At 40.3% G+C, this 60,948-nt stretch overlaps 1 protein-coding gene across 3 annotated transcripts; it reads left to right on the forward strand.

Annotated features, from left to right (window-relative positions):
* The first annotated feature begins 35,418 nt into the window (after positions 1 to 35,418).
* st8sia3 (ST8 alpha-N-acetyl-neuraminide alpha-2,8-sialyltransferase 3) lies at positions 35,419 to 60,635 on the forward strand. Of its 3 annotated transcripts, XM_030435820.1 has the most exons (6): positions 35,419 to 36,403; positions 43,717 to 43,746; positions 48,147 to 48,266; positions 48,714 to 49,271; positions 53,214 to 53,298; positions 55,851 to 55,980. In XM_030435820.1, exons 1-5 carry the CDS (start codon positions 36,150 to 36,152, stop codon positions 53,275 to 53,277), a joined length of 1,026 nt encoding a protein of 341 aa, XP_030291680.1. In that variant the 5' UTR covers positions 35,419 to 36,149; the 3' UTR covers positions 53,278 to 53,298; positions 55,851 to 55,980. The 3 variants fall into 3 exon arrangements, with proteins under 3 accessions (XP_030291680.1, XP_030291678.1, XP_030291679.1); XM_030435818.1 differs by lacking the exon at positions 53,214 to 53,298 and having other exon boundaries at positions 55,851 to 60,635; XM_030435819.1 differs by lacking the exons at positions 43,717 to 43,746; positions 53,214 to 53,298 and having other exon boundaries at positions 55,851 to 60,635.
* The last annotated feature ends 313 nt before the right edge of the window (positions 60,636 to 60,948 follow it).

Below are 60,948 nucleotides of genomic sequence, written 5' to 3' on the forward strand. Positions count from 1 at the left end.
GAGCCTCCAGCTCTCCATCGCACAAAACCAAACTGTCCTCACCCAGAAAAACAACTAATGTCAGACTGAATAATTGAGCGCTGACTAAACCTGCTGTCGCAGGGTGGAAGGTGGATTGGACAGATTGTTGTTTTTGTAGCTCTTACACCTCAGTAGGCTATATAAAGACCTCTGAATCACCTTCTTAATGTCCAATTTGTTCGGTGATTCTAAACAGCCTGGTGTCTTTGATGGTTGTTTCCACCAACTGGCGAAACAATTGACTAATCAGAGCTATATCGGCAGGGTCAGGAATGGGGATGTCATCTTCCTATCTTGCAGGATTTGTGTGAAATGCAAACACAAGTGTGGATAAGATGAATACACATATAAAGACTTTGTATGTCTGCTTATACAAATTTTATGGATAAGCTAAAGCTAAGCTAAGCTGTTCTTAGCAACTGTTATCACAGCTTCTGAAAAGGACTTTGTGGGACAGATACGTCGCTCATTTGCTGAGCGGGTGATTTGTTCAGGCAAAAAACATGTAACAACTAACGAATGAAGTGAAATAAAAGGAACATTCTACAACAGGCTAAAACGTGTCGTGTCATTTCTTCTGTAATGCAGCAAATGGAGTCAGTATAAATCGTATGCTGACCGTATACAGCGCTGCTGCAGCACAAACACATGGAGCAGTAATCTGCCCTGCAGTGAAACTCTGTCGGCCCTCTAAAAATAAATGTGATCACTGTGGGGGGGCCCGGGGCCCTCGGGCTGACCGAATGGAAGTATTGATGAGAGCAAAGGAAAGAGACACACACACACACACACACACACACACACACACACAGAAGCAGAGTGTTAGAGCCGCTGGCTAGAGGCCACAGTAAACCTATTGATCCATTGTTGTTTTCAGCCCATCTCTACACGCGCCAACACACACACACACACACACACACACACACACACACACACACACACACACAGGCGTGAGATGCTATTATTGTGGTTTCTTTTTGTTTTCTGTTTTTCTCTCCCATGCCTCCATTTTAACCTTTCTAATACCTGCTTTCACATGGACAGAACACACCTTTAGACTTTTCAAACACACAAACAAGGTGAAAAAAAAAAAACTGTGGTTTGCTAAAAAATACAATTCTGCTCTATATTAGTATTCTCTTGAGTATTCTGATAGGAACATAGCAGATGAGATGAGTTGCCTGAACACCTGGGAGTACATTATAGCTTTACGTCGAGTAACCCAGTTTCAAATAACCCTAGTTGATTGGTAAATTTGTTGGAAGATTCAGTTCTATTGCTATTGGACACCGCCATTCAATACAATTGAAGCACTGGCTTGATGGGTGAACCTAAATCTCTCTAATGTGTAGCTCCACCCAACACCAAAAATGAACATCTCAGAACTGGAAGGCTGCTGTCAGTTCTAAAGGGTGAGGAATGAACACGTGGCAAATTCACACAACCCAATGAAATATACATGATATGTGCTGAGGAGTTCTGGACACGGCTTGGACATACTTGTTGTTGCCATGGTTTGTGACTAATTAAGTTATTTAATACATACATAGTTTTTCTGTTTCCCTTTGCACAGTCTGAACTGCAACATGAACTTACCCGGCTAGAGCACGTAGATTAAAAAGAAAGGTTTGTAAAAAAATGAAGAAAATGTAATTGAAAATGATGGTGAATTTTAAAAGATGACAGAAAACTGCTGTTAATCAGAAATAATACCCAGGTTCATCAGTGATGATAGACAGACTGTAGCCTGTTATAAATGTAGAAAGGACCAAGTGAACATTAACAGTGGTTTCCTCCATAACAACAATAAAGTCAAAGATGTTTTCCTTAATTTGCTTGTGTCTTGTCTTTTTGGATGTGTTTTCTTAAGTCGCAGTGTGCTGAGTGGTCTCAGCCACTGTAGTTCCCTGACATCAGCTGAGTGATTTAGTACTTGAGCAATCTAGAGATGTGACTTGAATCTGATCAAATGTGACCCAGTAGCTCATTGTGCCCTGATTGGACATGTAGCAGCTTGGTCAAATTGGCTTGTTGGGATGATTTCAGTGTTGGAGTATGTGTTGAAGCAGAGTGCGCACATGTTGAAATCAATGTTGAGACTGATTGACAGTCTCAAACAATTAATGCAAAAAACTAACAAACATACAAAAAAAAATGCCAACAACACTGACACACAAACCATGTTTTAGAGCCTCTGTACCTGGCATACCCACAGCTACACTGGCTGTGTGTATGTGTTTTGTCCTTTCCCTCCTGTTGTGAAGCCAGCCCTCATGCTCTATTTGCAGTGATTCTATTGCCCCATTCCCATGCCCTCTCTCTCTGATAGGGAATTAGTTTGTTCACACACACACACACACACACACACACACACACACACACACACACACACACACCCACACACACACACCCCCACACACACACACACACACACACAGACAAAATGACCTGAACAGGGGCTTGAGAGGACAAGAGCAGCGCCTAAATGCAATGCGCTGCTTCCACATTAGGAGACAGTCCAAACACCTTCAAACAGCTGTGTGGCTGCTCCATCAGCTCACAGTGTTGGACAGAAACGGGCTGGAATGATGCGGCTGATGGTGTTTTCTCATATGACATGGACTATTACCAAGATGAAGCTGAAAGGAAGAATACATGAAAAACAAAGTCAACCCTAACCCAAAAGACAAGTGTTGTTAGAAGATCTGTTAATGGATCTTGAATGCATATGATGGCTACATACAAGGGGGTAGGTTTGATTTTGAGATTGGTGGGGACACAAAAGTGCTCCAAGGCGGCACTCCTGAAAGTTGACGTTTTTTCACATTAGCAATCATAATTTCACGTCATGCAGATGTTATAGGTCAAAGCAACTAATGAAAGACAAGGAGGCAACTTCGAAGAGTTTTAAAGCCACATGGGTGAAGCATTGCTATTCAGATCATCATCACACTAACATTTGTCACAGTGCTGAATCTCATGACTAATATATCCATCATAAATTTTAACCTCACCTGTGAATTTCCAGCCTCTCTTTCAGCTTCTACTCCTCTATCTCCTCCAGCCTCTCTTCCTTCATCTGCTCCAGCCTCTCCTTCTCTACCTCCTCCTGCCTCTCTTCCTCTACCTTCTCTGGCCTCTCCTCCTCCATCTCATCCAGCCTCTCTGCTGTCTGTCACCTTACAAAAATATGTTGATGCATGACATATGAACAGATACATTAGGGATACAATGATCATAGAGCTTGATGGTACAGTTATTGCCTGAGCAAACAGGTTTTTACTAAATATTAATATTACTTAATATTAATTAATTGCATTTTATAATTATAAAATCACATGATCATCTAGAATGTGAGGTTTTATTGTATTTCCACCACAAAGTTTCTTCATTTGCGTTTTTAAACCGTTGCTCACTTACACACACAAATACATGAAAATAAGAATTAAAAATAACTTTAAAAAAGTGTATCTCTTTGGCATTAAATATTCTCTTTTACTCAATATCTGTATTGTTGAGCCTCTACCTATACACCCTTGAAGTAACTTACACTTTGACTCCTAAAGAAGTCTCTTCTATCCAGTTTTCTTTTCTTTGACATCCTTCAAATCCTGTACAGCACACACACACGCACACACACACGTACACACACGCAAACAGACACAAACACAAATGTAAATGACAACACTGATATTAAAATCCGTCTAGCTGACGTGACCCAGGAAGTACATATGCCGAACATGTTGACAACTTACACTTGCAGTTGCAGATAACATGCACTGCCTCTCGTCCGGTCTAGAGTCCTAGTCTACAGTCCTAGCCCGGTCCAACTAGCAGGTTGCATGTAGCTTTTACAAGCAGAAGGAGTGACAGCGGGGACAGCCAATCACATGTAAGTTAGTGAGAAACAGGCAGCCGATCAGGGAGCGATATTTAGGTTAGAGGCGGGACTTCTAGCAGAGACCAACATTTAACCCTTTGTGTGCCATAATCATTGACTAAACACAACGGACAGCGGTTGTATTGATAGTGACCACACAGTAGCGGCTGAATATTGGTAGGGACGTGTCCCTAGCTTCCCTACCCAAATCTACGCCCATGGCTACATAAAGAATGTATTGCTGACTGGGCTTGAGCTAGATATGTCCCAGACATATATGCACCTTGTATTGTGAGATGGTTAAGGTAATATAAGCCTACTGTACAGGATTATATGGAAAACATTTCTATGAAGAAACGTCATTTAAGTGAAACTCTCGCCAAAATGCAACTTAGGCTTTTTTTGTGAATGTATATGAGTCAAACCTTTGTGTAAAAGCATAATTACGATGAAAGAGGCACTTTTAAGATTTACATCACATTCGGAAATCGACACTTCTCACTGGCAGGACGGCAGCGAGCGGAGGAAACAGCTGCTGACGTGAGTTGTTCAAAAACCTTCTTTTAATAAACTCTGTGTACACAAACAATGTTCTCAAAGCTCGTGTTCATGTGTAGAGACCCTGGTGATACTACGAGCAAAGTTTCATGTTGTGTGGAGCCTTCTTAGTGTTTTAAAAATAGAGATTTTGATGCTATCGCTAATTTGCCCCAAGCACTCCCATTGTAAATGAGTTTGACCCGAAAACGAAAATGCAGTAAATCTTAAAAGTGCCTCTTTGGTCGTAATTATGCTTTTACACGAAGATTTGACTCATATACATTCACAAAAAAAGCCTAAGTTGCATTTTGGCGAGAGTTTCACTTTAAGACAATCAGCCATTCAGACAGGTTGGTACAAGACTGGAATTTCAGTGGTTTACTGTTAATTGTTTAACCACCGAGAATATGTTTACAGGTTAATTAGCATGTAGACACACTGTCTGCTAACTGCTACACAAGAGCAGTCTGAGGTAAAAAGTGAAGCGGGCTAAAAGAAGCTCAGTGTGGGAACATTTCCTCCAGAATGGCGACAAAGTCAAATCTAGGTTAAAATATGTGATGCTACTCTTCAGTTTAGTTGTAGTAGCCGACTAGCCATTAGCTATACCACATAAGGAGCCAACGCCCTGCTGCCATGACCGAGGATGACTCGCAGCCTAAGATCATGTTGCTGCTAACTGGAGGGAGGAAAGTGTGCTGGTCCGAGGAGATGTGATGCAAATCAGTGTGGTAGATGGCGAGGGAGTGTGTTGTAGTGTGTTACTGCACGGAGAGCTGCTGCTGCGAAACACACGGTTAAACACTCTGAGAAGAGGAATAATGATCAACTAAAAGTCAAGCGAGCCAGTGCAGACATGCTAACGTTAGCTAGTTATGTGAGACTAGTGCGCCGCTCAGTTAGAGCCTCTCTGTCTAGGTAGGACATGTCATACAGCGTCACCGAGAAGCTGACGTGTTGTTCTGGATCTCATTGAATCAATGGACCACTGGCATTTCCCTTCATTTTGAATTTATTTTTCTTAATAATTTACCAGTAGCTAATTAACTAAACTGACATCCCAGGGAAAACAATGCTTCCTGTGCTTAACACAATGTACACAGTTCTGATCGTTTCACTGCTTGTGTTTCTCTCTCAGCAACTGAATTAGGAGGCGAAACCTTTTCTTTTTTTTTATACAGTAGTAATGATCGACAACACTTCATAAATCAGACCCATGTTTTAATCAACTAGTATCAATCTTTAATGAAGCCAAAATAGCTTTGATCTAAGAGACTAGCACTGGTGGACGTCACTTTTCTTAACTCGTTACACAAACCTATTCACATTTTCACATATATTAAGTCCCTTAATATTACTTTTATGCAACTTCCAGTCTGTAGTGACCCCTAGCAGGTAAATATCAGACGGTAGATATCAGACAGGAAGACAAATGTAAAGACAGAGACAGACATAAATAGCCTGCACCAGACTGGCAGACAGGAAACTAGTATGGTGACAGTGAGTCTGTGAACAAGCAGCGGTGTCACTCAGAGATTTATCGACCTAAATCATCATACAGCATATGATTGATTCTATTTCTGTCTTTCTTTCTTTCTCCCTCCATCACATCTTTCCTCAATCTGTTTCTTCTTCTCTGTCTCTCCGTCTTTTGCATTACTTACCCTGATTGGCCCTCCTCATCCCTCCCTATCTCAGTCCCACTCTCTCTCAGGCACACACACACACACACACACACACACACACACACGCGCGCCTTTACACACACTTACTTTAACATGGCCTCTGGTCTGTTCTCTACTCACAGGCCAATCAATAGACAACATGTTGAGCTCTATACAGGCAGAGCTACTATGGATCCAAGGCCTAATTGCATGACTGTACGTCAAACAGAGTATGTGTGAGTGTGTTTCTGTTAGTGGTCGTTTTGGCACCTGACATTGATTTGGTTCCAGTCTTCGTCTTTTGACGACAATGTGCAAGTTTCAGTCATTTGATATTTGTCATTTTAGTTAAGTTTTTGAAAATTAAAACATTTTTTTTACTCATGCATCTTTATGTCTTCTGAGCATACTGAAGCTACATTACAGCTGTTGCCATCTTTGTTGTGACCAGTTACCATTGTAACAGGTGTAGTATTGAGACTTTGGTGAACGATGGTACTATGTACTTGTTCACACACACACACACACACACACACACACACTTTTTCTAACGATGGAAGCCTTGACAGCTTTGTGGTCCTGGTATTCTGTGCTAAATGCCTCACTAATTTTGTGGCCCTGGTACTTACCGCTAAATACATCCATGAATCCATTTGATAGAAGATGATAAAAGTGGTGAAGTTCAGCTGATTGGCGCCTTCTTCCTTTTGAACAAACTTAGACAAAATCGAAGAGATTTTTGCGGCCCTGGTAGGTACGCTTGAGAACACGAGGGAGGACAGGACGTGAGCGAGCCACGACGAATTTACTGTTTAATCACGCCACATATGAGGCAAGAATCAGCAAGCTAGTGTGTTATTCACTTGCTTTATGTTCAGTGGTTTTCTGGTGTTGATGGTTTGCATCTGTACAGCAGACCTGGTCAATGGCTTGTGAGCTGTAGTTTCACACCAGCCTCTTTGTGAGTAACAGTTTGAGTCAAGTGTAGAGAATGAAGGCGACCAGTCAGAGGCGGAGGTGGGCGGGTCCTGCTAGACAAAGACTCCCAAAGCAATTTATATATGTTATTTTATCTCACGGTATTATAAATGTTTGTGAATGTCATTTAGTAAATTGTGCCTTACTTGTTAAAGTTGATGTGAAATAGTACAGATAATGACACAGGTGAACCGCCACAGATAAACCCCAGTAATGATTTTTGGTCTGCCCCAAGTGTTTCTGCAGACTGTTCATCTGGAGCAAGGTGACCTTCACAGTCAGACAGGGTGAGACACATGCTGATGATGTCACGGTGATGTCATCCGTCAGGATGTTTAATTGTACGGTGACGGTTTTAATAACTGAAGCTCATCACGGACATCGTCAGCTCTGGCCTGACCCACTATCTGTTAAAAAGGCAGGCAGACAGACCCTAATGTGGAGAAATACTTGGAAAGACTGAAAAAGAGATGAAGAGAGACAGGGACACCGAGGCAAAAACGAAAAGGTCGACAGAGGATGAGGAAATGAAGGGACAGCTGAGAGAAGTGGAGAGAAAAACAGACAGAAAGGTGAAAGACAGACAGGTACAGAGTGAAAAGGCTTCATGAATTGTAGACAATGACTTTATTACTAATAAATACACAATAACCAAAGCCACTGCAGCGCCCGTGCACAGTGTAATGTCTATTTTTTCATTTCAGCATCCGGTTAACAGGTTGCAGCAGCCACACTGGCTGCGTGAGTTGCGCTTCATTTGCAGTCCAGTTGTTACTACGACACGTGTGCGCTTTCTTTGCAAAAATAGACCTGAAAAGGACCCGAAGACAGTCATATCAACTTCCATGCCACAGACGTGAAGAGAATACACACAACAGGTGAGGGGCAGTTTCTTTCATGTACACTGATTCTCTTCCTACCACCCTTCATCTCTTTTCCCCAACTTTCCCGCTCTTTTAATAAAGGAAAATCACGTCATCATATTTATTGATAAATATCAGAGGCTAACTCCATGTAAACAGAGAGTGCAGGCAGTAGCTGAGCTGCAGCAGCAATGTCGACTATGTGGACACACGTGCACCAGTGAGCAGCAGCAGCTCAGCGACGCAGCCACCACACATTACACAAGCATCCTGTGTGGCCAGCCTGCTTCAGATCAATAAGCCACTGTTAACAACTCTGGATTGACAAAATTGGAAAAGTTTTGAAAACCGGTGAAACAGACGCTCATGGCAACAGTGACGCATGAGTGCATCGGCCGGCAATTCCTTCAAACGTTGCTACATTTTATTTTTTTATTATTTTTTTTTTCATTTTAGTCATTTATCTATTGCCAAATAACGTGCCGCCTATGTTTTGGATTGAGAGCGGCATGCTTTGACAGCATCACGGCCCACAGTGTCTTTCGATCATCCCACCTGCCCCAGCGAGGAAGAGAGTCAGAATAAGAGCCGTGCTGATCCGGTTGGGTTTAAAGCTGCCCCTGGCTGATGTCCCTTCACAGGAAAAGGTAATGGACAAAATGCAAACATGCAAAACAATGTGAAATCAGAGACTGTTGTGCCCACAGAGACCCGTCTCCAGCACAGCGTCTCGGATCAAGCTGCAAAGATGCATGTTTTTATATACATTTGGGTCTAGATAACTGTATATATGTTCTGTAATTTGTGTCGCAAACTTTAATTTTGTTGTGCAACCCAGTGTTGTATGGTGATGAATTAATTACCTCATACATTCACTGTCACATGAATGCTGTCATCGAACAAGCTGTTGTGGTCTAGACACAGGGTAAGAGGTACACAGACAGGAACAGTTAATGTGATACAGGTACAGACATAGAGACAACATAAGTCAGACTGGTACAATGAGAGAGAAAGACAAAAATATGAAAATACATGGACACAGGGACAGTATTAGACGAATTGATACAGAGAGATGAGGAAAAATCAGCTACACAGACGGTAAGAGAACAGGACGGACAGGGAGATACAGACAGTATCAGACAGACAGGTAGGGAGACGGGCAGGGACAGGTGTTGACCTCTGCGGTGCCTCCTCGTGTATCTGCCCCCCTCCGTCCCCCTCCTCTCAGATCAACAGCAGCACGAGACACAAACGTATGACTTGCCCTCTCCATCCAGGCTCCATAATTCACCTCCACGCCGGCCGTTAGCTGTCACCGCACGTAGAGCCACGCCGCCTTCAGGGTAAAATATTGCCACCTGGACTGTCCCCGCGGCCCTCTCCAAAACAACGTTAGGCTGGAAAAATGGCAGGAGGAAGCGTGGGGTTAATAGAGTGATCCTCCTCTTTTAATTGAAAAAGTTAAACGAAGCGGCGGGGCGAGGATGTTATTACAGGGAATGAGACAGGAGCAGTGAGATGAATGGTGGCCTCCCAGGTTGGGTTAATGAGGACACAGGGGAGCATGTACGGTACTGGACATGGGTCAAACGTGTGTGTGTGTGTGGTGAAAATTAGGTTCACAGGGATAAAGGCTGAGTCTGAAGGCATTCAGTGAACTGACAGTTTGACCAGTCTTCATCGCTTTACAGGAGCTGATTAGAGTCAAAACCTGCAAATGTTACTATACAAGAAATCTAAAGTCTGCACTGCTCGGCACTGACAGGGAATATTGACAGGAGCCGACTGAATGTTGACTTTGAAAAACATCATAGAACTTCAGAGAGACACTTTGCATCAGCCTTAAGCTTGGAAATGGTGGTGTGATAAAATAACATTGCCACAAGGTCTGCCTATTTACTTTTGACACGATTTCATATCAACAGAGATAAACAGATATCACAAACATGTCCTGAAAAATCTTATTGCTTTTCTGCAGCTAGCATTATTAACAACTGGGGTGGGCAACATAACTGTAAAAAACCACATTTATACAGCACTTTTCATGGTACTCAAAGACACTTTACAAAATTACATTTGAAAAGGAAACCAACAAATTCAAAATATTCTCAGATATTAAAAGCAATTCTACAAAGGTGGAGCAGGTCGACGAGGTAGAGGGGGGCCCGGTTATGGAGGGCATCGGAGGCGAGGAGAAGGACTTTGGGAGACAGGGAGCCAGTTGAGGCTCTTGAGGACAGTGGTTGGAGTAGGAGTGGGTGAGCAGAGTTTATTTGTGGTGTGGTTCATTGTGGCTTGTAGAAACCAGCAAGAACAAGCTAAATGCTCCTTTCAGGTCTCCCTTTAGAGCCACTCATCCAAAACACATGAACATGCACTGCTTGACCACACAGACACCAACTGCCTTGCAGTACTCACTGGCCTGCTGGGAAATGTTTCAGTGGCTAGTTCACTGTGTTCGACAAGCTCTGTTAGCTTCTTTAGTCTGATAATACATAAATAACTCTGTTAAATGCCACAATCATATAAACATGAGCAAAATAGCCGTCACAAGTGTACCTCAGTCTTACCGCTGTTGGTGTCTGTTTTATGCTAACGTTAGCCGCTGAACGAGTGTGTTGCTGCAGCAGCCGCTCCATTTTGTGCTTAGTCTACTGAGTACTGTGTGCTGTGAGCGCGATCGCTAATTGTACCTAACTGCACCTAATATTATCATGATCAACACAAAGAACGAACATTGCTATTGTTAGTACTCATCAGTGTAAAGCAAGCATTGGGACATTTTAACTCCACTTTTTCTGTCATTCATTCAGCTCCCTATAACAACTTTAACTATGTTGCCTTGTGGAGTCATGCGCAATCTAGAGTGCACATGGGGAGGCAGCTATGTAGGTAGGTGGACAGGCAGGCCCAAGTGAAACCATTGCACATGCTTATTATTATGTTTTTAGAATCGCTTACCAACATGAGCTGTAACAGCTGATTGTTAAGTCTGGCCAGCCAGCCTCTTTCTTTTTTTTTTTTTCCAATTGATTTTTTGGAGGTGAGACCTCCAGCACTGAAACGTCGGACAGAGCCATGAATTTGTTGTAGTGAAACAGCTGGAAACACTCTAATCGGTGGAGACATCTAGATATTCCTGTCTGTCATCAACAAGTGTCACTTTTTCTGCTCCTGTGCAGAGCTGAAACACTACCAGCTTCTCAAGTAGAGTCCTTTGCAATCTTGCTGCCTCCATTGTTTTTTAGCTTTTCATATACAAATCTTCAAATTTTGACAACAAAGTTGATGAGTGCAAAGTAAGAATGATCCGTAGTTAGAACAGCAAAAATACCCAGTTGGAAAGATACCCTGTTTTCCCACACACGTAGATTCCCTTTTATTCTTTTTCATAAAAAAAAAAAGTTATCGTACATGCCCCCTCAATAACTTCAGAGCCTGATTTAGTAAAATGAGGGACCATATTAACTGATTGAGGATATGTAACGTTAATGAGGGAACATGTTTCTTACTAGTACCATCAGCAGACAAAACTGTTTCCATAAACCAGAGCTCCTACTGCTATTAAATGCTTTTTCCACAAATTTGTAAAAAATCTCTTAATTCTTGAGCACCCACAGATGGTAAAAACTGATTTAATCACCTCATTGCCACAAAACGAGACAAATCAAGCTTTCCTTTTTCTGTTTAATATCTGAAACTGATCCAACACTCCCCCTTAAGGCCCCGTCAGCTCTCACAGTACCCCTCCCCCACTTTACATGCCATCATTTATTAATGGTAAGAGGTCTGCATAAAGCATTAGCCGTGTTTGTGATAAACCATTAGTGATGTATTTCATTTCTCAGTAGGAAACGGAGGAGCGTTGGGGGCCGTTAATATCCGTTAATGTTATGAGGCGGCGGAAGGGGAAGAGGTTCCTCCCTCTGAGGTGATTAGACCCGTCCATTTAGTTAGAGGACGCGCACCCACGCACGTACACATGCGCACACACGCACATGCACGCACACACACGCACACACACTTCTTCAGGCCTGTGTACATGTGCATATTAGATATACACACCAACAAGAAAACGCATGCATACATTGTGCATGTATGATTTAGTCTTTGTATCTATGTGTGTATTTTTACACACATGCATGCACGCACGCACATGCACACACTCATGCACACACACACACACACACACACACACACACACACACACACACACACACACACACACACACACACACACACACACACACACACAATATGCTGCTCCTTTTTTCCAGTTGGCAGAATGTAACTACATAAAGAATTAATTACTTCAGCAGGAGTCCATTTACTCAAGTACTGTACTGAATTACAATTCTGAGGTATTTATACATATTTTATATTTTTGGCAGGAAAACGACCACCACAAAATTGTGTTGTTTATTAGGCAGTTAGTAAAACACAGAAACAGTCCAGTAATTAACACATAATGTAACCAGACTGTATGACAGACTCATCAATAAGCATGATAAAAGTTAATGCACCCAACAGGAGATGAAAACACCTTTTCCAAATGACTGATGATTCAACATTAAACTCACATGACAGATCAGCTATGAAAGAAGAATCTGTTTCTTCTGTTGGCATACCACATGAAGGTCATTATCACATTGCCTTGTAGATGGCCAAGGTGACTGGCTTTGTTTTTTGCTCTTGCAGCAGTTCATGGCTTATACTGCAGCCTGCGGCATTCAAAAGTTTCCTTAAAATTAGCTTGACAATTGGATGGAAATACACCTATATACACTTTATATATAAGAACTTGATATTGGAGGAAGGAAATACAAAGTTAAATTTCGTTACACAACTCTGTGTTGAAAAATGACAAATTACCTTTTTATCTGTCATGTGTAGGCCTTCTGTTGTGTGAGTGTGTTTTTGTCTCTCAGGGCAGAATTTCAATGTTTAGTGTTCTCCTCTAACCAAATTGATTGTATCTACTCCATAAACAAAGTCTGATTGTTAAGCAAAACCTACATAAAATATCTTTGTAACGTAGCAGATTTATGCTTTAAAGTTGTGTGTGTGCGCACACACGCATGCTTGCATGTGTGTGTGTGTGTGTGTGTGTGTGTGTGTGTGCACGCACGTTTGTCTCTAGTGTGTTAGCAGACAGGATCAGATATAAATTAGTAATGATGAGCATGCTGCTGGTGTGACTCTGTCACTACAATTTCGATTTTCACAGACACATTTTAAATCTCTTCAAAGCAGCAGTGGACAGTCTACATCTTACTGATTAGTTTTATCCATAACAATAAAAGACATCTGTATATAAATTAGACAATGTATTGTACTCATATTACTGAGTTGTATTATGTATGGGTACTACTATTGTACTCATTTACTGCATTGATTAAATTACTCCACAGTAATTGTTAATGGGAATACAGTAATCAGAGCTAACTCTCAATATCAGATGCGGACTCTATATTACTAGTTATAAAATGTATCTTGTAACTTTGTTGATCACCTGACATTTCACTCAGCACCAACGTGCGGATAACGTTTTTGCTTTTGAGCAAAATGTCTCGACGACTCCTGCCTGGATTTCCTGCATGACATTTAGAGCCGAAATTCATGTTTCCTTCGGGATGAACGGTGAGAACTTTGGAGACCCATTTACTTTTCATGTGGTGCCATAGGGTCTGTCTGTCTTCTGCTCACAAATTGCTTCACAACTAAAGACATTCCCATCTGCCTTAGCTGTTCTTTGTGATTAGTGCTAATTATCAAATCCCAGCATGCCAGTACGCTAAACAAGATGGTGAACATGGGGAACATTGAACCTGCTGCTATTGTGCATCACCATGTCAGCATAGTCACTGTTAGCGTACTAGCCTGCTGATGTAAACATATAGCTGAAAGCACTGCCATACTTAATGACTGAACAGTTGGCAAGGCCGTACACTCTAAGTTTGTAAAAAGCCAAACTTAAAACATAATGTACCCACAATGTTGATGGTTGTGGAAAGTTTTTATTACAAAATAAAAGTCCAGGTTAAAAAAAAATGAAAAAAAGCAAAAAAAGTGAATGGAGTAAAAAAAAGTTTTATTAAAATAAAAGTTTATTACAAGGGACCCGAGCAGCAGCAAGAAAAATCCACTCATGGAGCTCAGACACTGGTGGTGGCTGATGAAACGTTGAAGCTGATGAAGTCGTATCAACTGTGAAGACTGGGCGGTGCAAAAACTAGGCGGTGGTGGATCTGAGAAGACTGGGCGTTGTTGGGAGGATGGAGGGGGTGCGCAAAACAGCAGCATGAATGAACTTAATAAAGAGTGAGTCATATATAAAGAATACAGCAGCAATGACAGACTAACAGTGGAGGTGTGTCACTGGGCTGTCGGATAGATGTGATTGGCTGATGTGAACAACTGACACAATTAACAGCCACAGATAATGATGGCAGGAAATGATCATTGAATGGCTACATTTGGTCAAGCGACCATCACCTGATGAAAATGTCCGAGCAAAGGTACTTGACTAAATTATATTCATTCAATAAATTTACCTCACTGTCACGAATGGGGGTCAAGGCAACTATCATCTGCAGTTTCCGAGCTTTTTCTGATGTCTGGAATACTTTGTATTTTTTTAGTAATTTGCCGTATTGAAAGGCTCAAACTGAAGCCATGGAATGACATCTCAAATGTTCAAAGACGGCTAGCTCTGTAGTGTCACAGCCCCAGTCTCTGTGTAATAAGTCAACCGCTAATTACAGAACAAGTGAGATTACAACCTGAGTGTGTTCCAGCTGCCGCCTGCTTGTCAAACATCCCTCCAGCAGAAATCAATAGGTCATCATCTCTACATATTACTACATATCAGGAGGAGGGGGGTGGGGGTAAGGAAGGATGAGGAGAGGAGAAAAAAGGACAGAAGAGTAGAGGAATATCATATCTATTTTGTTGCCAGGGGGGAAAAAAAACGGAATTGTGTCTTTTTGTAAGCGTTAATATTTAATGATTGATACAGGATGCTAAAAAACCCAGTTAGCATTTTTTTAAACCAGTAAATCATTCACTAGTTTCTACTGCAGGCATCATGAAATGCAAAGACACCATGTTAGTGGCAAAAACTGGATTGTGTCATCTTAACAAGGAGAACAGACAACAATTACAACTTGTCAGGACAAAACACAAAGGCTCAATTTCATTGTGAACGTGTATGTTACAGTGTTTAGCCACATTTAGCTGACTCGGATCAAAATACTCCTGTCTTAACAACACATTTAAAAAGGTAACAATCTGAAAACACACAGTTTTAGTCTTAAAGAAGCTATATCCACTTTATCTCATGATTACCCGCAGAGGCGAAAGCTGGGATCACACTAGAGGACCTGACAGACTGTGAAATCGGGATTCATCATGCACATGAAGAGAATCCTCATCTGTTCTCTCTAATCTCAAACCTGCACACACTACAACTAGAAAAATAGGAAATAACACATCAGACGTTACATGGCTTTCATTGCAGAGGGAGTAGTGCAGCACCTCACATGATCTCACATGTAAACAAATGCTGGAAACTGGCTATATTAATGTTAATACTTTGCAATGAGAAATAAAATAAAAAGCAGAATAAATGAGTCTGGATGAGAAAATGGTTGGTGAGATTTTGACTGTTAGTTTTTGTTATCTGTCAGTAGTTTGTAGTAGGTTCTAACAAATTGTAGCCTCAAGGGCTAGCGTTGTTTACATTTTTTTTTTTGTCTACACAGTCAGTTTCTGTGGGATATCTCTCTCACTGGCAATTGAAAGTTCTGAGGCACTGACAATTGCAGTAATCCAGATTTTGAATCGTAGTAGTTTTATAAATGAGTAACACTGTTAACTTAAACCTAGCAAAAAACTAAGATGGTGATAAAGCTAGCTAGCTGGCGGATGGATAGAAAGCCTGTATGGCGGGCTATTGTGACTGCTTGCCCAAACATGTTACTATTCAGCTTGCTAACCACAGTGGCTTGCCAACTGACCTTCAAATAGTCACTGTAGATACAGGACACATAGATGAATCTCACAATGTCACATTCTGACTTGGGTTGTTTAACAACTCTAAACTAGTAAGCTACTGAAAAAATAACACATTTCTTACATTTAGCATTCAGGTTTGTTCAAAGTGACTTACAGTAATTCATACATACATTCATACACTGATGCCATACAAGGTGCCAACCAGCACTTTATGCAATTTGGGGTTCAGTATCTTGCCCAAGGACACTTCGACATGCAGACCAGGGGAATTGAACCAGCGACCTTCTGATAAAAAGACTCTGGCTCTACTCCTGAGCCAAAGCAACTTAACTTATAGAATGTAACAACTATTTTATCTAATAAGTCCACATATCTAAGTGCAGATGGCTAGCTAGCAAACATCAAAGCAAAAAAATCTTATGGCTCATTGATGACATGTTCAGTCCCCAGTTAAAAACAGACTTAAGTTAACCACATCTGATTACTTACCTTTAGATGGGAAAAGATGCAACATGTTTATACTACCGAGACCTCTGATATGTTCGCCAGAGGGAGTGTTGCACCATCAGTGCAGAGCTGACGGTGGAATTCTGAGTAGATCAACCTTTGGCCATTGTTCTCAAATAAAAGTGATAGCAACAATCAATAAGTCATTGAACAATCAGGACATTAATGGATAAACTGGTTAAATTTGGAAACTACAATGTAGCTACAGGAGGGTGTGTTTGTGTGTGTGTGCCAACTACTAAAATCCACTTAAAATGTGCCGCTGAGTCGCAGTCAATGATTAAGCAATTCAGACTCAGAGTGAGAGCGCTGATGGGGTGTGTGAGCTAATATTTGGGTAGATATTGATTGTCATTTTTACAGGTCATTTCCTCTGAAGATGATTAATGTGTCTGTTTCTCTTCTCTATCCTACGGTCCACAATCTCTCTGTTTAACCTCCGGGCTGGTTCGGCCTCAGAGGGTGTCGGCCCTGTCTCTTAAAAGTATCCTTATATTCTCATTTGCAACAGCTATAGTAATTAATTTAGAACTAAATGCCAGCTTCAAGTAAGAAAATGTTCATACATGTATCAGCGTAAAAGCAAAATGCTCCATGACAATTTTTTTTTTTTTAAAACATCCACTTGTGGCAAGTTCAATTTCATGATTCTATTTAGGCAACAAAGTAACCCTTTGTTCTTGTTCATGGTCTTGGTCAAATATTAAAGATGTCAGATTTGACTTGAAGTGTTTTAATATTCAAACCTTAACGACATTGGACACAGGACATGAACCACAGTCTAAATTATCTTGAGAAAATATTGAATGGATTGCCATTCACCTTTGGTGAAGATGGTCCAGATCCCCTAGCGATGAACTGTAATGACATTTGTGATGTCCTTCCTCTTGACCTTGCACAGCAGGTCAAAGTTTTCTTGAGTGGAAAATCTTGATATCGATAGGATGAATTGGCGTACAGTGCATATGCCAAAGCCCAGTTCTGCTTACAGGTGATACGCCAGTCCTTCCCATAAATTCTGGGGACTACAGATGTGTCCAAATACTATGACTAAAGATGTCAGGTGGTGTACTCTCAAGAGCAAGAAAGCTGAAGCAGGGTAGAGGCAGGGGTTTATCAAATACATCTCGATTTCCAACCAGGAGGCCAACATTTGTGCTCTGTCGGGAACCAAAAGTCAACTCTTCTTATTTAACTTTATCTTTGCATAAGCCTGACCAAGTACTTTTGTTGCCTTAACCGTTATATGTTTATTTTTGCCAGCATGACAATGAGGTTTAAATAAGTTAATGGGAAGGATTTGAACATCACCTGCCTGCAAAATTGGGTTCAACTAGACACGCTTGGACAATGACTTTCCTCTGACTTCAAAGCAGATTGACTTTTTAGATTTTGAGTGATATGTCTTGACTACTATATCATGGATTACACATCATTTTACATCATTTTCCTTAGACAGTGACATAGGAGTGGCTTTCTATTCCTGCCTCACCGTACTCCCAGAAGAATATTCTTGTTCCTTCCCAATCCTGGAAGAATGGCTCCTGTCTCATCCCATTCCCATGTTTCCACTGGTCAGCTGGCAACCAACCAGCCACCAGATCAAACAGGAGGCAAATAGGAAAACAATTAAAAATACATTGTGTTGAGAATTTAGAAAATTGCATTTATTCATATTAGAACTCTTTTTTAAAATGTAAAAACTAACATAGGCTTTTCTATTTTATGTTTCTGGTCCTGCCTGGTCTGTTGACTTTTTTTTCCTGTACCATCTCAGTCATGTGATGAAAAGGAAATGGAGTCCCATCCACGGGAATCCAGTGATTAACAGTATTCCCCTCAAAAATGTCAACCTCCAATTTAGTTTTTTAGTTTTTGCTATCATTTGTCTTTCCTAATGAGCAAATGTTAGCATGCTACTGTGAGTTTGTTAATGTCATTTCATGCATGTTAACTCGCTAAATTTGGGACTTCTTAATCGATAGTTTGACTGTCATTTCTATTGTACCCTTTAATCTCTCACATTCTGTTTCATCTTATTTTAATTGTATTATTTATTATTTATTTATTTGCTTTTCTCTCATAAATCCTATTTATGTTTCTCTAATGGCATATTTTATATTACCTAACATTTCTTATATATGTTGTCTAAATGCCTTTATGTCTAAAGTAAAGCACCGCCTTATTTATGAAAGGTGCTAAATTTGCCTTGCCTTGCCGTAAGGTAAGGGCAATGCACTGATTCTCAGCACGGATGTATGTAAACCCTCCAGAAAAGCTCCAGTTTTATTGGCACATGGCTTCAACCTGGTGACTGTTAATTCATTTCTTTTTCATCTTCTGTGATGTTAAAATGTCAAGATAACTTGCATCGAATTGAAGCCTGTCCAAAGATAGTTATAGTTTAAATATATCACATAAAACCTTAAAACAAATGCCCCGTATACTTGGAATGAATTTGCAGAATCGTCATTCCCAGGTATAGAGGCAGAAAGGGGAGAGATTTTCTGTACTATTTGAAGTGATTAAACCTTTTCATGTATTCTGGTCAAACTCCCATTGATTGTACCTTCTAATATGTGCAGATTTCTTGTGGGATCCAGGGAAATACCAGGTGGAAACAAAGAAGGTATAAGAATATGACTTCATCTCCTCTGTGTGTCTCTGTTGTATTCTCTATTCTCTGTTCCTCTCTCCCACTCCTCTGTCACTCACTCCGTCCCTCAAATCACATTTACTTTCATTTTCGCCCTCATCATCTCATAATCAAACATCCCAGATTTCATTTTCTGAAATGAAGTCAGTGTCGCTCTGCCTCATGTGTCGGACTGTCCCTGTTTATTCCACCTGATGAGCTGGGAGGTCTTTACACTGTAAAAAAAAAAGTCACACAGAGTCAACGCTCAGATCTTAATGTCGGCTACCAACGGTGGAGATGTTGGTTCCATAGCCACAGTAATCAATACTTTGTTACTCAATACATTTGATTTGGTATTAATAAACTTATGTTTTTTTACATTCCCTATGAAATAAGTCTTTGTTAAATTTAAAGGGGGTTATGTTTCCTTTCCAGTAGAGTATTACTTATTCATTTATCTGATATGTACAGAAAGCCCATGTGTCATGTTTATTTTTTTCCAATAATACTGATTAATTAATCCCTTTAATTAAACTGCTACTAACAACAATCTTTCCCTGACCTCAAAGGGGAAATCCCAATATACTTAATTACGGGCCCTGTTTTTACATATTTTGGTGTGTAAATGATTCATAAGCAACGTTTTTTTCAATTGGTTTGGTATGCTTATTTCTGCTAAAACACCTAAGAGTAACAACATCAGCCTGTCAGTGGTAAGAACAAGTGATTTTAGTTGATGTTAATTTGACGGTCACAGTTGCCCCAAAGGATTAGATTGCAGCCGTGCCTTGGCTGCCAGCTGAGGAGATCTACTAGCCTGATTCCAAAACCTTTAGTGAGTATAAATCATTTACACACCCAGACATGTAAACATTTAAGCCCAGGTATAAAAATAATCTTATCAACTGCTTTAGTTACCTAACCGTAACCTTACCATAAGGCTGCAATGCATTATTATATATAAATTATATAAATGTAATTGTCCACAAATCCTAAAAGTCAAAACCAACAATGTCTCAGTCAATTTCTGACTTCTCTAAACTACTTTACAGAATTTCCTGAAACAGCCGGAGTAAGCAGCGCATTTGTCGGGACTATTTAAAGCAGTGGGTTAATACACAGTTGATGCTCTTGAGAGTATTTCCAGCAGCAGACAGTTTGGCTCGTCTCTGGCCTTTCAGCAGCTTGAGGGACTGTAGTACTGTGATGGCAGCTGTCTCGGAGGACGGATGAAACGGAGGCTGGAAGCTTCTGTCCTGCTTACACGTCACTGACAGTCATTTCTGGTCTGACTGCAGGGTGATAGGGAGGGAGATGATTTGTAGCGCTTGTCATATTTTACAGTGTTCATCTCATGGGGTAAAATCATCCTAACAGATCAGATCAATGGTAGCTCATATAAGGACGGATCAATACTGTTTAGAGACAGACTGATCAGTAAAACCGGCGAGTTCTGATGTCTGGGAGACAGACGGAGACAGACAGGGAGGAAGAGGAGGGGGACAAAGGAGAGGGGAGTTTTATCTACAACTCTGAAACTACTACTCCTGAAACAACTGGAGCATTTTCTTTTTATTTCATTTATGTTATAGTGTTTTTAAAGGGACTACATACAATATTAAACAGATGGTAAAGGTAAACTTTGATGTTTTTTACTGTTAGCTTAAAACTAATTTACATGTGCATTTTGTCAGATCACACTTACACACACTAAAAAATGTCAAACATTTATTTTGGACCAATAATGGACTAACGAACTATGCACCTGGTGAGTGCATATGCAATGATGCCTTTTAAAATCAATTTTGGATCTCAGGGAGACTGGCTCTGGAGATATTATGCTTAACAAGCTGTATGGAGCCATTTAATATTTCCTTTCAGTTGATTTTTTAAAATGTTTTTAAACAAGTCCCCGGCTCCTGCCCGTGGTTTCTGACCAATCAGAGTGGACTGGGGTTTTTGGGAGTGGCCCCCTCAAAGAGACAGGCAATAAAACGAAGCAATCAGACAGAGAGGGTGAATAGAAGTACTGCAGTAATGTACAGTATGAGAGAAATATATATATATATAAACCTTAAATGTACACATTTTCTATAGACAAAATACAATAAAAGTAGGAACCCTCATCATACGGGACCTTTAATGTTTAAAATACATTTAAAAAAAAATTCTACTAAACTGCTTCAGTGTGACCTAATTCTACTACTACAGCCACTACTGTTGCAGCCTGCTAATTATGATGTTGCTCTTTGCATTACTGTTTGTCCTCTTCCTGTGTGGTTAATGCATGTTACTGTAGTGATCGTGATTGATTAAACATAAACTGAATTAGTTTGTGGTGTTCAGCTCGATGACAGCAGTAAAATTTTAAAGACACACAGATTGATCGGAGGCCTCGGCTCCAAACTCCACTCTTTTATTTCTCCGCCTTAACTCCTCCGCTGCTCTACCCCTCCTTGTAACATGCACGCTAGTTCTGTTTCACTTCTGTTTCTTTCCCAAATTCCTCTATAATGAATTAGTGTTCCCCTGTGTGTGTGTGTGTGTGTGTGTGTGTGTGTGAGATTGATGCTGGACAGCTCTGGTCACGCACCTGCTGAAATTGATTGGCCGGAGCGACTCCTGCAATCAGTGAGCAGTGACCACCACCTTATCCCCCCCCTTTTTCTTTTCTCTTCCTCCTCACCTCTGTCCTCCTCCTCCTCCCTTGTCTTTTCTCCCTCCTCTCGTCATCTAACCTCCTTCCATCCTCTCCTTCATCCATTCTCTACCTCCTTCTCAGTCCGTCATCTCCTCCCCCCATGATCCTCCTACATCTCCCCCCACCCTTCACTTCTCCACACCTCGTTGGTCAGCCGGGTTGCTTGGCAACAGCTGCTCTCTCTCCCTCCCAGGTACTGTGGATGTGTGAAAGGGAAAAGAGGAGAAAAAGGAAAAAAAAAGATGAATGACAGAGGGACAGAAGGGAGAGAGGATATTGGAGGAGAAGAGGAGGGAAAGAGTTGGCGAGGGGGAGGAATGGAGAGAGAGAAAGGCAGAACTGGAAACAGTGAGGGATGGAGTGAAGATTGAAGAAAGGATGTGGGGCAAAAGAGAGATAAAAATGTGGGAGAGCAAGCAGGAAAAAAGTGGAAGCATGGGACAATGGAGGGATAAGTGAGGGAGGAGCAGAGTGAGGGATGAGGGTGTGTTCTCAGCACAGAGACCATCTCCTCTCACCTAATTTTCCCATTTATCTTTTCTCTGGTCTCAAATAGAAAGAAATTGACCTTTCAGCCTCAGGACATGTAGAGCTGCTGGACTCGGACCAGAGCCTTACAGAGTCAGGGTTCAGCCGCTGGAGTCTGGTTGTGCACAGTAGCCTGGATGTGCCAATACAGGGCGCAACTGTGGTCAAATTGATGCTTTCCTGGAGCTGAAACGTGTCTCCACTGGGATTTTTTAACTCAAAGTTCAAACACTTTCAACTGTTTCAGCTTTAACCTTGTTTGTTGGTGCCTTGAGATCACAGCTGTCCATGCCGTAAACTAAAAGCATCCCATGATGGCTAGAACTCTAGATTTTCTTTTCAGCCACGTCTCGTGGCCTTCATTAGCAGATGTCAGAAATATATGTGGAAATATACAAACACAAGATCAATCTTTCTATTCAAATAACAACTTCGAGCCTGTGTTTATAATGAGCTAATACAGTGTAGATATATATTTATATTTTTCAACAAATACAATTTTTTTGAGTCTCAGAGTTTCTGTCAGTGAAGTGAGTTTTTTATGTTAATTTTATATCTTAGGTAAATAAATAATAATAATAGTAATAAAAAAAACCTTTAACTAAACCCTAAATAAAAGCCCATTCTCAGTCCCAGCATGTCAAATACATTAGCCTGGCCGGTGTCCCTACGCTTTGAAGTTTGATGCAGCAGTCACCCTTCTACCTGAATGGGAATGGGGCTCGTGTCCAGTTCATGGAGTTTAACTCAGTGAGTTAGCAGTGATATGTTTTTAAGTTATGTTACGAATGGGAGTGGCATAACTTATGTGACTTCTGTTACATACATAAGGCTTTTATTTTTTATTTTTTTTTACCTAAGCTTTACCTAGCTTACCTAAACCTAACCAAGGATACACAAGGATTCTTTGACATGGGGGCGCTGTTTTGCTCAGTTGGTAGAGCAGGCGTCCCATATACACAGGCTTTGTCCTCACTGCAGCGGCCCAGGGTTCGACTCCCGGCCTGGGGCCCTTTGCTGCGTGTCACTCCGCCTCTCTCTCATCCTGTTTCCTGTCACAAACTTCAGCTGATCTATCAATAAAGCCATAAAGGCCAAAAAAATACTTAAAAAAAAAAAAAAAAAAAAAGGATACTTCAACATGCAGATGGAGATTTGAACCACAAGCTTGTGATGACTGGACCAACCATTCTACCTCCTGAGCTACATCCAACCCTGTTAGGAACAGTCCAAAAGCCATAATATCTTCTAATATGTGAACTGTTCATCAGCAAGCTTTATTTTGACAGTCTGATGTTGCTTATAATTTGAAATTGCTAACTTAGTCGTGGAGCCCCTCATGTGTAAAACTGACTCGGTGGGCTAGGTAGAGAATTGTAGTTGGAGTTACCTCCACTGACCATGCTGCTGTATTTGACAAGTTGGCAGTGAGAGCATGTTCCTCACCTCCTACTGGGGATGTTAAAAACAGCAGAAGAAGAACAGCTTAAAATGAGTAGGGGTCCCCTCAGAGGTCTGTAACTGAATTCAGCTAAGTTACAGACAGGAACCAAAAAAGACAAACAAACAAGTTGACCTGCAGGTTCTATAAGTCACAACCTGATCCAACTCTGTCTGTGTACAGCTCCTGGCAGTTTGGCCTATTTGGCTTTGTAGCACACGTCTAAACACACACAAACACCTATCCACACACACACACGCGCACACACACCTACACACACACACACACACACACACGCACACACACGCACACACAGAGGACTTTGCTGTCCACTGTCTGAGCTTTGAGTGATGTACAGTCTGTCTGCTGTCCTCCATCGATACAGTGGACATAACAAAGCACTGCAGCCTACTCCATTTACACACACACACACACACACACACACACACACACACACACACACACACACACACACACACACAGCTCATCTACAGAGAGGAACAGGTTCAATCTTGAGGTTGGGATGATGAATTATGAAATGTGGAAACTGGATTCTTCAAAGTGACCTTGGACATTCAGGGGAGGCTTCATTTACACCCGCTGTCTCCTCCGTGCTGCTGAGCTACACCTCACCTGACATCGTCACAAGGACACCAAATAAACTGCTAACTGCTGAAAACAGGCCACATAATTGAAATGCAAATCAATTTCACCTGCTATAAAAACAGATTGATCTTTTAAGGCTTTTTTAATACATTTGCAGGTTGATTCAGTGAACATAGTTTCCTTTGCAAACAGTATGAGTTAGTTGGCATTACATGCTCAGTGTCTAAAAGTTATTGTTGTTTAACTCAGTTTTGAATTATGTGGATGACACCACCATACCTCAACCCGATTACAAACAACAATGACAGAAGGAAATCAACAATGGTGCAGAGAAGTGGTGAACAGCGAACAACAGAAACAAACGTTTGATGTCCTGTGCCGCTTGTTGGGTATGTTTGCACAAAACTTGCAACTGTTAAGTCGCGTGTGCCTCACCTTGCCACTTTTAATAACGGTTCATTTTGAACCACCCACAGAAAGAATGAACATGTAAGAGTGGTTTCTTGATTAAAAGCTATTTTCTCTTACTGCTGCCTCTCCTCTCTTCTCTAGTCTCTGTGTGTGTGTGTCTGACTCGTATCACAATGCTTAATACAATATTCAGATTTGACTGGCTGAGTAAAGTTTGAGTAAGTGATTTGCGGAACATGCAATTGGTCTGTGAGTTTCCTGGGAAGCTAGTGAGGGGGTGAGATGGCAAGTTTGAAGTGTCTGCACAAAGGATACTCAAAGATTACCCCCCCCCCCAACTTCATTCCCCAGGCTGTGAGACTCCTCAATTCATCCTCCACACTCCACCAAGAATAGTATATTTTTCCAACTTGATTTTATTTATTTAATAATTCCACAATTTATTATTGATTTTTTATTCTGTATAGCCTTTTGTGTGTGTGTGTGTGTGTGTGTGTGTGTGTGTGTGTGTGTGTGTGTGTGTGTGTGTCTGTGACTGTGTCTTAAGGGCCAGCTCAAAAAGTTTGGTGAAAATTTAAAAGCAACCCTCTGTCTTTACCAACACTGGTGCCCTTCAGCATGGCCACATAGCCCAACAGATCAGACTGTGTTTCAGATGTTCATATTCCAGCTGTGAATGTGTGGAACTTTGTGAGTTGCATTTTACATTTATGGAATGTCTAAAAAATCACATTACACCAAGATGTGGGTTTTCTCTCAGATGTGAATGTGTCTCAAATGTAAAATTCACATGAGCTTTTCTGTTAAGGCTGGTCAGAGGCGGCTTACCCACATCTTGCACATCTTGGTGTGACAACTCCTCTGTGTGTGTGTGTGTGTGTGTGTGTGTGTGTGTGTGTGTGTGTGTACAGTATACAGAATGCAGTAATTTCATGCTCCTCTAACCCAGGCGGAGCTGCAGCCTCTGATCGCCCGCCCTCCTCTCTGCTCTAATGACTATTGATTATTAATTGACTCGTTCATGAGATGTGAGCTCCTCTGATTGGTTTCATATCACAGAGTTCACATGAAAATCTGATCAACCTGATTCACGAGTTCATTCTGGTTTCATTGAAGTGCTCAGTGGACTGCTGCAGCTGAGTGAGAACAAAGGAAAATATGCACATTTCATCCTTTTACAGCAAAAGTTTATGCGGCGTGTTTTCTCAGCGAAAAATACAAACATTTCTGTTTTATGATTTTTGTCTTGTTTTTATTATCACAATAACTATTAATTACCATTATCAGTGGTAGTTGTAGGCACATTTGCACCTGGTATTTACTCGTGATCTGGATCTGTTCATAACATCTGATCCATTTAAACCTGCTATAGAAATGTGTTCTCTTTTCCTCAGTGCCTGCATTATAATCAGATATTTACACCTGTATTAGCTTGTGTTTCTCCATATTCAGATTTTAAATAAATCCAAATACAGAATACATGTTAATGTCTAGTGTAAACGGGATCCTGGTGTCACTTCTTGCTGGCCAAGAAGAGTGCTGATCATGGAGCTGTCCAGGGCATTGGTCTTGAGTAAAGCAAGCAAAGTTACAATGTTATTTTGTGTTTGATAATACAGATGCGTCCTCTCTGGTGCTTTTATTGGTGAATCGATTTGTGATGCCAAAGTACAATTACCATCACGCGTGGATGTGAAAAGTGCATATTTCATTGGTCACTGTAATAATACACTTTATTTTATATAGCGCTCTTTATGTACACAAGGACACAGGTTAAAACAGAAATATAAAAAGAGACAAGTTATACATTAAAAGCGATTTTAAAAAGTTGAGTTTCGGTGAGTGTTTTGATAGTATTGAGTTCTGTACAGTCTCTGATGTGTTTGGGGAGGGTGCTCCAGAGGGTGGGGGCACCAACTGAGAAGGCTCTGTCGCCCCAGGCTCAGTGCTTGGTTCTGTGTGGTGGAGTGAAGAAGTTTGAGTCGCAGGAACAGAGGGTGCGGGACGCTATGTAATACTGTAAAAAGTAAATCCATCCTTGATATCCCTTCATCTCTTTCTTTTCATTTTCAATTGCCTGCCACTAGAGCTGGTACAGAGTTAACTCATAGTTTTAGCTGGATTTACTAGATGGACAGCATACTGATGACAAAATGATTCTCAGTCTACGTTCAGATGAATAAAAGAATCATCTGTATGTAAGTGGGGCAACAGTGAAGCTCTACCCTAGTTTAAATCTGTCACCTCGCACTGCACCAAGCATACTTTACAGGTGTAAGTGCCCTTATTTTGAATCAGCTGCTACTAGACCTCCTGCACTATAACCATAGATATAAATAAAGAAGTGAGAGAGCTGAGGCCGGAAAAACACAAAAAATGCAAATGATTGTGAAACAAAAGAGACAGTGGAGACACAGTGTAAATTTTTAAGGGTAAGTTTTTACCCCCTAATTGAAAAAATCTTAAACGGACCAAAATCTTTGTTTATTTTGAATTAGATTTTTATGATACAGTGAATATACAACCACGTTCTCACTCCCAAGTCGTAACAAATATGGCAGGAGGATCATTGGCTCTAAGCTTCAAACTTTAATGCTCTACCTGCCCGTCTAGAATTAGTGTTGAACGAGGGGCTCCAGGGTCAAATAGCAACAATAATCTTCGACATTTGGTTAGATTGTCAAAATACAGCTTGCTGACAAACAGTTCACACATTATGACACATTATGCCTTTTGAACCTGTATTTTGAACAGTTGTTGTCTGGTTTGGTTTAGGCACCAAAACTACAAAACTACATAATTTAACTTAAAATAACTACATTCGATTTATGTCATCGATTCTGCATCAGCTAAACAAAGTGAATCACAAAAACAACAACACAAAATAAAAGTACATTCAGTCTCCTAACTTGGAAGTATCTGATGTAATGCATGTCTTTACTGTCATAAGAATGTCACTCATGTAAAGTAAGTTACATCTTTTACCTACATTAACTTATTTACGTAACATAACAAATCGCTCTTGACTCTTGGTCACAAATGGGACACAAACAAAGGTTGGAAGGACAGTCCAGCATATGACCCATCAACCAACCCAACCACTTCCTCAACTCTTAAAGGGCGAGAGTCGAGGAAGTGGTTAGCCCAAGAGTCCACCATGACATGGTTGTCTGTGCTGAACGTCACCGTTGTGGTTCCACCATGATGCATTTCAGCAGTGTCCCAGAAGCAGCAAAACAACAAACAAACACAAAGCCACTCATGGTCTCCATGTGGCCCCCTGTTGGGTCCATTGATTTAATAATAATGTTCAAACTCTTATTTATTGGCTTGAATTCATAGTAAGGTTCTTAAGGTTTCCAAAGATACCAAATATAAGGCCACACTTTCTTCTGAAGCACAACAGGGAGACTTTTTGAACAGACACGTCACAGCTTGTCTTAGATGAATGTGGCTCTGGACATCTCTAGTGTACCGGGTGGAGGCGAAAGCGTCAGTGGTTGACATTTCAAATCTGTGGCAGGCTCAATTTAAAACCATCCAACTACAGTATTACACGCCATAATGTGACAGTAATAAGAGGCAGACTTGTGGTCCATTTGTTTACATGACTTCCTGTTTACAGAGTGTAAAATAGTGACAGCTGGTGACTCCTCGGGGGTCAGAGGGATGAAGGAGCGTCATCACAGAGTCAGCTGCTCTCTGAAGGAAAAACTCTCCCTATGGCCTGTTTTATCTCTCGTAAGCTGAAACGCCAATATCTTTATCCTGGATCTTTCCTCATCTCCTGCCTCACTCCTCTCAGTGTCGGTTTACTCCTCGTCTATCTGTTACACTCACATCTCCCACCCCGACTCCTTTTCTTCCCTCATCTCGTTGATTTAATTTAACGGATTCCCAAATGCTCTCCTCTTACTTTCTCTCTCTTGTTTCTCTTTTCTCGGCTCTGCTTTTTTCTTTCTCAATTTTTTCTATCTTCCCTAAAAAAACTGTGTTTTTAGTTAGTTTAGTCCTTGTGTGTAACCTGTTTTTATCATTACTATGGTTATTATTCTTATATACATTTCATCTGTGAGGTGAAGTGAAATTCAGCGAAATTTACTCTACATTAAAGTAAATAAAATGAAGAAAAGTTAAGAAAAGCTGAATGCAGTGCAGTGAGGAAACTCCTGTCGCACAGCAGCACTATGTCATACAGTCATGTAACCCTTCTGTGACTGTTCGGAGTCTAATCCACATATTCAATTTGATCTGACACAGTCATAATCGTTCATTCGGCGGAAAAGTGGTGATGCCGGTTAGTGTGTGGAGTCTGATTGTTGGCTGCTGATTGTTCTTTTTTCTTTTTTTTTTTGTTGCTCCATATTCCATTCACTTCAATAATAACCATCACGACGGACTAAATCAAGCACGTGCTTCCAATTTTGGTACTTCTCCTTGTGGACTCCTGGTGGATTTCTGAGCTCACATTTATTCAGATTTAACTGTGTGGACTCACATGCTCAAAATAATGCTGCATCATGGAGAAGAAGAGAAAAAGCTATATAAAAAAAAGTTACAATACAAACTACCATGTGCAAAAAGTCATGTGTAAGTTTTAAGAAGATTTCAAAGGAGGATACCTGTGTATGTCGGCCTGCTTTATATTGCATGTCAATCTTTATATAGTGAATAGCACAGCCAACCCACCTACACAGCGGGCCAATGCACACTTTAGAATTTGAATACCTTTATTTTAACACATATATATATAAAATATAATTTTTTTATTTTCCTCTTTCAATGTTTAGCCATCAGATGTATAATTATTTTTATTTTTTTATCATTATTATTATTTTTTAATTATTATTTGTTTTAACTGTCATTCTGATTATTGTTCTTTAAATGTGCAAAATGTTAAACTGACCATCTTTCAAATTCATACTCAAAACTAGGTGCAGCTTTTCACAGGAGGAACTGTGAGTAACTGCTGCTGCTATTTGCTAGTTAGCTCAGTTAGCCTTAAGAGTTTGTTACCCTGCATTCAACTGCAAATATTTAATGAGCATGGGACAAATACAACCTTTTTTTATGTCTGAAATTACAGAAGTCATTACTCTAACAGCGTGCCATGACCTATGATCTGTGACATCACATGCCTGTCAGGGCTGGGTGCTAAGCAATAGGCCTTTTCTACATAGTTGATACTAATGAAAGGTTCGGAAATACTGTGAAGTTCATTCATGTATTTCAGAAGTTAACTCATGGCTTTGAGATAATTTGCAAAAATACATTAATAATGTGTACAACAACTGGGTTTTTGTAGATTTATGTGTCTGTCTTTGTCATTTGTATATTTACATGCAGTTACAATAACCTGTTGAGTGCCCCTTTCTGATTCTCTCACGAGTGTGGTTGTTGTTGTGATTCTGCTCATGTAGTATATCAAAAGCACCACTCAAAAAGTTAATCGTCTCCATCCTTTCTCTTTTTATAAATGGTATTCCATCCACACCCACCGGACCCTCACGTTACACTACAGTTTTTCATGATTGCTTTGACCTGTTTAAACAAACTGGGATCCACTCGGTTTTCATCATCACTGTCTCAGCAGAGCACAAGACACCTCTTGCAAATGTGTTAACCTTTTCTCATTGGATTGACACATTGTCCCCACCCTTTTGCAGAACAGTTAACACAGATGTCATTAACTGTTTTGAAAATGTGGAGTTTGAGTTGACTGCTGCATCAAAGCAATCAATAAAAAATGTAATAACTTAACGATGGCTCTGGTTCTATTCAACTGTCCCAGCAAGTCATGACAGTGTGACAGTAAACCAATTATTCACAGCTGTGCTTTTCTATTGCAACATTTTGTTGAATGAAAGGCTACAGTGACCATATGGATGCCATGGCCGCATCCAGGTTCCATACTAGTTGTGTTGAGTGTGTACTAAATACTAATCAGTGCAGTGAGTGTGAAATCAACAGAGCTCTCACTGAGATCATAAACTACATTGCCCGACGTCAATCAAACTTCAACCACTTCCTTTGTATAACAATAGCATACATTTAAATAGATGGATGTCGATACAACCAAAAATCCAAAACAGACTGTTTTGAGTATACTTAAAGATACTAGAAGGAACTTATATTGTTTGGTTGATTCTGGCACAGAAACAATGATGGTGAAACAAAGTAAACTTAGTTTAAGTGAGTCTTGGTGCTGTATTGTAGGCAGCTGGACTTGTTTCAGTTTCTTGAAGACGTTTCACCTCTCACCCAAGAGGCTTCTTCAGTTCTAACTAACTGGAGGGGAGTTGGCTGACTTTTAAACTCTGTGTTGGAGTGTCCTTACAGAGTCGTTAAGGACACGTGTGAGCTTCAACTGTAACATCTTGGGCCACCTCTTCTGTTTTAGTGCTGTACCACCAGACTACAGAGCAGCTTCTTTGCTCCTCAGCACTCCACAATAAAATTTAAATCTAACCCGTGACAGGAATTAAAAATATATAAAACTATTCAGAGATAGCCAGTCTTCTTGCTGACGGTGCAAATAGTTTATGATATATTGTCATAATGATGTATCAATTACAGTTTTTATTGATTGCTTTGATGCAGCAGTCAACTCAAACTCCACATTTTCAAAACAGTTAACACACAGGCCGAAACAGTGGCACTCATGGTCAAAATGACTCATTTTGTTTGCAAAAGGCTCTAACCGTGCCAAAACATTTAAAATATGCAACAAAAGCTAATTTTGCCTTCAAACAACACAACTTGCAAACAAGTGTATGAGCTCTTCCAATCAACCATTACAAAGTGGACAACAAAATACAAAATACAGCACTCAGTGCGAATCGGTGCACCATTGCTTGTCATTGTGGCCTATTACTGTCGCAGCTTTCATGCCAGTGCCATTTGTTGTCAAATTTACCTTATTGCAAAGAATTGAATCCAGACTCAGAAATGCTTTGATGCAAATGTTATTGATTCCGTTGATTCTTTTGTTCAAACTGTGGCAGAAAACTGAAATACTGTAAATATTACACAAAATTCATGTATACCAAAATAAAATCTATTAGATTATAAGAAATTAAGAAAATAAAATAAAATCTATTACAGTAAAGTATCAAAATCTATTACTGTAGAGTAAAAGAAATTGCCACTTGATACTCAGGCTCTTCTGTCTTGACGATGGGGCCACTTGGCCTCATCCACATCACATTCATTATCTTCCCTTGGAATGAACCAAGGGAAAAATCTTCTTGCATGCCATCCAACCTTGACATTCCTCTGCACCTTTTTCTCACTCTCATATGCCTTAAACCTCTTCAATCCATGTTGGCAAAGAACAACACGGCCGCTGCACTTTTTAAGGCCTGCAGACTGATTGCTCATTGAAGATTTGTGTTTAGGAGTGTCATACAGGTGCTTTAGTGATTTCATACTGATGTAGGTAGTTTCTAATAGTTAGGAACAGATGGTTTCTGTTTGGTTACCATAGCTAAAACAATGGAGTTTGGACTGCTTGAATGACATCCGTGTTAACTGTTCTGCAAAAGGGTGGGGACAATGTGTCAATTCAATGAGAAAGGGTTAACACATTTGCAAGAGGTGTCTTGTGCTCTGCTGAGACAGTGATGATGAAAACCAAGTGGATCCCAGTTTGTTTAAACAGGTCAAAGCAATCAATAAAAACTGTAAACTGAGACTATTTCATCACCAGTTTAAAACTTGCTCTAGTACATATAAGTATTATTTAGTCACTTTTCCAGTGTGAAAATAGTACAAACTCAAATCTTGCTTAGAATTAGTGTGTAGTATGGAAAAGCAACACATCTGTGGAGTCGTCACATTACAACGCTACCTGCTCCAACAAGTCAAAAAGTCTACGCTAATGTCTCAGGCAGAGACTGTTTGTACGTGTGTGTGTGCACGCGTGTGTGTGTGTGTGTGCGTTTCTGTGTGGTAGCAGGAGAGACATTCGATTTGAGGCTTTAGGATCTTAATCTGTGTGTCTGACAGCCTTTACCAAACCTCTGTCGTGTGCATGTGTGTCTGTGTGTCTGTGTGTGTGTGTGTGTCTGTGTGTCTGTGTGTGTGGGTTCCATCAGGCTTTAAGATCAGTAGAAAGGTCACTGTTGAAATGCCAGCAGTCATAGCAGCCTGTCTCTCTGTCTGATGTCTGTGTGTGTCTGCAGAGCGTCTGACCGACTGGCTGTCTGTCTGCTTGCGTTTTGATGCAAACATTTGAAACAACTTTGTAAAATGTTTATTATGGAACATTATGTTTGCCATGCTGAATCCATTAGCCTACTTATATCTGCAATCCTATAAAGCCTGGGCACTTTACCTTAAAGTGAAACTAAAACACTTATTCAGTGATTAAGATATCAGATATATCCTGTTAAGACAAACAAACAAATTAATAATTAGCATTAAGTAAAAAATAAATAAATAATGCAATAACAATCTTTATATATTTTTTTTTACATCTGTTTTCTGCTAAATTTCTGACATTCATCTGAGGCAATCCTCAGTAAATGTTGCTAAATGTTGGACTTGTTTGTTTTTAGGAGTTAAATGCTTCCCTCTTCATGGGAAGTGTTTAATTAAAAAAAGTCAGATTATTCAGGTTTTCACAATTTTTACACTGTGACACCAAAACACTGTACTTTCCCTATAAATGACATTCGTGAAAGGAAATGACATCTTATAGGAGTGTTGAGAAGAGAAATATAAATGGTGTTGAGTCGTTATCAGGTGGCTTATAATCGAATGCCTGTCAAGCTAATGACATTCCCATCAACATCAGCTGTACCTTTGAGGCAAATTTTTCATATATAAGTCCTCTGAATTAAATGACCATATATGCAGTTGTCCATGGTCTCCAGAACAACATTTTCTGATCCGACACCTCTGGTACCCCCTTAATATCTTCTTTTTGCTGACCTCCACTGGCCTAATTTCTGACCTCATGCCGCGGTGATGCACAGGTGTACTCCAGGGTCTGCCCTGGTGTGCCCGTACACCATGAAATCACAGTTGTCAAAGACACAAAGGATCATACTTTTGACCATCACCAATCCCACCGGTGAGTGTGGTCAGAGGTGACACAGGTTTGAAACTTTCGACCAGAAGGCAATGAAACACCTCTTTTCATCCTTGTCTCAAGTTACTCTTTAATGTACCGAGCACAAACTTGACTGAGAGTAGGGTAAAGATTGAGGTTTGGGATAAAATGGCTACTTGATTAAGATTTAAAGTTACAATAATAGACGCTTGGTTGGTTATGTAAGGGATAATGCCAGAGGAAGAGTCCATTAAGAGCAATTTGACAACACAGAGGTCAGAACCATCTGATACGCAGCAGAGGATGGTTGCCTCCACTGATAATAGATGCCTCGTCAGGCATCATCTCACTCACACTATGATCACTCAGTCACCAGTGGAAGAAAATATGACAGCACCCGAGGATATGACTAATACCTGGACAATCATTACCGTCCCATGAGGCTCTTGAGGATTGTTCACTGCTCCAGTACATACTGGATGGTGAACAGGAGATAAACTCGCCCACTCAGCTCATAGACTCTTTGAGTCAGCTAATTGATAGAAAGCTAATGTTTGCTTACTTATTTTAGACACAGGCTAAAACCATGTAGGTAGTGCATTCATTCATTTAAAAGGTAGAACAGACAGTTTGACTGGAACTACTTAATACCGGTGTCCAGTAATTCCTGATAATGGACACCTACACCTAAGTAGTTCCAGTGAAACTGTCTGCTGTTCACACAGGTTGTGGAAGCCGGCGCTAACTGTTGGTTGAAAAAGAGAAACAAACAGAAGTTTTCTGTCTTCAAGTCTGGTGTCACATCCTCGCACTGCTTCCTGCGCTCACAACATCTAAGAATCGGAATGACTTTGGTCACAAGGAGTTCAGTTTTGGCTATTTACTGAAATTATTAATGCCGTCATTTTTCAGAGTCAGGATGGTGAACAGTAGGCCCACGCCTGCTAAACATCAGCATATCAACGTTACGGTTGTGAGAATGTTAGCCTGCTGAAGTTAGCATTTTGCTCATACACAGCAGTTCAAGTACAGCCACACAAAGCCATTAGTGTTGATGCAGACCTGTACCGCTGTTGATTAAACATATCTTAAATCATAACAGAAATTCATTTTTAAATGTTTTGCAAAACAACTTGAAGATTGCCTACGATGCTTCATTATCCCTGTGAGCTGCCCAGGAATCTGATTTTGACTTTAACACCATCCCACTTTATAAAATATATCAAAATCACATGTCAGTTTGGACAATTGATCTTTTAATATATGAATATACTTTGTCACAGTGTATTTACACATCATATAGCCTACCACAGAAATAGGCTGCTGTTTACATAAGAAACTTAGCACCTACTGATTTTAATATATGTGATAAACAGAAAGGCCTACTGGTTCTCAGTGCTTGTCCCTGTATGTAAACATACTACAGGCCTATATAATATATATACATTTTATATACCTACAACACATTACTATCATTATTATTATCATTATTATTTTACACGAGCAGAAAACATGTTTTATTATATGAAATCATATCCCCTCATGCTTGTCAGGATGCTGGAGCTCAGACTGACACCTCTCTCCCTCCCGTGTGTCTGAGCGGCGGGTGTCCTCTCCCTCTGCGTCTCCCTGCGTCCATCAGGACGCAGAGCTCCGCCTCGGATGCTGCTGCTGCTGTTTATCTGATTACCGCGATACAAGAGCCGCGTCTCCTTAAAGCGACACTCCGTCTTAATTAATGAGACTGCCGGAGAGAGACGCCGAGGATGCAGATGAAGGGAGGGAGCAGCATCCGGCGGCCACCTCCATCATCAGCCTGCAGGACGTCGTCGCTTCATTTCACCACCTCGAGGTTGTGAATCCGGCTGTAATCTAACCCCGCATGCCTGCAGAAAAACCTCCAACACCCCTCCTCCCTCCTCTGCTTTCTCTTCTGCGACTCATGGACTGTCAATGCGTCACAGTCGTTCTTCCTGCGCCTTTTCTTCCGCAGACGCGTCGCTGCCTCCTTGCCTCATATTTAGGTTGTGACGTCGGCTGTAAAAACGCGGCCCTCCGCTCCTCAGTCCTGCTCCACACATGGACTGTTTAGCCTTCATGGCTTCTGTTAAAAGCGTTCATAAATCCGCCGTTTGCGCGTCCTCGTTTGCCCGCCCGGCCTTTAGCATTTCAACGTGCCTGTTCGCCGCCAATGCGTTGCCGCTGCCGCGTAATCGCATCTGCTCTCCCTCCCCACATGGACTCTGAAATCTGCGTGAAGCGCGCGTCGTCCTCGCGTCTACGCCCTCGTTCCACCGCGGATGCGGTGCGCGTGGGTGCTCGCTGTCTCCTCTTCGTGGCCCGTCAGTGATCCTCTGGTCCGGGGGGGCTGGTGCCCGCAGAGACGCAGGATGGTGCGGATAGCCAGCGCGCTGGGGCTCGTCATGTTCAGCGTGGCGCTGCTCATCCTGTCGCTCATCAGCTACGTGTCCATCAAGAAGGACTTCCTGCTCAGCACCCCCAGATACGGACCTAATGGAGGATCCAGGCTGTCCATGTTCCACGCAGGGTTTCGGTGAGTCCAGGCCTGGCTGTAGAGCTGCAGACTGATCAGCTGAGTGTTTGGATTTGATTTTTAAATGTTGCAGCTGTGTAGGCCTTCATGCTGACGGGGTATAAAACCAGCTGTATGTATAGGTGTGTCCTCTAATGTGGCAAACCCTGATTGTTGATGTTTTGAATGAATGAATGTTATATTCTCATAAATGATGTTACTCCTCAGGAGGGCACAGACACAGAATCAGACTGAGATGAAGGCCTCTATCTGCTGTCTGAGGACTGACTGCTCACAGACTGAGCACAATTAGCATGATTTACTCAGCACAGGGCCTATGAACGTTTACACCCTTACACCCCAAATATCTTAGTGTTGTTCTGGCCTGGTTGTCTTTCTATGGACTCATTGTTCCAATAAGAGACAACTGTAAATCGACAGCATATGAATAGAACTTTGTGCCACCTACTGCTGGACTGATCGTTGATATTAGATCACTCAGCCAAATCTCAGCCTGATAAGGTTTTTTTTTTTATGTTCAATGTAAGTTTTAAAAATGACTTATTTCAACAGTATATGTTTATGGTATCTACTTTATTCTGTGGGAAAGTTTTTTTTTTTCCATCTGCACAAAAGTTGTGCACACCCACACCCATCCACCATCCAGCTCCACGGTCTTATTGCCACACTCCACTCTGACCTCAAACCTATCTAATACATTTGGGATGAAGTGGAACAAGGACTGTGAGCCAGACCTTATCACCAAACATCTGCGGTGGACAACGCTAATGCTATTATGAATTAATGAAAGCAAATCTCTGCAGCCAGATATAAAAAAAATCTCTATAAAAAGCCTGATAAACAGAAGTGTGGACGTGGCCACATACTTTTGCCTGTATTTATCAAGTCTAGAGGTATCTCCACACAACAATCTATACCTCAGTAGCAGCATTAACTTTAGCCTGGGCTTTAGCTCCAGTAGCTCAGTTCTTGTTTACCATCAACAAGTTATGAAACGTGGAGCTTCTGGTTAGAGATACCTCAACCCTGTGCTTAGGTGAAGGTGGGCAAAATCTGAGAACAGGCACTACGCACTGACAATCCCAAATAAAGCCTTGGTTGCTTTTTGGTGAGAGTTTCGCTTTAAATGAATAGTTTCACTTTTTGCAAAATGCACTTATTTGCTTTCTTGTCATTAGTAGCGATGTAAGTTTGACACTACCCTCTTGTCCAAAGACTGAAGTCAGGATGTGGTTAGCCTAGCTTAGCTCAGAGACTGGACACCAGGGGAACACCAAACTTGGCTCCAACATCTCTAAAACTCACTTTTTGTGCAATACATTGAATCTAAATTTAAATTTAATCGGTGTCATGGTGAGAGAGCAGCAGTGACTTCCTGGAGTCTCTGCTGGTAACCTCTCAGTGACGACAACAGTCCAGTCCCTGCAGCCAGCAGCTGTTCACCAAGAAACAGTGACAACACATAATTCCCTTTAAGACAGGGGCGTTCACTGAAAATTCAGAGAGGTCCAATTGTAGAAAATTTTACTCAAGCCAAGGTCCAGAACCTCATAATGCCTAACTTTGATTCAGTGCCATATACAGTATGTTGAAGTAGCCTGGTAGTTGTATCAATTACTGTGTGTCGACAACGACTGACTGTCAAATTAAATCAAGTACAATTCTATATATTTCTAGATGCTATATATATTTCAACAACATCATTGTTTTTTTCCATTGGACTAGATGGATTATTATAATAGATAAATGTTCCTTTTCTCATGTCAAATAAAAAAGAAATGGCTGCATTTTGAAATATAATAGGCTGCATAGTTATTCTTTCCCATGTATGCCCCATTCCTCCACTTTCTCTTGTTCATAGAGAGATGTGAGCTTCAGTGTTTCCTGCCAGGATACATTTGGGCTGTAATGGTTTCAGGGCCTTCCTCATACACATGGTTAGATGGTCATTGTGAGCATGAAACGATATTGTGTTTGAATAGTGTTATACAGAGTGGGTGCCTTAGTTTTTGGTGCTCTAATTTTAGATTTGAGTGGGTATGTTTGCTCAAAAGACTTGTGCATCATCTCATAGTGGCGCTTCACATTGTTGCTTTCAAAAATCACCATGATATCAGAACATATGAGACATACTGGTTTTGGCTTGCTGATGGGACTGATGATCTTGTAAGAGTCCATTCTCGATTAAAAGCTCTGTTTTCTGCCGTACATTTTTGTCTCTTTAGAGCACCCCATGACTATTGACACACAAGACACACAATGCGCTGATTTGATTGGCTTGGTAGCATCACCTGAGATGATTTAAAAAACATGCAGTTGGTCTATGGGTTTCCAGGCAGCGCTAAACCAGTAGCCTAAAGGCTGTAAAAGCTGCACCAGTTGATGTCAGAGATGCTAGTTGTTTCCCCTACATCTAGTAGTAACACCTGCTACACTTACTAACACTGCTGCTTCTACACATAGGTTGCTGTAGTAATGAGTCTTAAACCCTGAAACCAGTTAGCAGGTTTGCACTTCCAGTTCTCTCGTCTCAAAGTCAGTGTTTTGACCAATAACATGAAATATTTTTTATTTAAAAAATAAACCTATATAATATAAATTTTATTTCATTTTTCTTTGAAAAAAGGCATGAAACATGTCGTGACATGCCAAGCCAACGCTGCCTCTGATTGGCTTGCCCTGGCAGTTCTCAAATGCTTCACAGAGTGGGTGGTTCTTTGTGCCAAGGAAGGCAGTGCTCATATGGCACAAGCACGTCATGGACAACCCTCCCGCTACCACCGATGCGCCCCCGAACGTGCCAGCCTAACCACGGCCATATTTGAGCATGTACATGTTGGATATAGATGCATCTACAGACAAGACCTACGTGTTCACATGGGAGCCCTGCAAGCCGAAAACAACAATAATTTTGACTTTTTTCGACTTTTTCCTCTCGAGTTGAGAGGCATATTTCTTCTGGCATGTGAATTTTTTGTAGGCTATTATATTTTGTTTCACATGCACCATATGTTGATTTATTTAACGCTGAGTTAAATGAGTATAATGAGTATAAGTAGTTGCTAAAGCTACTTTTTTTAGTAGTAGTTTTACAAACTACATTTCTCCAGGGGTAGAAATGTAGTTTGTTCAAACTACTGCCAGGCTGAACTACATGTAGTTTTACAAGTTACGCTTGCAAAGTAGTCTCCCCAACACTGTCGGCCACATTGAACATCAAGATGTTGAACACAGAGACTCATCTACTCATTTGTCCATCTTTACAGGCAGACTTCAGTTACAAACTATTCAGTCACTCACTTTACGACTTGTAGGTCAATTTATAGAAAACCTAGATAGTAATCGTGTAGTAAGAAACTTAGTAGTGGTGATGTTTAAGTCATGTGACCTTGATGTAGTCTGTTTATAGCCTAACATTAGCTTTTTACTGCTAGAGATGATGAACAAAACGTGTATGAGTCATAAACTTGTGTTTGACGGCAAAAATCCAAAATTGACTTCAAATTAGACTTCCTTGCTCCTTTTCCTCCTGCGCTTCCCCCTTCAGTACTACTAGTCATCCCTACTATTACCAATACTATTATGCCTACTGTTACTACTGCTGCAACTACATACAGCTACCGCTATTGTATACTGTCATAACTACATATTGCTACAATTTTCCCACTTAGTATACTAATATTTTGTCTCTTCTATTAATACTAGAAATTCTTAATCACACTACTCTTGTACTAATGCCTAACTAACAACTACAAACAACTATAAAGTGTTAATTGTCATTTTTACTGGTATAACTGTTGGTATTACTACTACTATTACTAGCAGCTATGTGTCAGTTTACATGTTGGCTAAAGTTTTTTAACCAATGCCTGAATTCAGAGCGACAGACAGTCTTTATCATTAACACACCACGATGAAGACGACTCATTTAATGAAGAGAGTAAACTTCTGTGCTTAACTAATAAACCTGACATTTACATCAACTTCCTCTACCAGACAACAGAAGACAAAAGCCACTGATGCCCTTATTAAAGAAGCGCTTACTGTTACTGCTACTCCTTCTTCAAAACATATTCATCATTAAAGAAAAACATCTGATCACAATATCCCAGCAGAGTCGGTTCAGGTTTTCTAACAGGCAGCAAGGATGTTATTAATATACACAGTTTAATACGGCAGACAACATCGCAGCTCTCATGTCAATGGTGGATGACACTAATTGGACTGATTAAAAAGAAAATAAATAGGACAACTTTTCCATGGTGAACTGGTCCAAATGTAGTACATGTCAGTGAGAGTGTGCATCAGCCTGAAGGAAAACAGGGCATCTGTCACTTAATCCCACAGCTGTGAACTAGATCAGCTCATTAACTCACAGCTCTTCTGTCTCCTTCAGTCCATGTATTGCCATGTTTCCAACCAATTTAGATATTTGCTTGAAAAAGGTTTCAGGAATCCATTTTTGAATGTGATATAACGTGGGCTAAAGGCTTTTAAACACATTTGTTTCCTTCCATTATGTATTTGCCTCAGATTTAACGCCAACTTCATTTGTATTAAGCGAGAAACTGAGAGCAGCAGAGTGTGATGTAACAGTGTTGTTGTCTAACCGATGTACAGGCTTTATAGGGCTTTGGTTCTCATTCGCTGGTTTATTGTTAACAAAGCTGTGTGTCTAACCTGACGCGGGAAACTGTTTGTAAAAGGGCAGGCACTTATTGTCTTTTACCTCTATCGCAGGCTAACTTCTACCAATCAGGTCAACAGTAGGAGAGTGTCACCACTGGGGGAGTCTGCCTGATAAATCAGCCACTTACTGAAGCCTGTCAAGAGTGAAAACTGTTGTTCCATGGAGAAAAGCCTTCAGTGTTGTCATTTGCTCTCCTTCCAATGAAGAAACGCTCTCCAGTTCTGATATGACTGATGCTAGCAGCATCAATGCTAACCTCTTGAGGAGCCACCATTGTTTTCAAATGAGCAGTCACTTCTCGCGCTGATCATCACACCTGAATGACACCCGTAGCCAAAAGTAGTTCCTCATAGGACGCTGATTGTTCCAAACAAATGTGGTTCTGCCCTTAGTGCATAGGTTGGCAAGATGGACTGCTGAGATCACGTCATCTCGCAAATCTATCTGCCTCTCAAGGTAACTGTGTGCCTGCGTACCTCCAGAACTACTTTAGCTGGTCAGATCCTCAGTGTGTGTTTGTGAGTTGTGTTTACACTTGAGCTTAATGCATTTTACTTCATCTGATTCCTGTCCAGGTTTCAGTAGGGTCACTGCAATACAACTCCATGGGAAATGATTCAGTAAATCTCCGTTGTCTGACATGTTGGGTCAGGTTTGGAGTGTGATGCTAAAACAGCGTCATTCTGATGAAGGTTCTGGAGGCCAGCGAGCTGTCCTTGGATCTGATTTATTGCATGAGAGCCAAATTCATTTTTCTACCACCCGTAATCATTTTCCGCTTTGCCCGCCATCACCACAGGCCAAGGTTATGCTCAGAGTAGACGTGAAGGAGACCGGCATTTTGAAGAAAAAACACTCTGCTGGTGCACAGATCTAAATGTCCTGCTTTCCTGTTATGGAGTGAGAGTTTATCATCAGGAACATGGTGGTTTAGGGAAATACTTGTTTTTTGCTGTTGTGCAGCCAGTGGATAGACAGGGTGTTCATCAAGCAAGTCAAGATCCAGAGGATACATGTTAATGGTAGTGGACAGTGAAGAATTTTGTTTTGCTATCAGTTTAAAATTATTCAGAGGTAAAGATGACTTATATGTTGTTACCTACAATATACTGGCAGGGAAGCTCACGCAAAAGTCTACAGTCTGAATGTAGCTGTCACTGTACAAATGACTTTCTGTTATCTGTTTTTGTGACAAACTGTAGAACTTGTATGAATGAGCGTTAGCTGTCTCTTCATGTTTAAAGGGAAAAAAAGAGCCTACAGCCACCCTAGTGGCGCTTTTATTCCCTTTCCACCAATGTGAACCAAGTGCTATTAAATAAATAGTTATTTTAACCTGTGAACCACCAATTTGCTTTTTCATGGGCCAACCTCCGTAGAATCATATTGTTGTGTGACTGTATACATCTCCAATTTCCCGGCATTATGGGGAACATGGTGGCAGCCTATACCGACTTTATACAAGTGTTGCTCCTAGCTTTGCATGCTTACATTCGCATCCAAACATGACTGGTCCCACAGATTTGTGCTGCTCGTCTGGATTGGTTCGTGGACTGCAATTATGCTCAAAAAGAAATGTAATAACCTTCCAGATTCTGATTCTTTGAACCCTGAATGTAAGCTTATAATGTGAGCCTTTAGCAAGCTATCTAGCATCGACTGGGCTGGTATCAACAAAAGACTTTCAAAATGGATCTAGACTAGACACTACACTAGCTCTGGTTGTTAAAAATGACGGTCATAAGGTTTAGTTGGTCCTTGGTCACAATAATGGTTTTAATAAGCACCGTTTTGCCAAAACTCTTGAACTAATTTTCCTTGTCGAGTGCCAGCTCTTTGGCTGTCGAAATGCTAAGTACTGTTTTGAGAAACTGCCTTGGTGGCAAAAGGGGTGTATGAACCTGTACGCAGGCCGCAGGCTTATGCACCATATTAGTTTAGCATGTTAGCAATTTTTTTTTACATCAGATCATCCCATAGTTGTTCAGATATTTCACTCAAAACCAAAAACATGAACTTAATGGTGACACTAGAGAAGAAGTTAGCATATCACCACAGTCATTAGGATTCATCCACTGGGGACAATGAATGTCTGTACCAAATAAATGACAATCCATCCAGTAGTAGCTGAGAGATTTCACTGGATGAGTGACCTTTACAAAACCTTCTTGAAGTGAATTTTGTAGTGTACATGAACCCTCCAGTGGTTAAGAAAATGGCACTTTGCTACTATGATAAATAATTAAGTTTTATAAAGTTAAGGTGACTAACATTCTTGGTTTTTCTCATTTTGTCTTTCACATTTTATCATAAGTGTATTCAATTATCCATTGCTGAGCGACTAATTGTCTTTTACTGTGCCCAGTTGTTGGAATGTTGTGTTTTTTTTATCAGCACTGGGATACAACTAAAATGATGACTTTTACTCAGAATTCTCAAGTATTTCATTGTTATGAAAATAATGATACAGAGTAAGTATTTAAAATGCACTGTACTTATGCATGCCGGGCCTTTAAAGAGTCTACGTTCGGTAATCCTTTCTTTCAGTTAAATTTCATCTTAAAGTCACTGGTGCTGATTAAGGTAAGAGTGAGTTTGTTTTTGTTTTGCATTCTTCCTGCAGCGAAAGGCCGCCTCGCAAACCCGACCTGAGGTGAATACAGAGTTCTGACATTTGGATCAAAACACAAGGATGTGCTCTGTCTATACTTTGTCTTTATATTAGTATTTTTATTTTTCGAATGGAATCTATCTATCTATCTATCTATCTATCTATCTATCTATCTATCTATCTATCTATCTACCAATCGATCAATCTATCGCCTGACTCTCAGCAACAAACCAAGTGTGCGCGACTTTGTTTGAATTTGTTGAGAGAACTTGCTGGTTTGAATTTTTTATTTACATTTTTAAACCATCAGCATCTTCTGCTTCAGCTGGGTTTGGCTGCGTTGAAACCTGCAGCCATCTAACTGTTTGTGTCACGAACAAGATACAAGACCCTGAATTTTCTCTGAAGCCTTTTGGGTGGTGCAGTGTTGGGTTTGTAACATCATGAAATAAAGAATTAAGATGAATCCTAAGTGTAAAAACAACATTTTGTAATTATATTTCCAATTTTTCTCAGATGTCCTATGTTTGTCACAAAAGAATAGGGTGTCACACTATTAAATCACTTTATATTTATATTATGACAGACAATTTGTAATGGCTGAAATTTTAGTTAAAAATAAATGACATTACCACAGAGTAGGAAGAAACAATAGTGTTGATTCTATGTTGAAGAAGTATACAGTATATAGACTGTTGTGTTGCAGAGATATCTATTGATGTTAGCAGGCTAACTAATTAGCCCTAGCTAAGTCAGAGCTGCTGTAAATCACCTCCCTACTATATCCCCTGTTTTTAAACTAACCTCTGCCCACAGTAACTCCCCATGTTCCGCGGATGTGATCTGGGCAGACTCAAGTCGGCCAATTAGCTAACAAGAGCTAGTAAAGCTAGCAAAAATTATAGTGAGCAGCAGCAGAGTTTAAGTTATCTATCATGATTCTTTAATCTTAATCATAGTTATTGCACATAATAATTCACATAGCATATAGTCCTTTCTATATTGTCTCTTTTCTCTCTTATCTAAATCTTTTTTTAGTATTTTTTAGTATTTTTAAGTCTTGTACTTATTGTATTTCTGTATGTCTGTCTACATGCTACTGTCACAAGTGAATTTCTCCGATGTGGGAAAAATAAAAGTCTAACGTCTTAGTTATTTTCCTCTGCACACAAGATAATAACTTGCACACAGGTTGTAAATAATATGTGTGAAACCTGGAATATTTTGAAATGTCTAACATTTAGTTTTGCTAGAAAGTAAATCCTTTCCCCGACTACAGTTTGTAATCAGTCGCTATTACATGCTGATCCAGATTCAGCACTGCACCTCTCTGGCTGAACCTCGCTGTCCACAAAGATGGCGGATGCTGCAACAACAAAATAAAGCTTCTGGCAGTCTGACTGCATCAGATCAAGGTCAAACAGTATTTACACATACTTTTAAAGGTGTGTTTTAGACTGGCCAGGTATTACAGAGGTGGAGTTTGCCATGCAGGACAGTTAAACTTACACAATGGTTGAATGACGGGAGAAGCTTTCAGTGCTTGATGATTTTGAAAATCTGTGGAATCAGAACTCTAAATTGTCCTCATGGAGTCAACTCCACCTTTGTTGTTCATTCAAGATGGACCAAACTTAAATCTACATGCAAATACTATTTGACCAGTTTGTCTGTCATAGCAGAGTCTTGACCTGAAACCTTGATATTTTGATGTTTATTCAAAGGCAGAAGAACAGCATTAAAGAGGCAAGTTCTCTCTTGAAACCATCTTTTTAACATTGAGGAAAGTAATTTTTGTTTCTTGTCAGAGTCAGATGGGAACATCGGTTTCATCTCTGTGTATCCAGTACAAGAAGAGATCCAAAATGCCTTTTGCCTGGCTCACCAGAAAGACTTGAAGCTAGTGAAAACTGCCTGCTTAAATCCACCAAGAGGGGAAAAAGAGACTGTTTGGTTTTCATGTAGTCTTGTTAGATAGCTAGCTAGCTGTAACTAGAGGTTAACTAGGGCATCTTTGAGTTTACCATCTTTCCACCATGTTTTTATGGCCCATTCAGACACATTTTCATTTGATCTGTTCATGTCTGTTGATCTAATTGATTTAAGTTTTTTCCAATAGACCCCCTCCACAGCAGACATTTTGACTTGTCAAAGCAGGAAAAGCACAGGTGGAATTTATAACATTAATGGTGGTTTCGTCCTATTTTGGTAAGCTATTTCCAGAGCTCTGGTGCATGTGTACTTACTTTCATGACTTATTTGGACACTTAAAATGATGTGGTCATCATTAATGGTTTTTACTCACACCTGTGCTTTTGCTGCTTTGACAAGTCAAAATGTCTGCTGTGAAAAGGATCTATTGTGAAGCTTTTCGGTCCCCCTCGGATATCAAAAATGAGCTAAAAGGTTCCAGAATGACAAGGATATTCAAATCCCAGGCTACATCTGATTTTTTCTCCCACCTTGAAAGACACTAAGCATTATAACCATCCAGTCAAATTATATTTTCAGTCAGTGTTTTTCAATTCACAAGTCAGTGAAATGTCCAGGTTCCATCAAGTTCATCAAGCCTGATATGATCGAACTCTAACTCCATTACCCGCTAGCCAACATAAGCTACACTTTCAACATATGCTAATGCTAATGTTCAATTTTCTGCTGTCACAGGTATATGCTAACAAGCTAGTTACAGCTCCATCCTGTAGTCAGCTGGGTTTTCTTAGCAGTAGAGTTAGGACACAGTTCAAACCTGTGTCAGTTCTATGAGCAAAGAACCTCTGAGATGTTGTGTGCTTTCACTAAAGCCAGCAGTTGTTGTTTAGCAAATCACTCCACTGCTAACTGCTACCACAATGTGTCACTTGACATTAGTATTTCTACAGATGCTCCATAAACATGATACAGGCCAATCAGATCAGTTTTGGAGTCATGGAAAGATATGTTATGCTATCAATTTTCTACTGTTTCCACTCTCCGTGCTAAGCTAGGCTCAACACTCCATGGACCTTTTTCTGTACCGATGACATTGACATCTATTTTCTCAAATGACTCTGGGCGAGACATAAATCGTTGCTTTTCCAGGACATGTGGACTAAATGCTGTTCTAGTGTGCAGAGGAAGTCATTCTACCAAGAGACAGTACCATGGACAAGAAAAGCACAAATGCATTAAAAATGTCAAGGTTTCCATGCAAAAATCAGGAATATATCTTTCAAGGTAAAATAGCAAATCTCCAGGTTAATATTGGTATGAATTTTTCGAAGAGTTGAGGCTTCTTGCACTGCAAAAACAGTGTTCATCTTATCAAGTACATTGACCTAATGTTACCAGCAGGTGACATCATTCGATTTCTCAGTTTAAATGACTTGAAAAGCAGGAAGCAAGGCATGAGTTCAAACTGTGGAAAGCTGTTTCAAAACCAAGCTGAAAGGATAATAAGTACATGCAATCAAATCTGGTTGAAGGGAAAATATATTTCACTTCACATCCAAAGTCTCAAATGAACTATGAATAACTTGCTAAGATGGACAGAATTTCTGCAACAGTTTGGCCTTACTGCTCATTTCCCCACAGTACACTGGGATGATTTATATTCTTGATTTCAAAGAGGCTGAAGGCTGCTTTTACACTGAGCTGATAGTGTAAATGAAACTGGCTGGATATGTTTATATAATGCAGCTGGTTCCCTAATTGAATGAAATGCTCTCTATTTGGTGAATGGCTCCACAAACACTTGCACATTTCAATCAGCTTTTCTTGGGGGCATTTTAGTTAGGTAAAGAGATAAAGCAAAAATATAAGTAATCATTTAGAGTATAACCTAGCTGGAGCTCTTAAGAGAACAATGTAGATTTTTTTTTTTTTTACATTTCGGGTCTAATTTTTATGGAAATCATTTCTACATCAAGAAACACTTGCAGTCAGACGATCTCTCTCAAAGTTTCCAGGTATTTCCACTCCTCGGTGTAAGATGTCTAAACAAAGCCAAGCAAACCAATTAAATCTTATCGTATCTTAAAAATGTATTTTAATGCAGTGAAAAAGTGAATGGATGAACTCCATACTTTCAATTTCTCTTGGTAAGAAACATGAAGCACAAAATAGTGTGAAATTTGATCCGCGATTTGTTATAGAGGTTTCCTTTGCAAAACGTATGCTCGTGAATTTTTGGCAGGTGGTTTCAGTAATTTGTCTAGATAAACTGGCTTGTTTACAACCTCTCTGATTGCCTGACTGCTTTTGTTTCCTGGCCTGTCAGAAAGATTCTCCTGTAATTGTTTTCAATGCACAATGTTTTGCACTATCCACAAACCCTTTTTTAACAAAAGAACTAAAATGCTCCTCAAAACATCTTGAAGTGCAAGTGGATGAAGCCGAATTTCTCCAAAGACTGAGCTAACCCCCGTCTCTCCATGTCCTCCTCCTCCTCCCTGTCTGTGTAGCTCCCAGCTGGCGATGAAGTATCTGGATCCAGCTTTCTCTCCTCTGACCAACGCTCTCAGCGAGGACCTGCAGAACTCCTCGAGATGGAGCTACAACAGCACTGCTTTTATACAGCTGAAGTAGGTTACACACACACACACACACACACATACACACACACACACACACACACATTCTCTCTCTTTCTGTGGACACTTTTTGATGGTCCTGAATGCTCAAAGTGGTTTTAGGAGTGAGCAACAGCTTTTCTGTGAGCAAAAAGCACTTCAATATCATGCAACAAAAGATGAGGCATGGAACATTTTAGAGAAAAAGTTATGTAGAAACAAGATGGCTTGTGATGTTGTTAGCATTATAGTTGGGGTTCAAAAGCATTTTACTGAATCTGACTTGGATCAGAGGTTGGATCTGAGAACCAGAAGAAATGCGGCGGTAGTGACTTGTCAGTCACATGGTAGACTATGAAAAAAAATTCTAAAACAACACAGAGTTATCATTTATTCTGTGTTGTGGAAGTTTACAGTAAGGATGCAGTAATGAATAATATTGTCTTTTTTGCCTTGCAGAAATGAGATTTCTCAGTACATCGACATCCCCCACAACTTCTCACTGACACGAGGCTCAGTCCGAGTCGGACAGCTGATGCACTATGACTACTCCAGCCACAAATACGTTTTCTCCATCGGTGAGAACTTCCGCTCCCTCCTCCCTGATGTCTCACCGATCCTCAACAAGCACTACAATGTCTGCGCCGTGATCGGCAACAGTGGCATCCTCACCGGCTCGCGCTGTGGCCCCCAGATCGAGAAGTTCGACTACGTCTTCCGTTGCAACTTCGCACCAACTGAGATCTTTAAGAAGGACGTTGGACGACGGACCAACATGACAACCTTTAACCCCAGTATCCTGGAGAAATACTATAACAACTTACTGACTGTGCAGGACAGGAACAACTTCTTCCTGAGTTTGAAGAAGCTGGACGGTGCCATCCTGTGGATCCCAGCATTTTTTTTCCACACGTCAGCCACAGTGACGAGGACGCTGGTCGATTTCTTTGTGGAACATCGAGGTCAGCTCAAGGTCCAGCTGGCCTGGCCCGGAAACATCATGCAGTATATCAACAAGTAAGACACACTGAAACACTGCAGTACATTCACAACAAAGACCCCATCTCCACCTGATAATAACCTGTGATCTGTGGCAAGATATGTTATCTGAAATGTATTCCACCACTGTGATCAGATCTCAATATGCGAATTAGGTAAGTGGAGCCAGCAGGCTTGTCAACTAATAAGGTGTGTCCCAAGTCTGGGGGCGCATGCAGGTGGGTCCATTTGGAACCGCATGGCATGAATTATGTCATCAGAGGGAGTATGAGTAAGGGTTGTTGTTGTTGTTGTTATGGGTGCGTAGATGTGTCCATGTGGCCTCTACGTTGCCAAAAAGCTATGAAATACGCCTGCGCATGTGTGTAATGCGCCCTCAAAGGGAACTCAAAAAAGTAGTATAAACTAGGGGTGTCGCAATTTCCACCTCTGCTTACTTACAGGACCAAAGGGTTACCACAGTAGACTCCAGCTGCCCTTCCAGACACTTGTCCTGTTTGCACTAAGCAAATCAGCTGACTGTGCTGGAGGAAAATGGACCATACCAGAGGAAACTGATTTTTTCAGAGTTGTTGGATTTATTTTCTTTTTCAGACATCTTTTATCGGGACAGTTTTGAGAAACCAAACTTGAACTCACCTAACCCTAACCTGCAAAAAGCCACCAGGATAAAGTAAATCTGTTGTAAAATATCTTTTACAAGAATTTGAATATTTGAATGTCTTTCTGCTGATCTCTACAAACCCAGATGCAACAGTCTAGGAATGTCATAGCAGTCAGTGCTGAAAAAGTTTCAATTGAATTGAATCATGATTTTAAAATCAAAAGTCGATCAAATCATGGATTTGGTGAATTGTGACAACCATAGTATTAACAAAACTACTAAATGTCTGTTGTGTCTGCAGCTGTCTGTGTTTGTGTCCGTTTGGGAGAATATTCCAGCCCCTAATGTTCCTTTTGCTAAAAAGAGCTTGTCTCCAGCTTTTTGCTAGGCTTCCTTAAGATAGCAGGCACAGTTAGGTAACCTTTTAACTGATCTCATTGCATTCTGCACGTATTAACACCTGCATTAACATATCATGTGTGTATATATATGAATAGATCAAAACACACATTGGTCTGAATAGTTTAACGCTCACAAATATTTAGTTTCACTTCCAAAGAGGCTCAGTAGTTTCCTTCACTGCTGGGCATTGCACTTTTTAGCAAACTTTTAAGTCAAACAGGGGGCAATATTGGATTTGTTGAGGACTATTCAAGTCGTGGATTGATTCAGATTTAGTGTTATAGTGCTTCCAGCTGCAGGACTGTGACTTTGAGATTGGGGTAAAAAATGTACATATGTGCTAGTGCACATGCATGTCAGTAGTATGGCTCATTGATGTGTTTTCAGTAGTTTTAGAACCATAATGGAGCTCTATGGCTCCATGGCTATGATGATAATGGAGCGTTGACCTTATGCTTATGTGTTAACATTATGTGTCATTTCTCCTCTGTGGTTTGTGCTGAATACATTTTTTATCATTTCATCATTTTTGCTTGGATAGTGTTTACTGGCAACATATTTTCCAGTGCAGAGAGTGTTTGTATGTACAGTAGGTTACATGCATGTGGTTGGTAGTTGATAGTCTTTTCAGACTCCTGTGCCTCTTTTTTATTTTCTGCTTGTCAAGCAACACTCGCACACAGTCAGGCCCCATTTACACCAGGTCAGGATGGTTAGTGCTGTCTCCTAAAGCAGGTGTACCATGTGTCAGACTGTCTGTTTCTCTCTTTTTCTCTGTGTCTCTCCATGTTTAAAATGTCAACGTGTATCGCAGTCCTATTTGTAGAAGTTTGTGGAAACGTGTGGTTGTATTGTATTGAGCTTTACTCTATATGGCAAAGAGGAGATTTAGGCTCCAAAGCCGGATTATAAGGAAACTGCTATTTAGTGAAAGGTATGGCACAGAGCTGTAGCTGTGTGTGTGGAGAAGGATTTAGGTCTGGTGCTTAGTGTTGTAGCAGCAGAAAAGGCTGCTCGTACAGTACCCTAATCTTCACCAATCCCATTAAAAGTACCTGCTCTGGAAGAATTACCACGTTTAAGCAGCTCAGACAGCTTTCAGCACCTCAAGGACTCTTGGAAATGCTTTTGTTGCGGCCAGTGTGGAGAGTTCCCCCTCTGTGAAGCTGCAGAGCAAGACTATCTGCTCAGATTGGTTTATTTTTTATTTAACAATATCAAGTCACTGATATCAACAAAAGTTAATTCAGATTTTTTGAGAATGACATATAGAAATGTTTTTTTGTCACACAGATACATACAGTGCCTAGTCCTTAATTTAATTCATGCATTGTTTTTATTGTTTCACAAAAAGATGAAGATGGAGTAGCTTATTGTTAGGACTGACTGAATCTAAAATTGATGATGACGGGATTTCTGCTGGGGTCTACACCAAATGACCATGTTCCCTGATGTAGGGAGAATAAAAATTGTAGGTTGAGGCATCTCTGTTGCACCCCAATACCTTATTTATAATAGTATGTTGTGACACATTTTACTTTTACCAAAACCTTGCAGCTTATACAATTTGGATATTACACCAGGCCATATCATGATTTCAGTGTATTTTAATAAATTGTTCAGCCCTCCTTGTGGTTTAATAGCTCACAAATTAAGCAGAATATTGATTTTCACAGCACCAGTTCCATCAGTGCAACGAGGGAGACATGTCATACTCACCGCTCTACGTTGGTTTTTCATGCCAAACCATTCACATTCCCACTCGCTCATGGAGTCCACTCTGTTTGTAGTTACACTCACAGCTTAATGAAGAGCCCTTCATTAAGCTGTAGAGCAGTGGCAAGCTTTGAGACAAACTTCTCTCTCTCTCTAGTGGATACCTAGGGTAAAAACAGGAACAGTAGTACCTTTAAGTAACTACAGTTTCGTAATACTTAACACTCAAATGAAAATGTCCTCTGTTTTCTAGACTCGAGATGGGTGTATTGGATCCAAAATACAATGCGACCTTTTAGTTGTTAAGTTCTTTGACAATATTAAATGTCTACCTAAGTTTGAGCTGCTTATGTCTGTAAAAGCGTTGTCCGCAAGGGTGTAGCGTTATTTGTTTAAGTACTGGAGCAGACGTAAGATGCGCGTGGGAGGGCATGCATGCACACAGTTACAATAAGTCAAATCTCTTCAGGCTTTTGATTTCATATTTGACGGTGCATTGTAAGTCTTAAATGGTAAATGGACTCGTATTTCTACTGCGCGTTTCCAGTCTACTGACTGCTCAAAGCCGCGTTACAACACTTGTCAGATTTATCCATTCGCACACATTCATACACTGATGGACGCCATCCAGCTGCTCATCAGGAGCAATTTGGGGTTCAGTATCTTGCTCAAGGACACTTTGACATGCAGCTAGGAGGAGTCAAACCAGCAACCTTCTATCCTAATGTTTCTGTGCTGCATCTTGCGATGAGTCTCGCGCTGACCTCTGAACTTTTACAAAGTTTGAAGATGCTGTGAGGAAGCAGCAGCATAAAAGCATCACTCAACCAAGCCCCCAGGAAGTAGGTTGGGGTTTGAAGCCAATTTTCGTGGTGTAACTACAGCGTTGAATTTTAGCTGTTCCAAAAAACCAAAGCCTCTTCATCGTTAAGAATTATTTTTAGCTTGTTATACGTGGGGGGAAAAAAAGATTCGCAATGACCACTGGCATCTTTTAAGATAGAACATTTTCTTGCATGTTACTCAAAGCATGACTGAATCAGTCAGCACACCTTAAATGTCAATATGACATCTTTGACCATTCCGTTTGTTTTTTGTTGTTGAGAAGTTTTTGGGCTCTCTTTCAAGACATATGCTTGAGAGATGATTGGATCTTCAAGTGCTTAGATTATTATAGTATTTGATCTTCAGTCGGATTATGCAAACTGTGAACGTTTCATTTCCTCACTTCCTCACAGAAAAAAAAGTGGCAGAGTGGCGCACTGGTGCGCCTGGCAGCACTACACCTATGGTCATCCATGACGTTGCACATGATCAGTAAAGGTACGTGTCCACAGGGGCATCATTTGACGCGAGGGCACGTGACGTTTTTAAGCTTTGCACGCCTGTCCAAAACAAGCTACACCCTCCGATAACTATGTAAACACTCATTGGCTGCACCTGATCAGACGAACGCCAGTAATTGACCGCTGTTCTAAGATTTCCAACCAGACCAACACTGCAGCTCTTTTAGTAACTTTTTCTTATGTAACATAAAGGCATTATAGGCAAGAAATAAGTAATGCAGTTGCAGAAGCTGTCCTTATTTTAACTCTGGATAGTGTTTCACAAGTTTCCAGAAGCAATGCGGTGGACGGATTTGCATTCAGTAGCCAGAATACAACTTAATGTAAATAAGGAGTGGGAAACGCGTCGCCCTGTCTCTCATAAAGCTATTCTCCGCTACCAAAAATCATTCCACAGCTTTCTACTTAGACAATGAATGGGGATCCAGTGGACACGTACCTTAAGTCGGCTTTTATATCGACTCTCTGTTGTAGGATTTTAAAAACCGACTTCCTCTCCCCACTTTTTGATTTGTGATGGCCACTATTCTTGCAGATACTCGACTTGGACACACAAACAAGTGGAATTGGGTAGATAGAGGGTGTAGAGGGTTGGTTTGAGACTTGCACTAGTACGACTACTACTTAAAATCCTACCAGAAAATTGAAAAACTATCCTCTTTGAGCGGTAGGAAGGCTTTCATTGTTAAACATATAGACAGGAAGTGTTGAGTTTCAATGACATTAGCTCTACAATGAGCAAAAATTGCTGAGTAGAAGCAATCTCAGTTAATTAGTGAATGATGACTTCTTTTGAAGCAGTGAAACTATGTGAATGTCTCAGGTTTTTGCAAAAAGGAACCAAATGCCAGACTCCATGCAGTCAGACACTAGAAACAGAAAGTGAGCTTTAATGATGATAAGCTGAATCCAAAAACTCACAGGTGAAAAAACTAAGAAAACAGGCACGCAAATCCAAGATCTAAGGAAATACAAATGTACATAAAATAAACTCATATTTAAAAAAATAAAGAAGAAAAAAAACTAACTAAGAAGCGCAGGTTACACAGCCTGCAAATGCAGATGTCACAAGGGGACCAAACACATGTGAACTGACAACTGAAAGAGTCAAACACATCAACTAAACACACAAGGAGTGACAATCAGGGACAGGCGAAACAAATTGGGACAATCACAAAGGTGGGAAAGAGACACAGAAAGGAAAGGAATATATGTATATATATTTACACATATGAAGAACCTCTTTGACCAAAAACAGGGAGCAAATAACCCAAAACCATGACAGAGCGGCAAGTATAACATGACTATTGTACTGATGGAATTAGTGCTGTGTTAAGTATTGTAAACGCGGAGGAAATGTTGTGTTAGCATTAATGGCAAACAACAAAAATTAAATACTAACTAAATATATGATAATACTGGGAAAATACAAATTCTGTCTCAACTATGAACCTGTTTTAAATAAAGGATTGTTCTCTGCAGATAACCCTAACCCTCTGCATTTAACAAATTGCCTTTTTCTAGCTGACACAAGTTACAAAAATCATGACCGGATAATATAAATGAAATTAAGCCATGTCAATCCCTAATCAATCGCCTAAGAGCAAACTACCCTGCTGGAAAAAACAGCATAGACTAGCATAGCTGGTGACCAGCAAGACTAGCGTATGTTGTGTTTTGGTGCTGGTATGTTGATGATGGGATGCTGGTGACCAGCATGGGATGCTAGATGCAGGATGCTGGATGCAGGAGTATGAGGAGGAGTGAAGTTGGCTGTGAAAGTCCAAAACAGGACACAGAGTCAGTGAGGTTGTCACAGTACACCACGTTTATTGAACACAAGCTTCAACCCTTCAATTTTGGGCTCATTTGAGGACACCTGAAACAAACTGTAAATACTGCACTGAATATACAGAAATATAAATGGAACACTTTGTTTTTTTGCTCCCATTTCTCTCACAAGTTGAAGTAAACAATTTTATAATGTGTTTCTTTTTTTATGTACACAAAATAATTACTTATTTCAGATTTTGAGCACACATTTGTTAAAATCCAATAAGATAAGCCATCCACCTGACAGGTGTGGCAAACCAAGATGCGGACTGAACTGCATGGGATGCTGGTGATTGGATGCTGGTCACCAGCATACCAGCACTAAAACACAACATATGCTGGTGTTGCTGGTCACCAGCTCAGCTGGTCTATGCTGGTTTTTAGCATGGGATGCTGGTGACCAGTTTCATCTGCAACTTCACCAGCAAGACTATGCTGGTAGGCCAGCATAATTAATGGGACTTGCTGGTGGACCAGCTTCATCATGCTGGTCCACCAGTTAAACCAGCACCAGACCAGCATAGACCAGCATGGAAATCATGCTGGCCTATGCTGTTTTTTCAGCAGGGTAAGCAGCAGAGTCAACATTAAAGGGTTGCATCCAGGTGTTTTACCCTGAGTGACTCGACATATTTTTTTAAATGTAATACTCTTTTAATACATATTTGTTTTTGTTTTTTTACTTGTACTCAATAGCTACTGGAAAACCAAGCAGCTGTCGCCGAAGCGCCTGAGCACTGGCATCCTGATGTACACACTGGCATCCTCCATGTGCGACCAGATCCACCTGTATGGCTTTTGGCCCTTTGGCTGGGATCCGAACACGGGTAAGGAGTTGCCGTACCACTACTATGACAAGAAGGGCACCAAGTTCACCACCAAATGGCAGGAGTCCCATCAGCTCCCTGCTGAGTTCAAACTCCTCTATAAGATGCACACGCAGGGACTACTGAAACTCAGCCTCTCCCACTGCGCTTAGGCCTTAAAGTGCAGCAGGTACAGTGCTTCGCGAACGTTTCCACAGGCCATAGATGTCCAGATGACGAGGCAGACAAGGGAAGGATTCATGTTCTTTTGCCAAAAGCAATGTCCTGGCTTTAATACTGAGTTGGTGCAGTGGGTACTTAAACTGTTTTAGTCTAAGATCCCCAAGCAAAAACCCATAAAACTGAGCTTAAGATGAACCATTTGTGTGAACCACAACAGCTCAAGAAACATTTAATTTCTTTCAGAATTTAAAGGACTGCATTACGTTTTTTGGAAAAAGTGGCTGCAGCTGGACTTGTAGGCAGCGTTGTTCTTCACAACCTCAAATTGCTTCATGGTGTTTTTATCTCTCATCACTCTTGGCACTACAGCTATAGATCAGCAGATTGACTGTTTAAAGGCAAGGCTGTATCAGCACTTATTAAAGATGGCAGATCCCATCTTTTCCATTTTAATGAGACTATTGTTTTGATGCAGCTCGGGTCCTGATGCAGAGGGCCATGGCAAAAATATGTGTGCACATTTCTCGTAGAATTAATCATAGCGAAAATGATAGTCACTGATCATTTGAAAGAGTTGAATGAGCCTTCATTTAATTAAATTGTTACTCAAACTGTTTATCCTGGATTGTATTCATTGTGTCACTAGTATATGAAGCAAGACATGACCACCAACATTGGCCCTTTTTTTAACACAGTGCTGCTTCCGGTCTAAACTGTTTGACAACAGTGGCAGAGATGCCTGAACATTTCTTAGGCTAGGATCAGACTACACAGACTCAATCACATTTCCAAGCTTTACGCATACCCCACAATGTCGAGGGCCCCCTTGCCAATCACAACAGAGTTACAAGGTGAGGATGAAATTTCCCACCGTGAAATAGGACAACTCTTCAAGACCCTGATATGTCATCAGTTGTAATAATTGCCTTTTATGTAAACAGACATGACAGGACATTTCCAGTATTCTTCACTGTGGTGATATCTCTAATGGTGAAAATCCTGATAGAGAAAGAAAAGAAGGGACAAACACTGCTTCATTATTTGGGCACTAGCAGTGCTTTATAGGCTACTATGCTCCTACCCTGTCAGTCTACATTATTGAAATACATGTAAATACAAAAATGACTGTCATGCACAGATCAGCAACAACAATAAAACATTAGAAAATTAGCTAATTAGCGACTGAGACATCAGTGAGCTAGTAGACACTGTTTTATGTGATTGTTGTTTTGCATCTCTATCCCAACAAGAATCAGGATAACCTACCCCTGGGCTTGAATGTGCAAAATGGAAGGGTAGAGCTAAAATGGAAGGGCGAAGGTTGTATTGGGATTAGACCTTTCAAGATAGTCACCGTGTCACATAAGGCTAGTCATAAACTGTCCACTTGTAGACATCATAGCAACACTATGATACACTCCCTCCAATTTCCCATCTCGTCAAACACTTGGTGAAAGACGACAGAAACCATTGTCGTGTTCTTATTGTCAGAACATTTTTAGGTGTCCAAGATGCTACATCAGTTGTCTTTCACACTGCAACGGATTAAACTAGCAACTGATATACTCTACAGTGAGTTTTGTTCCCCACTTCCCACGTCTAAAGGGTTGGGCCGTTATTTGGCAGATTTTACGTAGTCTGATCCCAGAAAGAACAGAAGGAGCAGTTGAGTCCAAAATTAACTTAAATTAATGATAGATTAGTCACTTTCATAGTCATTAAGTGACTAGTTCATATACACTCTTGATCTACATTTATTCTTAAAGTTCCATTCGCTGAATTTTTGGCTACATGGGAACAGCAGTCCGAGTTGAGGATGCAACATTGACACGTTAACAGCTTATAGAGTTGTTTCAAATATGTAAACAAGCCCTCTATTTAGACATGAAGCAGAAAGAGAGTGACATCATCATTTCAGTTGTTTTTGTGTCCACCTGATGAATGTAACTTACTTTTACTCTCTTTAGCCCCGTCACCTCCTGAGAACAATACCTGGCTCGTTAGCTGCTAGATTCTTCTCTTTCTTCACCAGCAAGTAGCTCATTCTGTCTGCCATTTGGTGCTGGGAAAGTAGTGTGCATTGGCTTTGTTAGAGCTTGTTTACTAAATGAGGTTTATACAGTTAAACACGTTTTTCCAGCAACAGCTAGCACAACCATAATGTGCAAGGAAATAAGACCGAGTCAACTTGTGCATCCCTGAGACATCTTTAATGTCTCAAATAAGTCTGTGGTTAACATAAGCTCAAGATTTCCATGAAGATTTATTTATGTTTTGTTCATAAAGTTCTGTCAGTAAATACCCCACATGTGAAATTTAAAGTGTTAATGTGACTTAAAAACAGCAGTTTCTAATAGCAAACTGCATTTACACAAAGTTACTTTTTTTTAAACTGGTTTCTGTTAGAGTGATGTACCATAAAGAGTTTGACTAGATTTTATCCAGAACTACTGGGAGATATTTCATTTCCTAAGATTGCGAAGGAATAACCTACTCTATTCTTCCTCTGATTGGTATACCCTAACGCAAACCAGTCATCATCCCTCATGACTCAACCTAACCAAGCATCCAACCAAGGAAACAAGTACTAGCCAATCATAAGCAGAGTAGGGCAGGTCATTCCTATGCAATCATCGGAAAAATACATTGATGGAAGGCACATTAATTCTTTCTTTTAAAATTGCTTCATTGTAAATCCTTAAAATGCTCTATATGATTGCATTATCAATTGACGTGGCAGGATTATGAATATAAAAGAGGCAATGACAAGACGCACCTCTGGTCTCCTGCTATACCCCATCCACCCTGACCTCTTCACCTTTAGTTTCTGCCCTGCTACACAAAGGGCACACTCTTTTCTGCATTGGAACTGCAGATTGGCATTGGCCGTAAACTATGCTTTGCTAATTGAATATGAATTATTAGATAAACAGGGCTGGAAAGGAAATATAGATGACTGTAATCACAAATATTAACCTTCGAACAGAAATAAGGGGACATGACAACTGCTGTCATGTTGAAAAGAAGATAATAACGATTCTAATGTGACTATTAGATGTTTCATTTGTTAAGAAAGAAAAGACCTTGAACTGGAGTTCCACTTCACACTTATGGCCATCATGAGACAATGTGACAAAGTGGAACCTAAGATAAAAAAAATAAGCAGGTATTCTCGTAGCCATAAATTATTTATATATTATAATACAACAATACAAATCGTTTGGTTCATTACCTCAGTCCTTCTGTTCGTAACATCATTTTAGAGTTAGGATTGAATCAAATTATTTTGGCTAAAGTAAGTTATGGTTTTGACTATGTTTTCCATGAATATTAATGATTAATGGCTAAATACATCCGGGTTGAGTTAAGAGTTTTTGTAGTTTGGTGACAACTTTTTTGGCCCTCTTGGCATTGCGTACTGTGCTTTTGTCAACTCAGGTTTTTGTGAATGGGTACGGTTATACAAACTACATTTATGGCTTCTTTGGTCTGTGTTTGTGTGCTTATGGAGGAATTTTTGTGGTATGTTAATGTTTTTCAAGTCCATCAAATTTGTATCATGTGCAGTTAATTAGTATCACTAATTTGAAATGCTCTGTGATCTTTGTTGTGTTTTTGTTGCTACATAATTGTATCATGTCCTGAAATGTCCAGATTGTTCCACTTATTGCAATTTGGTATTTGCATTTGGGCATTCTCCTCAAAGAAGCATAAATAACACACCTTGGCCCCCAAGCCACCAAACATTTAAATGTGAATTTGTTACCATGTGGTAACTTGGTACATTTAGTCATTTTCATCTGTTTTTTAGGCATATCAAATGTCAAGTGGTGTATTTGGCATGTGCATTTATTTATAAGGGAGTGACTCTTTTTTTTCCAAGTGTTTTCATATTCGCTGCAAAATGCTAATGAGACAGTGAAAATGGGACTATTTTTGTAATGTGTATGTGAATTTGAGCTGTCTTGCATTTTTCTTTTTTTATATATATATATTTTAGTCTTCTACAATTTCATTCCAACATGATATATCTATGACTTGAAATGTGATATTTTCAGGACTTTGACAAAAAGATTGTGGGCGTGAAGGTTAAACAAACTATTTAATAAACGGTAGTAATGATGTTATTTTTTGACTTGAGCACATTACAACTTTTTAAGGTCAGTAGGATGTACCTCTATATAATTTTTGTCTTCTTTTGTCACTTTTTATTTATGTTTTATAAATACCATAAAACGTAAGTGTCAGGTTACATTTTTCAAGAATGTATTTTTTGCATTGCGAATGATACTGGCCTCTGCCATATCCATATATATTTAGAGATCACTCTATGAGGAGTAATATATACTTAAACCACATTAAGATATAGACAATAGGCTCTAGATTAACAAACATGTTTTATCCATCGAATACTTGAAAGAAAATATATATCTACTCTGTATTTATTTAATCATTAAGTCATTAAAATGAATGAAAATATCAGTTTGACAAAGTGAATCCTGTCTTTTTTTGTGTGGATGCTAAGTAATTAAATCATGGTGTTTATGCTGTATGTACATTCTTGTGAAGACTCATGTTTTATCATATCTTAGTAAGTTATTGGATTTAAGTTGAAGCACGCACTGGACTCATTATACAAACAGAAGAAGTAGCCAAAGTACAGGAGCTGTATGTGTTGATCCTGAGGGCAAATATGATCAAATTGTGTTTTTTTGGAGAGTTGATAATGGCCAAAATTGGGAAATATGACAGTGGCACATCCAGTAATATGAGTCAATACAGTGCCAATGTAGGTGCTTACATAG

Source organism: Sparus aurata, chromosome 12 (genome assembly GCF_900880675.1).
Source record: "Sparus aurata chromosome 12, fSpaAur1.1, whole genome shotgun sequence".
NCBI classification, from domain to species: Eukaryota; Metazoa; Chordata; class Actinopteri; order Spariformes; family Sparidae; genus Sparus; species Sparus aurata.

What these genes read in the sequence shown, in the direction of transcription:
- st8sia3 (XM_030435818.1), top strand. Translation starts at nt 36,150, where the DNA reads ATGCGGTGCGCGTGGGTGCTCGCTGTCTCCTCTTCGTGGCCCGTCAGT. An exon ending in ACTGCTTTTATACAGCTGAA is followed by an intron (nt 48,267 to 48,713) that starts GTAGGTTACACA and finishes TTTGCCTTGCAG; the next exon opens with AAATGAGATTTCTCAGTACA. An exon ending in ATCATGCAGTATATCAACAA is followed by an intron (nt 49,272 to 55,850) that starts GTAAGACACACT and finishes TGTACTCAATAG; the next exon opens with CTACTGGAAAACCAAGCAGC.